Source organism: Gossypium hirsutum, chromosome A03 (assembly GCF_007990345.1).
Source record: "Gossypium hirsutum isolate 1008001.06 chromosome A03, Gossypium_hirsutum_v2.1, whole genome shotgun sequence".
In the NCBI taxonomy this organism is placed as follows: domain Eukaryota; kingdom Viridiplantae; phylum Streptophyta; class Magnoliopsida; order Malvales; family Malvaceae; genus Gossypium; species Gossypium hirsutum.
This window is the reverse complement of record NC_053426.1, coordinates 49746453-49818541: the sequence shown is the minus strand read 5'-3', so window position 1 is coordinate 49818541 and position 72089 is coordinate 49746453. Positions and strand designations below refer to the sequence as shown.

The following is a 72089-nucleotide window of genomic DNA, read 5'->3' as shown; positions in this document are numbered from 1 at the left end:
GCGCGGTTAACCAATCCAGACCAAGAATAACATCAAACTCGTCGAACGGCAAAAGCATCAAATCGGCCGGAAAACAGGATTCTCGGATTATTAGAGGGCATTTCTTACACACTTTATCAACAAGTACGCATTGGCCCAAAGGGTTTGATACTCGAATTACGAGCTCAGTAGACTCAACAGGTAGAGTCTTACTGGTTGCTAAGGTTTCGCATACATATGAATGAGTAGAACCAGGGTCAATCAATGCAATCACATTAGTATCAAAGAGAGTGAAGGTACCAGTGATGACGTCGGGGGAGGATGCCTCCTCTCGTGCCCGAATGGCATACGCTCTAGCAGGAGCACGGTTCTCGGCGCGATCGGCCGTATCAGAAGCCCCCCTCTGACTACCACCCCTGCCTCCTAAAATTCTCGGTGGTCTACCTCTAGATGTCACTCCACTAGGTCTTGCACCTTGAATCTTATTCTTCTCATCCAGCTCCGTGCAATCTCTAATGAAGTGGTCCTTCAAACCGCATCCGTAACAGACCCTGCTAGTAGACTTGCCCCAACATTCACCTAGGTGTCGTCTTCCACATTGGGGACATTCAGGTTTCTCGTGACGATTATTGCCCACACTAGCTACCGAAGTAGCTCGGGAGCCCATCGATGGTCTTGCCCTGATGGAAATTCCCGCAGTCGCCCTCGACTTCTTAATGTCCTCCCTGAACTTCTTTACAGCTGAGAACGGAGCTTTACCCGTCGATCTCTTACGATAATCTCTAGCTTCAAATTCAGCCTTCCTCTTCTCCTTTCCAAGTTCTTCCGCCTTACAGGCTCGTTCGACTAGTGTTACGAATTCTTTTATTTCCAAAATACCCATTAGTAGCTTTAAATCTTCATTCAATCCTTCCTCGAATCTTTTGCACATAGCAACCTCATCAGCTACACACTCCCGGGCATACCTACTAAGTCTTACGAATTCATGTTCGTATTCAGATACAGTCATACGGCCTTGCCGGAGTTCCAAGAACTCCTTACGCTTCTGGTCAATGAACCGTTGACTAATAAATTTCTTCCGGAATTCCGTTTGAAAGAAGTCCCAAGTTACTCGCTCGTTCGGGACTATGGAAATCAAGGTCCTCCACCAATAGTAGGCTGAGTCTCGCAACAAAGATACAGCACATTTTAGACATTCATCGGGTGTGCATGACAATTCATCAAACACCCGAATGGTGTTATCAAGCCAGAACTCGGCCCTTTCGGCATCATCAGTTACTATGGCCTTGAACTCCTCGGCCCCACGCTTCCTAATCAAGTCTACAGGTGACTTACTCAGCCTCACAGGATCAGCGACTGATGGCCTTACAGGCTCTTGGGGTGGATTATTCAAATTTGGGAATTGTTGGACAGCCGGGTTGGCTCGGGCATATTGCGCGACCCACTCATTCATCATGGTAAAGAAGGCTTGTTTAGCCCCCTCACCTTGATTATTCGCAGATGACTGAGGTTCAACAGGCGGCGTCCCTTGTGCAGGAGCAGCCGCTACGCTCTCAACGTCATCCGCTAGGGTTCTTTCTTCACCGGGATCCATTTACTAATCAAAACAAAAACATTTCAACCGTCGGAAGTCATCACACATTTAAACATTAACATTCGGCATGTATAGCTAGACTCATACGCGCTATGGTAGTCCTAGAACCGACTAAACCATAGCTCTGATACCAATAAAATGTAACACCCCGAACCCGAAACCGACACCGGAGTCGAATACGAGGTGTTAACTGGCTTTAACCCCTTACAAAATTTATTTTCCAGACACTGCCCAATCTGTGTACTAGTCGGTTTAAAAATCATATCTTGAGTTTCGTAACTCGAAAATCAGTTTCGTAATTTTTCCCAGAAACTAGACTCATGTGCCCATCTATGTATTTTTTCCTAGAATTTTTGGTTGGGCCAATTAGTACAGTTTATTAGTCAAAGTCTCCCAAGTTGCAGGGGTCGACTACACTGACCTTTGCTCATTACGATTTGGATATCTCCCTGCACGGGGCTTCAATACTGATGCCGTTTGTTTCTATGAAAACTAGACTCAGAGAGGAATCTGTACATATATGGTACGACCCCTAATTATCTCTGGTTAATTTATAATGAATTTCCAAAGTCGGAGCAGGGAATCCAGAAACCGTTCTGGCCCTGTCCCACAAAAATCTGATTATCTCTTAATATACTGCCCATATGAACTTTTCGTTACTACCTCATGAAAGCAGACTCATCGAGCTTCGATTACATAATTTATTCATCAATTAATTCCACTCCTACTATTTTTAGTGATTTTTCAATCTCATAACACTGCTGCTGCCAGCATCTGTTACGAAAGTAACTAGGTCCATTTCATGCCTACCCTTGATCCAACTCAATCGAACATTCGTGCCATTTTCGCATGGCTTAAAGTTTACATGCCATAATTCAAACACAACATACTAGCTTATACATGCCAAAATGATCTTCTAAGCACACTAAGAAGAGAATACCAAAACTTGCTATCCGGTGTGATGACTTCGATGACGGCCCGACCCCACAGAAATAGATGAGTCCAAGCAACCTATAATGGGTGACAAGGAAACACCGGGTGAGTTTATAACTCAGTAAGTCATAAGCAATGCACTACTATACATCAATAACATTATCACAAGAGGAACAAAAAGGAATGAGACAATTTACTCCATCCATACCGAACCATGCCATAGTTCCTCCAATCTATCGATTCAATTTCATATCAATTCATGCATTCACAATCCATATACTCATCAATAGGACATTGAAGCATTTTCATAAATCAATTTATTTTCGTTACAATCAAACAACAAAACGGCCTTTCACCCATCATACGATAAATTTTTATGTACATGACTTCAAGTATAGTTGTCACATAGGTTCAACTTACCGAGCTCAACACCAAGTATAAGCATAGCACATATTAGCCATGTACTCAAGACACTTACCCGATCCGCTGTCCGCGATCGACTCAATAGTGTCGCACACATAGTGTCCATAATGATTCACGAATGTATATTGAGCCCGCACACTCAGTGCTATATAATCAACTCGCACACTTAGTGCCACGTAATCAAATCGCACACTTAGTGCTACATAGTCAGACTCGCACACTTAGTGCCGCATGGTCAATTCGCACACTTAGTGCATCATATTCATTTCGCACACTTAGTGCAACATATTCATTTCGCACACTTAGTGCAACATAGTCGAATCGCACACTTAGTGCTGTACAATTTAATCCCGCGCACTTAGCGCCAATCTCATGGTCATAAATGGTTATCCCGCACGTTTAGTGCCGAGATCAACAACTCGGTACATCTTACCTCTTTTCTTTCATTCAACAATTTCATCATCACATACGTACATGCATATATATATATATGTATATTTATTCATTCCATTCAGCATCAATACATACACATTATGACCATTTGAAATAATACCAACTACATGCTTAATGACTTACCTCGTGTTGGGTAAGACGGTTCCAACTCGGCTACTCGATAACCTTTTCTTTGCCTTTGCTCGATTCACCTCCTTTAGCTCCTTGAGCTAAATCAATAATTTAACTAGTTTAACCACCTTGCTAAATATTTACAATCCAATCTCACATGTATATGTATGTTAGTATATTCGGCTAATAATCTCATGCAACTACCAAAGCCGAATCAACTAAATGTACTTATGTATATACACATATATCATCATCGAAATCACCTAAGCTTAGACATCAATTTTTAATTTCAAGCAAGTTGCCGAATGCAACCTTACTAAATTCTCATGGATTCAATATACCATTACCATGAAATCAACAACCAAATTCATAGACAATTTAGGAAAATCACATTGCAAATCTCAAATTCGAATAAAAACCATGGCCGAAATGCACATATAACCACATAACAAAAATATCGAACCTTTGGTTGCCTAACTAGCTTAACATCCATCAAATTTTAAATCGAGAAACTCACCTCATCTATAATCAACCCTCAATACCCTAAAGCATCAAAACGACATCAAAGAAATTCAACCATCCATGGCCGAATGTCCTTGACCTCTAATCACCTAGATTTTTTTTTTTATTCTTTAAGCCTCATCCAACTCATATTTTCATTGACAACCTCCTTAACTTCAATTTATTCACCTCTTTAATCATGCTACATTCGACCATTATTTAACAATAATTCATGCATCCTTTTTATTAAACACTCAAAATCAACCATCTTCATACCTCATCACCAAAGACATCAAAATACCAACCAAGAATGTAACATTCATGGCCGAATATCATCTCCATCAATTAACAAAATTTGAACCATGGCTAGGTAGATTTTCACTTACAACTTAAAATATACATGAATCTCAAAGAATAATATCAAACATACCTTAGTCTAGCAAACCACCATAGCCGATTTTCTCAAGCCTTTTTCCCCTTCCTTTCTTTCCTCTATTCGGCCAAGGATGTTCAAGAATGAACTCCTTTTTTTTTCTTTCTTCAATTCACGGCAACAAGGGGGTGAGACCATGTTTTTTTTTTTCCATCACCCTTCCTTTCATTATTTAATCACCATGCTTATTATTTTATTTTTCTTAACATGCATCATTAGCATAACATGTTGGAGACATGTTTCCACCCATAGCATGGCCGGCCACTATGCTTTAGTTTGGCTAATTTGACATGCAAGGACAACACTTTCCCACTTTAATACTATTTGGTCATTACTTATTTACCTATCATAATTTTCCAAGTCTTTCAACTAGATCCTTTCAAGCAAAATTCACATTCATAATATAAAATTAAAACATCAAATTTTTGTACAGGTACTATCACACATATATGATATGCAACTAAAATTTTAGCTAAATTTTATGTCTCGGTTTTGTGGTCCCGAAACCACATTCCGACTAGGGTCGAATTAGGGCTGTCACAGCTTCCGTATAAGACCATATCTAGGATATGGCATCGATGTGATATATGCTACTGTATAAGACCATATCTGGGATATGACATTAGTGAGATATGTGATTCGTGTAAGAACATAGCTGGGCTATAACATCAATATGTGATCTGTGATCCGTGTAAGACCATAGCTGGCCTATGGCATCGATATGTGATATGTGATTACGTGTAAGACCATAGCTGGGCTATGGCATCGATATATGAATATGTGTAAGACCATAGCTGGGCTATGACATTATTATGTGAAGATGTGTAAGACCATAGTTGAACTATGGCATCGAGAAAATGAAGTACTCAATTCCGTAAGAAGTTCACTAATTTGACAAAGTTTGGAAAATGTTATATAGAACTATGTGATATAAGGAAGTACAAGTTGATATGAAATGAGTATAGAACTAGGTTGATGATTGAATTCATTTGTGATTATATAATTGTTCATCTTGAGTGTACTGTCCATATGTATTGATATTTCAAATGATTTAATGAATAAAGTTCCGACATGGAATAAACTGAACATGAGACAAATAATTATGAAATTGAACTCAAAATTCATGAAAATGACGATTACTGATATATGGCGACATGAGACATTGATATATGAATATGGAATATGTTTGATAAATGTATTCATTCATAATTATGGAATTATGTATCTCATGTGTACTATTTGAATAAAGATGATATTTCAAATACTTTGGTTATTTAAGCTCAAATATGAAATAGTATGAAATCAAGATAAGTTGTAATGAAAATATATTTAAATTACAGAGATATGGCTGATATATATTAATTGATTAGTTAATGTTGGCTTATGAATGGTATAACTGTAACTAGCCATTAGTATGGCTTGTGTTTAGTAAGTTTGATATTCAAATTATTATGATTTTATCATGATTGATATGGCTACGAAATGAACAAACGATGATAATTATAAGGCTTGGTTGAATACCTTAAATTGATTCATAAATGTATTAAAATGTTGGTGGAAATAAATGATTAAATGGGTGAGAAATATGGCTTGAAAAATAGCCTAAGTGTTAGCCACACGGGCTGAGACACGGTCGTGTCTCTCAACCGTGTGAGGGACACGGCTTACAGACACGGTTGTGTGGCCTGGCCGTGTGGTTCGATTTGCATGCTGACATCATAAACAGAAAGTTACACGTCCTGAGGACACGGGATTGTCAAAGACACACGGGCGTGTCCCTATGTCCACACAGGCGTGTGACCCTGTTTCTTGGGAAAATTTCCTAAGTTTTCCTGAATCTTCTCAGAGCTCTCACTTTAGTCCCAAATTAATCCCGATGTATGTTTTGGGCTTCGTAGACCCAATTAAGGGACGACATGCATGTGTTTGAAAAGTTTGAATTAAAAGAAATTTTATGGCCCGATTTTTGCATGTATGTGTATGTTTAGGTCCGGTAATGCCTCGTACCTTGTCCCGACATCGGATACGGGTAAGGGGTGTTACAATCTCAGCCTATGTCCTCACTCATATAACTCTCTGAGTTGGGTCACAAGGCCAAGCCACACACCTGTGTGTCAGGCCGTGTAACTCTCGAATTAGCCACAGACACCCGTGTGCCAGGCCATGTGTTAGGCCATGTAACAGCCTGACTTGCATGCATTAAAACCCACAAGGGACACACGATCGTGTCGCTTGGTCGTGTGTCACACATGGTCGAGTCACACGCCCGTGTCTCAGACCATCATGAATTTTCCTAAAAACAAGCCATTTCCATCACCAATTCATGCAAACATCCAAAGGCCTTTAAAACACTTAATTAAAGCATCAAAACATGACCAAAAACAACATGAAATGACCAATTCAAAAGTCTAAACCATTCAACCAATATGCCATACAACGCACCTCAATTTCAAACATGCAAACTTACCAAAACATGTATATGTTGATCACATTTCTATTATCAAACATAACTCAACTTTTACCAAAACATACCTTAAATATGATCATTAACACTTCAACGTAACTTACCATTTGATCCATATCTTTCATGCATCATAAGTACCAAAATGACACAAACTAACCAACATCAAATGGTACCAAAACAACTTATACATGCCAAAATAACTTATTATGCATACATGACATCAAAACACAAACACATTTGGTTATTATGTACACATTCATTAAACACCATTTTATAACATCCTAAATACATTCCAACCTCAATTTCAACTATGTAAGTTTATACATGCCACTACCCTAGGAGATACAAAAACTACCAAAGTCGATGGATAGTGTAAGTTGAATGTTTGATCTGTCCAAAGTGTTAGTAACAACGATCTACAAAACAATCTATAAGAAAAAAACAAGCTTATAAATCCTAGTAAGATCATAGCATATAATTTAATCTAATAATAAATTGAATACAATTCACATGTTATTCGATTCAGAATTACTAAAGTCTAAACAGAGGCAAGTATGTGCAATTCAGGGGTATCGAAGTACAAACAGGGGCACGTATATGCAACTCATCATTATTCTTCTAAAAACATAATAATTAAAGAATCATAGTACAACTAAACAAATAGAAATTCGTTTCGTATTAAAACACTACGAACTTACCTCGACGATTTGAGCGTAAGAACAAAGTCGATTAATCCGAGGCTTTAGCTTTTCCCCGATCTAAGTCCATTTGTGGTCTATCTTGATCTAAATATACAAATTTAATCCATTTAATACATCTATTATTCAATTCAGTCCATATTTCATATTCTTCCAAAATTATAATTTTGCCCCTAACATTTTTAACTTTTTACAATTTAATCTTTAAGTTCAAAAATTGAAATCTAAGCATTTTAATCCCCATCTCATGCTAACCAAATTCACTAGGGACATATATCAATCCATACAAACCATCATTTCATGAATTTAACTAGAACTTTTAGTAATTTTACAAATAAGCCCCTAAATGTCATTTTCACCAAAAATCACTTTACAAAACTTGTTTATTTATCAATAAGGACTCATAATCTACCATTAAATATCAAGAATCACACAAGAGCATTCCTATAACAACCATAAATCTTTAACATTTTTACAAATTGATCCCCGGGCTAGCTAGATTAGGCTACAACGATCCCAAAAACATAAACATCATTAAAAGCGGAATTGAAACACATACCGTGCAAGCAAAATTAGTTGACCGAATACCCTAGAAAGTTACCATGGTTTTTCTCTTTTAATATCGATGGAGGATGGCTTGAGAAAGATGAATGAATTTTTGGTTTTATTAAATTTAACCTTTATTTACCTAATTACCAAAATAACCTTTAAAAAAACATTAATAATTTCAACAAAACCAATCTGTGAATATCCACTAACCACTCAAATAGTATACTTACCATCTATGTCCTCTCACTTTAGAATTTCATAGCTATTAGACCCATTTAACTAATAGAACTCTACATTTTCACTTTTTATGATTTAGTCCTTTTTACATAATTAAACATGCAAACATCAAAATTTCTTACCAAAATTTTTATACAACCTTACTAACATTTCATAGACATTAAAATAATAAAAAAATAATAATTTACTCATCATATTTGTGGTCCCAAAATCACTATTTTGGTTTTACTAAAAACGAGCTGTTACATGATTGTTCAAAACAGACTTTCTTCTCTTCACAATCAAAACCCCAAATTTTTATGCAAATGAAAAAATGCACACAATATGCTAACCGACATATAGAACTAGGAGTATGCATATTCGGTTGAACAGATTCAGAATCATTTATATTTGTATTCAATTACTAAATAACGATAACAACAATAAACTCAAATTCATTCATCACATCACATCAACACTTCTACAGACAACTAAATTTAATCCTAAAAGTACACATACATACATAAATCCAAGTTGTACTGGACTCCCAAACACAATTACAGAGGCTTAAAAGAGTGTCGGATTACACAATAACTAAAACAAGTCAGTTTATGAATTAAGAATAAAAACTACAAAACAGGGCTACACGACCGTGTGGCCAAGCCGTGTGGACTAATCCAAACTGTGTGACAGGGGTATATAGCTGTGTGACAAAGGAATACGCGTGTAATTAAGATACAATATCATGTGACTGAGACACAAGCCTGTGTGACTGAGACACACGCCTGTATGACTAAGGTACACTACCATGTGGCTAGACCATGTAACTCACTAACCCGTGTGACCAAATTAAAGCATAAAAGGAGTAGGAAAGACATGGTCGTGTGGTTGGCATACATGGCCGTATGACTAAATGACATGCTCGTGTGTGACGACTAATTTTCCCCAACAGGGATCACATGGTCGTGTAACCAGCCCCTGTGACCCACCCCAGACCGTGTGTCGTAAAACTTACCTAATTTCCAAATGGCGCATGGCCATGTGAACTGCCCATGTAGCTCAAAACCACTCCCAAACCTGATGCACAGCCACAAAAATTCACAGAAAAATCACTCCAAAATACAAATGTTTAGGAAATCACACCTTATTGCGTGTTCACAAGCACCAACGAATGATCAATTTCCACCGTTGAACCAAATTGAAACTCGGTTACAATATCACACAAATCATTCTTTTTATATGAATCTAAATTGAATGCAGATGTGAAAAGAAATGAACCTCTTTAAAACAGAATTAGACAACGTTGTTGAAATAAAAAAGAAAGAAAAACTTAAAGAACAAAAGAGAATGGAAAAGAAAAATGTTGGAATAGAGGAATTTTGAAGTCAAAAGGCAAAATATCCAATTGGAAAAAAGCTAAAAACTAATGTGAGAGGAAATAAAGGAACGTGTGAAGGATTTTGGGAATTTTCTAATTTTTCTAAAAAAATTTAAAATAAATTAAATAAATTGAAAAGATTTTTAATAAAAAATTAACCTATCAGAATTTTCAGAATTGAAACAAAAAACAAAAACATTTCCCACATTGCACACACATGGACTCGAACCTAAGACAAAGGTAAGCTACCCCAAAGATCTAGCCACTAAATCAGTAGGCTTGTTCTGCTCCTAAAACATGAAAACCAACTTAATAGTCCCATCGAACCACTGACCCAACTAAATAACCTAATTAATTCTAACCCCAATTCTGGCGCGTTATAGATAATATTGGTTTAAATCTCAACTCTGCCAGAATAGAACCATCATGTTCTAAATTCAAATTTGCAATAGACCTTAAAGTAAATAGAGACTTCTGACTTAAAGCGTCATCTACCACGCTATCTTTTCTAGAATGGTAATCAATTACCATATCATAATTTTTTAATAGCTTGAGCCACTTACGTTGTCGGGAATTCAAGTCTTTCTGAGTCATCAAGTACTTTAGGCTTTTATTATTAGTAAAAACATGACTTTTTAACTAAACAGATAGTGTTGCCATATTTTTAGAGAAAAAAAACTACTGCTAACTCCAAATAATGCATTGGATAGTTTTTCTCATAAGGTTTCAACTGTCACTAGGCATAAGCTATAACTTTTCCTTCCTACATCAGAACCCAGCCCGGACCGCTAAGCGAGGCATCACTATAAATAGTAAATTTTTTCTCGGATTTAAGCTAGATCAAAACTGGAGCTTCAGCCAACACGGCTTTCAATTGTTCAAAACTCTACTGACATTTTTCAAACCAAATGAAACTGAAATCTTTCTGCAATAACTTTGTCATTAGCAATGCTATTATTGAGAAATTCTTAACAAAACATTGATAATACCCAGCTAAACCTAAAAGTCTACGTACCTTAAAAACATTTCTCGGAGCTTGCCAATTCACGATCACATATATTTTACCAAAATCTACTCGGATACCATCTTCGAAAATCAACTCGGATACCATCTTCAAAAATCACATGCCCCAAAATCTGACCTCTTCAAGCCAAAACTCGCATTTACTAAACTTCGCGTATAATTGTTTCTTGCGCAAAGTCAGTAGCACAGTGCTCAATTTTTGGTTATGATCGGACTTATTCTTTGAATATATCATAATATCATCGATAAAAAACTGACAAATCTATCTAAATACGGCTGAAATATCTGATTTATCAAATCTATAAATGCGGTAGGGGCATTGGTTTGACCAAACAACATTACAAGAAACTCAAAATGATCGTAATGAGTTCTAAATTCAATTTTTGTCACATGAAGTTCTTTAACTTGCAACTAATAATAACCAGACCAGAGATCAATTTTAGAAAATATCGTAGCTCCTTTCAGCTAATTAAACAAATCATCAATACAAGGCAACGAATATTTATTTTTTATCGTAACTCTGATCAACTGTCAATAATTTATACACAATCTCATCGAACCATCTTCCTTTTCCACAAATAACACTAGAACACCCCAATGTGACACGCTCGGTCGAATAAAACCACGATCTAACAATGAAATGCTTATGTTTTTCTATACGCTTTTTTCATTCAATAATGTATGCATTGTATGAATTTCTCATTCATTTAATAATATATGACTTCTATGAATTTTTTCTTCTTATGCTCTTCATAATTGGTATCATTGTAGATTTGACGAGCTTTTGATATCCATATTTTTTGTACCATTATGCTTTTTCAAGTCTTATTTTGTTTAATAAAATTTAGTATCTATAAAAAAGGGAGAAAACCATTAATATATGCATCTTGTAAGGAGGAGTACTAGAAATAGGAATAGTTTGTAACTTTATTGAATTATCCGTAGCATGTAATTCTTTGATTCTTAATCCATTCCTTGTTCACATTTCTTGTTAACGATTGGTAACTTTGTTTAAGTATCAATTGTTATCTTTCATTGAACATGAACTTGATTGAAGTTTTATGTAGTTAAAACTTATTTGTATTATCTTTAGATTTTCACATAAAGTGTTCTTTTCAAATGGATTTCAAGTATGTTTCTTCGCCATATTATTCTTTCTTAAAGTTCATTGTTTACTTATGAAAACGAAATTGAATATTCTTAACATGAATCAGTTATGACTCATTGCATTATTGCATTAATATTTATTCTCCCTGAGCTTAAATTTTCAAAATGTCTTTAAAATCAGTATCATTCTTCAAATGCTTCAATTGCTTTTTGATATAAAAAAAAGGAAGAAAAAGATGAAATTTTTGTATGCATAGGTTTTATATATGTTTATCTTCTATATGCTTATGCAAGTGAATTAATATTCATGTATATAGGCCTCTTGACACATTATTTAAATACATGAAATTTATAATGTCTTGGACATATCACTTGTTTTCATGCATGCTTATTTGTCACATGTCCTGTTGAAATTCAATGCTCTTGTTTAAGATTTTATGCTTAAAAATTTTTAAGGAACATTTTATTAAGGAGGAGTTACTTTTGGAAAATGTCTAAAATTTAAGGGGTTCTCAAAATGAAAATTTCTTTTAAATTTTTTTATATAAAAAAAGGGGGAGATTGTTAGCTTTGATGTCTCAAAATTTTGATAAACAACATTGAAAATAAATTTTATATATTATATTTCTTAAGCCATTTAGTGAAAATATGATTGAAAATTTTATTAAGCATTTTCAAAGCACTTTCAAAGACTTACGAAATACTTAAACATGTTTTAAATATATTTCATCCTTATCAAGTGTTTTTGAGTCAATACCAAAGTGTTCTAAGGTATTTAAAATGTTTTTAAGAAACTTTGGTAGTCAAGTCTGAAGACATAAGAATATATGTTTTGAGACATGAAAGTTCAAATACAAAACATTGCTTTAGGAATAGTAGGTCTAGAGACATTGGCATGTATGTCTGGATACATTAGTTTGTATGTCTCAAGACAGAGCTTGCCAATAGCTATTTTTCAACCATGTCTCAAGACCTAGGTTGTAGGGACATTTTTTCAACCCAAAATTAATGCTTGCAATGGCTCCAAATCATTCCCAACAACCATAAATGTTCACAAACTTATTCATGGGTATAAATACAAATCAAAGACACTTCAAGACTCAAGAAAGCAATATCCAAACAAAAAGTTCAAGATAAAATCTTTCATTTCTTTATTTTCTTCATTTCTCTTGTACATATTCATTGAGAGCTTTTTGTAATATCTTTTCTTACTCTCATATTTTATTTTTAGAGCTTTAATTTGCAAACACACACCTACTAGAGGTTCATTATTAATTTTCCCATCTACTCTTTGTTGTAAAAAGTTTATTTAAGGTTTTTGAGGTATAAAATCTTTAGGGGATTAGAAAAGTTGCTAGTTGAGCCTTCTAAAAGCTAGAGGGTTCTAGTTTATCCATAAAACATAGGGGGAAAATTCTATCTTAACCTTTTGAAAAAGATAAGAATGCTAAAGGTTATATATTTTTCTTGAAAGATAAAAGTTCAAATATAATGATTTAGGAAAACCTTTATTGATGATTTAGGAAAATTGATCCTATTTCCTATAGAATCTATATATTTTTAATTTATTTCCTTATTATTTAAAAAAGTTTGTACAAATTTTAAAAATACCAATTCGTCCCTCTTGGTATTTTTTAGCCTAACACATTCCTCGGGTAACTTCTCATTCTCTATTTTTCTATTTGTTATGTTGTTCATAGAGCTTTAAATATAGATTTTCAAAATTTGCTCTAAATTTATAATATTAACCTACTTGGTGTATTTGAAGTTTCAACTATCCTAAAAAGAAGCACATACTCTGTTAACTTTCATTTTCAAATGTTTTTATATAATAAAATAAATTTCAAAAATCCCTTAATCAAATTAGCAATTATTGTTGCAATCACTCTAAATTTATTTTCAATTGCTACAAATTCAAAATTAAAAAATTTCCTAAAGGTCTTATGCAATTCATAAATGTTTTTGGTATTTACAAATCATTAAAAATGTTTTCTGGAGCTTTGTATCGATACATGTACTTGTTGTATCAGTATATTGTAAGTCAGTAAGCAAAATTGCAAAACAAGGGAGCATTGTATCGGAACATGTCCACGTGTTTTCGTACATGTTGAGTAAACATCTCAAGTCACTAACACTTTCTAGAAATGCACCTCCAGTACATGTCCTTAGGGTATCAAAACATTCTCTAAGGTTTCGATACATCTTACTCTCCAATGACTATATTCTAAAAGCAATGTATTGGTACTATGAGTTATCTATTAGAAAATGAGGTTGCAGGCTACTTTTAATTAGGGGTGAGCGTTCGATCAAATCGAACCGAATCGAATGAAAAAATTTCGAGTTAATTGAGTTGACAAATCATATTTTATCATCCTAATTTGATTTGAAATTTTCTCGAATCGAGTTGAGCGAGATGGAATTCGAATCGAATCGAATCGAATATATTTGTTCGAGTTAAATTTTAAAAAGTAATTTTGGGTCCTTATAACCACTGTCACCCATCGTAATAAAATTTGTCCACCTTAACCAACATTTTTATTAACTTTCATCACCTCATAATTTATTTATTAATTTTTTTATATACAGATTAGCTTCTTTGCTTACTTAGTTGTTTCAATTATCTTCAGATTCTTGTCACTATGTATTTTGAAATTAAAAAATATATTAAATGTAAAATTGTGATTTTTTAATAAAAGTTATTTCAAAGATAAAATGTGAAATTGATACCAATATAAAATTTTAACATGAATATTTAATGGCATAATTAATAATTCAATTTTAATATAAATATTCAATATGATTTAACAATTTAATAATATAAATAATATAAAATGTGAAATTTAATTTAATAATATAAATAGTATATATAAATAAAATTATTACTATTTATGTTTAATGATTTTTTTGGATAATTTTGAATTTTTATGTGAGAGTAAATGGTGAGAAGTAAAAGTTTAGGGGAAAAATAAAAAAATTTTGGGCAATAAAAGTTTGAGGGAAAGTAAATAGGGGAGTAAAATTTTGGACGGAAAATATAAAAAAAAAATTGGAGGGGGATTAGTTTGGGGTAGATAGGAGGTGAGATGTGAAGGAAGTAAAAATTTTAGGGGGAAAGAGGGAGAGAGTAAAAATTTTGGAGAAAATAAAAAGTTTTAAGGGTTTTTAAAAGTAAAATTTTGAGAAAAAATAAATGGGAGAGTAAAATTTTGGTGGGAAATGGATTTTGGGTAGATTGGGGGTTTGTGATGGAAAGGGAGTAAAAGTTTTTGGGGGAAAGTGAGAAGGGGTAAAACTTTTGAAGGAAAGTAAAAAGGTTTGAGAGTTTGGGGCAAAAATGTAAAATATTATAGTTTAATATTCGAATTATTCGAGCTATTTGAATTCAAAAATTCAACTCAATTCGAACTTGAAATTCGAAAAATAAAATTCGAGTTGACTCGAATAACTGGATTAACTTGAATAACTTGATTCGTTTAACTCGAAATTCGAATTTTTTTTAATTTTTTCGAGTCGAATCGAGTTTTCTCACTCCTACTTCTAATGCTCAAAACTAATGCTTCCAACGACTCCAAACTCTCTCTAATGGCTCAAAGGCATCCAAATCAATTAGAGGGTATAAATAAAAGTCAAGAACAATTGAAGAAAGTAGTGAGACATATCCAAGCATCGAAAGCAAGACAATTCACTTTAAATCTTTTTTTTTTCTCATATTCTCTTATACATGGTCTCTTTTAAGTACTTATTGTAATATATTTTATCATTGTCATTTTCATTCTTTGAGAGAGATATCACTTGTAAACACACAACTTTTAGAGGTCTTAATTGTTTACACACTTCTCTTTATATTAAAGAGTTCACTCAAGGTTTTTGAGGTATAATACCTTTAAGGGGTTTATAAAGGGTTCTACCTAGCCACAAGTTAAAAAATATAATATTTTTAATATTTTTAAAAATTAAAAATTAAAAATAAAATTTATTATCAATATAATAATATTAAGCTTGATTTAAGTTAATTTTTATATAAAAAAATTATTTATAAATGAACTCTTTTTCAGAAAATGACTTATGCTTTTCAAACGGGTAAGTCATTTCACAGGAAAAAGAGCTTTTTTTACCTTGACATGTAAGTCATTTTCCATTGACCAAATTATTTTCTGTAAAACAAAACAGGAAAATGCAGAAAATATTTTTTGTAAAATCTTTTATATATAAATAAACGGACCATAAAATGAAATATAAAGAAATGTCTTGTTAGATAGTTGAAAACCATATTTATGTGGTGTAATTGGACCTTCAGTTTATGAAACATAATGTTTTTTTTTTACATTTTAATGGTTTGAATATTTTTTATTTTTATAAATATATAATTTATTAAAGAGAATTAAAATAATTTATTAAATAATTACATTATATGATGGGAAGGAGAGAAGTTTATTAACACAAAAATCGAATCCTAAACTTCATTTTATTCAATTTGAAATCACCAATGACATAATTGACAAAAAATTTATTAAAAGATGCATTTACCATTTAAGATTTTTTTTCTTACAGCTCGTAACTCGTTAGTGACTCTCATCCCCTTTCCGGTCATATTCTAATCCTAACAAGTAAAGGAATTGTCTATAATTTTCAATGGTTAATGAACTCCTTTCAAAAAAGATAATATATACTAAAATAGATGAAGCACATAATTTTAATGATATGCATAGCTTCTAGGGGTGAGTGTTCAATTGAGTGGAGTCGAATCGAATAAAAAAATTTCGAGTTAGCCGAGTTGATAAATCCTATTTTAGCAATCGAACTCAATTTGAAATTTTTTCGAATCGAATCGAATCAAGTCAAAAACTTTTGAGTCGAGTCGATTTAACGAATATTATTATTTATACTGAATTTTACGTTTATAGGGACTGATTATTTTAACTAGTAGACTAAGTATAATATTATTTAACTATATAAATAATATAATAGATTTGCCTTTTAACTTAATAGATAAATATTTATCAAAACAACGCTTAATGGTTTTTATTTTAACTTTAGAAAAAGTAAGCATTTATTAAAATGATGTAGTTTTGCCTTTTCTTATTCAGATTTTCGAATAACTCGAATTGTGTAATTTAAATTCGAGTTAAATAAAAAATTTTAATTTTTTTATTCGAGTTTATCCGAATAACTCAGACTATTTAATTCAAAATTTACATTTTTATCGAATTTTTCAAATCGAATTAAATTTTACTCACACAAAATAATCACTCTTATAATAATTTTTATTTTGATTATTTTCATAAATTTAATCAGTTGTAAATTGAAGTCAATCACAAGCATCATATTCTAAAACAAATTAAACATCTTAACAATATCCTACAAATTTGTTGTCTTGAGCAACGGATCCATCAGTACCCATCTCTAATTATATCTGATTCATTCCGAAAAATTTGTTTAAATTTAATTAAGTCTTAAACTGAAACGCAATGATTAAAATCGAATCACCCAAACCTAAAAATCTAAAATATCAAATTAATTAGGTAATCTACTAAAAATAGTAATTTCTATTTATCTTAAGTTGCATTTTAGTTATTTATATTTAAAATTTTATGTTTTAGTCACGTTATCGTATTATCATTTCAAACAAAAATTTTAGGTTAAATTATACAATTGGTCCCTATTTTTTTTTGTTGAGCATTTTAATTTAATTTTTTTTAAGTTCTTTTAGTGTTCTTTTTTCTTTCTTATTTTTCATTCTCTTATGGTTCTCTCTCATTTTGTTTTCCTCTCTTCTCTATTTCTCTTAACATAATTTTTCTATGTTTTCCATTTGCTAAAACTAGTCATTAGTACTTTTATTTTTTGAAAATTTTAATTTTCTTTTGATTTATATGATATCTATATAAACACTTAATGACAATGAATTTTAACATCATTCACATTTCTTTTCGATCCATCCTTTTTTCGTTTTTCGCTGTTGTTTCTATTAGTTTCATTATTGCCGTATGGTTTGCTTTTTATGTTTTCTATTTTTAATTTATGCAGAACGATCTCTCTTAGTCAATTTATTTTTATTTTAAAATTGACAAATGGTTGTAATGGGTGCTTTCGTAACAGTCTTACAATGAGGGTGGACATTTGTATCGATGGAAAAACAATAATGAAGAAGAAAATGATGTTAAAACTCGCTATCATCAAGTGTTTATATAGATATCATATAAATAAAAAAATTTAAATTATTCAAAAAATAAAACTATGTGGACTATTTTTAAGGTCATTTTACCCAAAAAGCCCGTTTTTAAACATTAATAACAGAATTGGGCCGTTTATTGAGTTATTTACCGGATTAAGCCATTTTTCTTAAAAACGCTCTGACGTCAATGCGCTTTAGTGTCTACGTCAGCAAAACGCTCCTCCAGGGAAGCGTTTTGCCTATGTAAGGGTCAAAAATTTGACCGCTGGCTTCCAATGGTCCAAAAAAAAAACTATAAAAAGTCCACCAAATCATTTTCACACAAATCTCTCACAATTTCTATAATTCTCTCAAAATTCCTTTCCCTTCATTTATTTTTCATACAATTCTCTCATAATTCTCAACCTTCTTTCAATATTCTTTTCAAAAATCTATCAAATTTCATTGAAATTTTCTCAAAATTCTATCAAAATTCTTCAAAATTCTATCAAATTTCTTTGTTTAAAATTTTTTTGAATTTAATTTTTTTAAATTATAAAAATCCGATCGTGTTAGCAATGGCCGGAGAATTAATCCGTCTCGATAATAAGCACATCTCCGTTGATCAAATGACAATGGTAAGTGATAATTTTAAATTTTCAATACTATTCGATATTTTTTTAATTTATGCAAATTTAATTAAATTTGCAATACTATTTGATATTTTATTCATTTATGCAATTATAATTAAAATTTCAATACTGCTTGATTTTTTTTCATTTATGATGTTTGCATTAATTAATTTATGCAATTTTAATTAATTTTTGTTTTATAATTTTTTATAATAGTCTGTAGATCGGGTGTTGCAATGCTACATCTGTAACATGTTTGGTCATCCATCGCCATTGATCGAGAATTACTTGCGGGAAGCGGGATTTTGGCACGTGGCCACAATAGGCCGAGGGTGCAAGTTGGACCCGAAACTAATCAGTGCGTTGATAGAGAGGTGGAGACCCGAGACGCACACTTTTCATCTTCCATGCGGAGAGTATACTCACTCTAGAATACGTGCATTTGCAATTGGGATTGCCGGTGGATGGGTAGGCAGTCACCGGGTCCGCATCATCTACTGATTAGGGAGCCGTATGCTACGAGCTTTTGGGTGCTATACTGGATAATATTAACGGAGGTCGGATCGAGATAGGCTGGTTATAAGATACATTCCCGGAGCCGGATAATGATTCCACTGAACTCGAAAGAATACAATATGCTCGGGCATACATTCTTGAGATGATTGGAGGTTATCTGATGCCGGGCTTGTCACGAAACCTCGTACATCTTATATGGCTGTTGAAACTCGTAGGTTTTAGAGCAGCCAACTAATTGAGTTGGGGGTCTGCTGTGTTGGCAACATTGTACAAGGAAATGTACGAAGCGACGCGATCGAACAAAGCCAAAATAGAAGGTTGCCTATCACTACTGCAATCATGGGCACGGTTTTGCTTTCCATTTTTACGTCCTCCAGTGGACCACCCATATACATTTTCACTCATAATGAGGTAAATTTTATATTAGATTTTACAATTATTACGTAAATTTAGAATATAATTGTTTGCTAAAAATTTATTTAATTAGGTAAAACCATTCCGCGAGTTATGTTGGAATACCTACCTCTCTCGAAAATATATGGCTTCTATTAGACCAATGATCGGAAGCACAAATAAGTATTAAATAAAATATATATACACATAACAAAATAGTAGTTTCGTATTTAGTATTTAGGATTATGTTTTTTCTAATACCCTAAACACAAATTTATTTAAAAAAACTAAACCCTAATTTAATCAATTAACCCTAATACCCTAAACTCTAATTTAGTATTTAGTATTTAAAATTAATAGTTAATTTAATGAATTAACCCTAAAATCCTAAACCCTAATCAATTAATTTTTTCCCGAAACCCTAAACTTAACATAACGCCAATATGTATATATGCTACAATCATGTTATCTTTGAGAATTTCTTTTTCGTGTATATATATTGGAAATTAATAATTAAAAAAAATCAGAAATGAGCTTGTTACAATATAAAAGAAACTTAGCTGGTGGATCAAGAATAAAATGATTTAAGCCATTGATAAGGGAAAAAAACCTAAACACTGAAGTAATCGAATTACCAAGTTGTTGTTTACACGTTAAGAGTTATTTCAGGGTGTTTTACTAAAATATTATAAGAAATAAAATATTAAAATAGTATGTTTAAACGATTATGTATCAATTAACCCTAAATTTAATCAATTAACCCTAATATCCTAAACTCTAATTTAGTATTTAGTATTTAAAATTAATAGTTAATTTAAACCCCAATTCAATTAATTTTTTTCTTAAAACCTTTAAATTTTAAACCCTAAAAAACCATAACCTTAACAAACCCTAACCTTAAATCCTAAAAACACTAACCCTAAATCAATTAAACCCTAAAAAACCCTAACCCTAAAAACACACAGGCAAAACGCCTCACTGAGAAGCATTTTTGTCCACATCAGCAAAGCACGCCCTCAAAGAAGCGTTTTATACTGACATGGACAAAACGCTCCATCAAGAAAGTGTTTTGCTAACACGTCCTCTGAAAATGCACTAACGAAAACGCGTTTTCATGAAAAATAACCTAATCCAATAAATAACCCAAAAACGGCCCATTTTCGTAATTAAATTTAGAAAAAGGCCTTTTTAGGTAAAATGACCTAATTTTAACAAATGAAAAACATAAAAAATTAAAAAAAAAACTATGTTAAGAGAAATGGAGAAGAGAGGAAAGCATATGCACAAGAGAATGGAAAATAAAAATAAAAACAAAGAAAGTTATAAAAACATAAAAAAAATTAATGACTCAAAATGTAAAAATATAGATATCAATTGTATAAATTAACTTAAAATTTTTATTTGAAATAATGATTTAACATGTTACATTATCTTACTGTTACACCCACTAATAACAATTAACAGCTCAAGATAATATAAATGACTAAAACATAAAATTTCAAACAAATAATTAAATGATTAAATGTAATGTAAGACTATTTTAATAGTTTACCCAATTAATTAAGGTTAGTAGCAGAAAAGAATATGCCTTTCTTTTTGATTAGCGTTTGCAGGGAAGAAATAAACCGCAACTTATATCCGAAATCGAAAACGTACGTCGAATATATGTTTCTAAACAGACTTAATTTTTAGTCATATATTTAGATAACCATATAATCCAGAACAAGTGTAACACTGACAACTCAAGCAACCAAAACTTATGTCTGAAAATACTGTTCTAATCAGATACCAAAATCTGAGTGGTGTTTTTGCAGTAAAAGGACATGTTTTTCAAAGGGGAAAAAAAAAAGTCTCCTCCAAATGCATGTAAGCATTAACATCTACTTCAAAAGATTAGAACAACAAAATTACGAGCTACTCAAAAAGATGCATTAAACTTAAACCCAGATGAATCAATACTTGATCGGAGAAATAACTTCCAACTGCGTGCCAAGCTTCTCCTCGGCCACCTTCTCGGCTTTAACCCTGAGCTTAGTGAGTTGCTTCCTTCTCTCGTATGCCACTTGAGCTCTTTCCTTCCTCTTCCTTTCAAGCTCCTGGAGGGAACAAGAATAAAAGCATAAAGTTCAATAATGTTATAAACTATAAATATTGGAAATGTGACAAACAATTCCATATTTAAAATATCCGAGTAGGATAATGGGTTTTCACCTTGATAGTGTCATAGTGGTTCCATCCGACCTCTGACGAGAGCTTGCCCAACAAACAATACTTGTGTCCTTTCTGAAGCCTCAAAACCCTAATTTGAAACCCAATGAAACAATTAAAAACATCCAATGTAACTAATCATTGAAGCAGGGGAATCGAATTCTACATTCCGGGAAAGAAAACAGCCCTGCAAAACTCACTTGAGAGCATCGGGAATAACCATCCTCTTTATCTTATCATACGGAGCTGGAATCCCTTCGTAAGCCTTCAAACGAGCAAGTGCTGCTGCTCCGCGCTTAGTCTTATGAGGAATCATTCTGCAACACAAAGCATAATTCAGCAATAAACAATCATAACAAATTTGATTTCCATTGCAGTCCAGTTGATTCAGTTTTGAAATTAATCAATTATGAAAATCGATATTCTATTAATTCAGTTACATATTGGTATAATTTAATAAACCAAACTAATTGAAATTCGAAATAAAATTTATACAACTTAAAATAAACAAACTAAAACTCCACTACAGACTATTTCCCAATAAAAACGCCTCAAAAGAGGCTAAAATCATCCGAATTAGACCAAAAAACATTGGATAATACACGATTACATAATTATTACACAAATACAAAACGAATAAAATAACAAACACATAATTACATGAATAGATATATCAAAAATTATATAAAATATTTTAATCGATCCAATTACTTACAATAAAACTTCCCCAATTACATTACACAAATAATACGGGCACAACAATAATCAAGTAAAAATCTTCTATATATTTTGATTTTTTTTATTTTTATAAGAAGAGGGGTAAGCTTGTTAAACTACAGGCTTATTGACATATAGTTAATATTATCAATATAAAATAATTTAAACACGGCCAAAATGCAGTAAAATACACAAATTGTGAGGTATAAACTAAATATTCATAATAAAACTTTCCCCTAATTACAATGCATCAAAACCCCCCAAATTTGACTTCCTTTCCTTTCACAACAAAAGAAAATTTTTAAAATCCCATAAAAAAAGCTTTTATAAAAAAAAGAGAAAAAAGAAACATACCCACGAATGGTACGCCATAGGATCTTAGCAGGAGCACGAAAATGGATAGGACCATGAGAAGGTTTAGTGTTCATCCGCTTCCTCAAGAACCTCATGTACTTCATTTTCTGCCTCACCAATCCACCCGACATGCAAATTTCTTCGCATCTTACAACCACAACTTTTTGCCCATTCAACAATTCCTTAGCCAATGTCGACGCTAACCTTCCCAACATGTGATGCCTTGCATCTACCACCACCCTTTTGGCGCAGATCCCTGACCCCGAAACCATCTTTTCCCGCAGCTGCTGTTGCTGTTTTTTTTTTCTTCTTTCTAGGGAAATGAAGGGGAGCATTAGGGTTTTGTCAGTTACATTTATAGATGGGTTTTTCGTTCTGATTGTTATTGTTGTTGTTGATTTTGGGCTTTTTGGGTCAATATTGATTTCTTGGTTTTAGACTTTTAGTGGTAGGCTGTTTATGTATCGGGGCAAATTTATATTTCGGAAAATTAAAAGGTTAAATATACCAATAGTCCTTAAATTTTGTTTAAAATTACGTTTCACTTGTTTGATAACTTTTATTAAGAGGATAATGGCACATTAATTCGAATTGTTAATAATTAATTTGACCTTTGAATTATAGTTAAAATGTTATTTTGATACTTTTAACATTTTTAATAATAATTCTAAAAAATTTTAAAAATATAAAAATTATTATAAATATTTTTAAAATAATAAAATTTATTAAAGATTTATAAAGATTTTATTTCAGTTAATTGTTAAAGTAACTCCTATATATAAAGAGGGGTAAATATACTATTTCCTCCCTGGAGTTGCAAACATGATTTTTTTTTAAAGAAAAATGTTAAAAGTATAAAAAATTATAGTTTAGATATAGTTTAGGCCAAATTAGTCCTTAACCTTCTAAATTAATGTGCCACATCATCCTTTTATGGAGTTAACGGATGAGTGACCAAAATGTAATAACTCAATAATGTTAGTTGCTATTACGTAGTTTTTGAAAATTGAGTGATTGAAATGTAATTTTAAACAAAATTTAGGGATTGTTGGTATTATCTTTCTTCTTTTTTTTTCTTTTAGAAACTTTACCTATTTTCAAAAGGCTTAGTGTGTAGATTGGTCTCAACTTGGCAACTTTGCTCAAGTTGGCTCTTAGACTCTTTTTTTATCACATTAATCTCTATAATTGGTATCTGTTATATAAATTGGTCTCTATGATTAGCACAGTTAACTTTTGAATAATTGAATGGCATTGCCAAATTAGGATGACATGAGGCCAATGAAACAACACATGCTTTCTTCTTTAATTATTCTAAACTTTGTAAAAATAAAAAATATATAAATTAAAAAATAATTTTTAGGAAAAAAAAAAGAAATATATAAAACTTATAAAAAATTAATATATATAATTCAAAAAATGAAAATAAAAATGATTAAATTTTCAAAAGATTACAAAAAATGATAAAGTTTAGAAAATTATAAAAACTTAAAAATATAAAAGATCAAAAAATATTTTAGAAATTAAAGAAGAAACAAAAATTGACCGGTCAACACCGATCAAAGTCCGTGCAACACCTCATCTCACAACAACAAGCTGAGGCGTTGCACAAAAAGTAGACTTGTACTCAGTTGAACTCTTATGTTTCTTTTGACGTATTTTAACCAAGCTAGGGCTGTAACACCTTTTACCCGTATCCGACGTCGGGACAGGGTTCAAGGCATTACCAGACTTAACATTCACAAACATGCAAAATCGAGTCACAAAATTTCGTCCAAAATTAAAACTTTTCAAACACATGCATATTGTCCCTTATAAAGGCCTTCGAAGCCTAAAACATACATCAGGGTGGTTCGGGACTAAATCGAGAACTTTAGAAAGTTTTGGGGAGACTTAGAAAAATTTTCCTGAAACAGGTTCACACGCCCATGTAGACACAGGGACACGCCCGTGTGTCTCCATCATGCCCACAACAATTCTATATTCATTGACCTTGTCATTTGATGACCACTTTTACCAAACTTTCATAACCATCATTTTATCAAGTAGCTTCAATCAAGATCAAGTATTCATGTTCAAACATTATCAACTTATTTCCATATTATACATTTACCACGTGGCTATGACTATTTCGATCGGTCAAGAAGCACCCATCATGCATATATGTCATAATACCAACCATACATATCCCACAAGTATAAACACATCATCGCATCACAAGCATTAGAACTTATCATGGATAATTAAGCTTACAAGCCACAATCATTATAAGCCACATCTCATGGCTATATACAATGAATCAATATAAGCCAATACATATGGCTAATCATAACATCATTTATCATAAAACTAAGTTCCTATACATGCCACTCACTTGAAGGCATTAAGATTCATCAATACTTCAAAGGAGGTAGCTTGATAGTGTGAGGTTGCCTCCGACGATCTCCAACCCCGAGCTAACCTGTCAACACTAAAGAAATGGAAAGGAAGGAGTAAGCTTAAAGCTTAGTAAGTCCATATGAAAATAATAAGCAAATTATCAACATGATTCCATGGAAATATAATCATAATTACACTTTTACTTATTTTCTGGTCATGTTATTTTCTCAAGTCATAGCTACTAAATTATTTATATCTGGAGCTACAGAACTCCAAATTAAGATCCGTAAATTTTCCCTGAAACTAGACTCATATATATGTTTACCATAAAATTTCCAGAATTTTTGGTCTAGCCAATAAGTATAGTTTATTCTTTAAAGTTACCCCTATTCTGCTGCTTGACACCTTCGACCTTTCTTTACTAAAAATCGATTATCTCATAGTACGGGTTTCAATTAATAATATTTTTACAATTTTTAGTGATTTTTCAAATTTGAGACAGGGGAGCCCGAAATCACTCTGACTTTGTCTCACAAAAGTTCAAATATCTCATAATATGAAACTCTTTTGCTTACACCGTTTCTTCTATGTAAAACTAGATTCAATAAGATTTAATCTCATATCTTACTCCGTCTCTAATTCAATTTCCTCAATTTTTTGTGGTTTTCAAAGTCACACAACTGCTAATGTCCAACATTGTCTTAGTGCAATATAATGGTAACTATCATAAGTTCATTTTCAACTAATTATGAACTTACCATTTCATGGATTTCATGTTCAATTTCACATAAAGATTATTCATCATTCAAACCCTTTTGGCTTACTTATCATATACACATATATACTTGCTCATCTAAATTCGATCTTTACCAAGGCATTATTCATAAGTTTAGCATACGTACTTGTACTCATCGTAATGTATCATATAACCATACCACTTTAACATGCCCTCTTCGGGACTTTCATCACATTCATTACATTACCCATTGAACACTAGGAATACTATTGGATACACGGAAACTTGCACCTAAGTGCCATATATACATACGTAGCCAAAGCTACCTCATAACATGTATACATCTATAATGAACTCGGACCTCTCAACGAGCTCGAATGTTAAATGGATGCGATGAACTTGGACCTCTCAACGAGCTCGGATGCCACATAGATCACGAACTTGGACCACTCAATAAGTTCAAATTCTCACATATATCACGAACTCTGACTGCTCAGTGAGCTCGAATTTCTAAATTCCTAGTAACATGTCACTTGTATCCTAAACTATTCCTAAGGTTCAAAAGGGATTTTCCTCACTTGCATATAGCATCCTTATCGTACTTGCTTGTCATGTCGTGAACAACGACCATAATATCATTCATACTTATAGATTCACCATTCTCATATTCATGAAATAAACATGGCATTGCACATAATTACATTTAGGCATTTGTCACAATATATAATCATCATATCAACTATATAAATATTCACCACATAATGTTAACACATCAATTAAGTTCAAGCACAAATAATGATATTATTGCATTATTATTGACATACGAACTTACTTGGAATGCGAGCACGGCTATTTATTCCGATTTAGTCCATAATCTCATTCATTCCCAATCTATGCCCGAACCTCATTTTCTTTGATCTATAATATCACATTTAGCTTAATAATTAGTCACATTATTCATATGGGTCCAAAAATCATGTTTTTACAAATTTGCATTTTGACCCCTAAATTTCACATATTTGCACAATTTCACATATTTGCACTTTTCCCCAAGGCTTGTAAAATGATTTTTATCCAATTTCCTTGCATTTTAAGCCTAGCCGAATCATTTTCATAACTATAGCACCCCTTAATTTCCACTAAATCACACTTTTATGACAAATTTTGTAACTTTTGCAAAGCGGTCCTTTTTGACAATTTAACCGAAAATCACTTAGTAAAAGTCGTTTATTACACACCTAACATTCATTTTCTACCATTGGACATCAAAACACATGCATGCCATCCATGGGTAAATTTTTAAACACAAACCCTAGCTCAAAATATGAGTAGAAATGAGTAGATCTTGTACGAGGATTTCAAAAACATAAAAATCATTAAAAACGGGGCTAGAACAGACTTACAATCGAGCTTGGAAGCTTGAAAAATCATAGATATGTCTTCTCCATGCAAGTTTCAACCATGGGGTAGAAGATGGACAAAAATTGGCTTTTAATTTTGTTTTTAATTCATTTTAATTACTAGATTACCAAAATGCCCCTAACTTAAAAGTATTCTATTTCACCCATTTCATGTCCAATTTTGTCCAAAAAATTATCCAATGGTCTAATTACCATTTAAGGGCCTCCAATTTAAAATTTCATAACAATTCTAATTACCATTTAAGGGCCTCCAATTTAAAATTTCATAACAATTAGACACCTCTAACATGTAGAACTCAACTTTTCACTTTTTACAATTTAGTCCTTTTGACCAAATTGAGTGCCCAAACGTCAAAATTTTCAAACGAAATTTTCACGAAATCATCCTGTGAAATTGTAGACCATAAAAATATAATAAAAACAAATTTTACTGTGTCGGGTTTGTGGTCCTAAAATCACTGTTTCAACTAAGCCCTAATTCGGGATGATACAAGGGCTTTAACCCAAAATTTTCAAATATTAAAACAACCAAAATAGGTATAAGATATATAATATAAACATTTTTAATAATGAAATTTCGGCAGAAGCCTTAAATTTAATCTAACAAACTTTCATAAATAGCAGATGAGTTAGTTTCTTTCATAAAATCCCAAAAGCAACACTAGCGATAAACCTCGTTTAAATTAGTTTGGTGAAACATTTAGAAAATACCTCATATACCAACTTCATCAAAGCTTATCCAATCCCTCAAGGGTAACATGCTTTTAAAACAGAGGTTTATAAAGAAGCGTTTTAGTACAAATCTTGATTACAAAACAACAATACACGCCACCCCTCAAAATATATGCAAGTTACAAAACAAACACCAGCGAAGCTCACAGTAGAGGTAGCTCCTTCTGACTGAGTCCCTTCTACAAGCTTTATGACGAAGTACCACCTGGAAAAAGGGAAAGAAATGGAGTAAGTTCAGAAGAACTTAGTGAGCTCTAGAATTAAAAGAGTTCGACCCCTCTCAGACAAATTACAAGAGTAGGGATAATACAACATAAATATAAACATACACACAATTTACTAAGTTGACACTCTATACGCAGGTACATATGGGTGTACTCTTCAACATAGATTTGTGGCGAATACTTATCCGTGGAGGATAGTATCCCTAGACAAACTCTAATACTGGGCGAATACATTTTTTTCTCTACTTTCACAAAAAACTTGTAGCACCCTAAACCCGGCCCAGACGTTATGACCAGATCCGACATGCCACATTGAAGCGTTCAAAACATTTTATATTGTTGATCCAGAAAAACTTACTTAGTGTTTTAAAAGATAATTTCATTATAGGTTAAAGTGAATGGAAGCTGTGCACCAGGTAGGAAACCGGAAAAGAGGTGGTGAGTCCATCGGACTGCTTAAGTACCAAGCTCCCTTCGGATCCAATCCTAGACATGCATACCGCCATTGCTACACCTTAACGTCATGGATATTTCTAGGAAACCGATTTGATTAAGTCATTTTTAGGAAAAGTGATTAATTTTGGAAAATACTTTCATTGCGGAAGGTTTGCTTGTTGTCGTGTTATTTTGAAATCAATTGTTGTTTTTGAAAACGCGCCCTAAAGCTATCCAATTTCAACAGTTAAAATAAGTAATACCTATCTTAGTAATACATATTAAAACCATCAAAAATAATTAAGCGGCCTTATTACATTTAAAAACCCAAAACTTCAAACGTAAATAAAAGGATGTCCAGTTCACCAGAAGAAAATCAAACTTTCAGAACGGGTGGCCACTCCGAATTCCCTCACAGCTCCAAGCCCACTATGGTTGGGGATTTCCTGCGTGGATGAAAATAAAAGGGGTGAGTTTGGGGAAACTCAGTGTGTAAGGAAAACCCATTCAAAGCCCAAGTCAGCTCAAGCCTATTGGGCCTAAGACCATTTAGGTAACAGTGGTACAGGACCAGAGCCCTTTTCAGATTACAATAAACTGGGCCTTAGCCCCTTATTCAGATAACAGTATGGCCTATAGGCCCATTTCAAAATACATGCAACATCAATAACATATGCAAGCCCATTTGGGGAGACTACTCAACCCACTAACCACTACACTTCACCCGTACCAGCCCTACACTCCATGTGGGGAATAGCTCAACCCACCCAGCCTAACACTCCACAGTTGCAGCCCTGCTGCTCAGTTAACAGTAAATTGAGGCAAAGCCTCCAGTACGTGGACAAGCCACTTTCAGTACTTCCTCCGTCAATATCCCAATCCCATGCATCGGATAATAACAACATGGCATGCAGTAAATAACAACAGTCAAACATGCATTTAGGTCAATTTAACCTTAGGGGTATTTCGGTAATTTATCTACTAGGGGTAAAACTGTAAATTTTCCACTTTTAGAGGTATTTCAGTAATTTATCTATTTTAGGGTTTTTCATGCATATTCCTACTTTTCACATACTAACAAAATCACGTACCGAGGGTTCTTACCGAATTGGGCCCGTTGGCCCATCATTCCAATTTTGGCCCATTAAGCCCAAAAATATCGAGGGCACAGAAATCATGCACTTTGCAGTCCAAACATTGCAGCTTACCAAAAACATTAATCGATTTACCTCACGAGCATTCGTACACTCACAAATCTACAAAATACCAGTTTTCGGCATTTCGGCTTTTCGACTTTTGCCGATCCAAACTAAGAAAGAGGGTGTTAGTTACACACCTGTTTGCGATGATATGCTGACGAGATCCACACACGAACCGCCTACAATTGGATTACTAACACGTTAATCTAACTATTCAAATACAAACTACGTATTAACCCCTTACAATATTCGGCCAACCACACCTACAGATCATAGTAAGCTTATAAGAAATCAATAAGTAACTCATTAACAAATTTTTGTCAATGTTTACCACATAATCATAATTTCACTGCAAGCTGTCTTCCTGAGCAAGAGTCACTAAATCATTTATAAATGGAGCTACGAAACTCCAAATCAAGTGCCGTTAATTTTTCCTGAAAATAGACTCATATATCTTATATCCATAAAATTTTCAGAATTTTTGGCATGGCCAATCAATACCAGATTTTTCTTAAAGTTTCCCATGTTTCACTGTTTGACTAATCTGACCACTCTTCATTACGAATCAAATTTATCATTGTACAGAATTCAAAATATGTTCTCGCTTATTCCATTTGAAACTAGACTCATTAAGCTTTAATTACATAATTTATGCAGCTTCTAACTCATCTCCCACAATTTATGGTGATTTTCCAAAGTCACGTTACTGCTGTTGTCACAAGCAGATTTATTACCAAATCACTCTTTCACACCTAACTTGCATGCTTGTTATTTAAACATGTATATCACCGATCAATCATCACATATCTATGATTTTACTTAAGTATAATCTCCATTTCATTATTTTAAAGCACAACATGTTAGCCGATTTTTCCCCTTAGCATCTAAGGCACATGCATGCTCATTTGTTTGGCTCAACTTCACCTATCTTCCATTTTTCATCAAAAGAACATGAAACAACAACCATTTCCTTCATTTTAATTCATGACTAAATGCTCACAACACAACTAAAAACCAAAATATGCTTCAAGAGTTAAGGTAGAATCAAGAAGAACTCATGAACATCAAGATAGAAGTAAACTACCATGAACTTACCTTCAATTTTCTTCCCCAAGTGACCGAACATTCAAGAGCTTTCTCCTCTCCTTTCTCTTCTCTAACTTTCGACTATGATGAACAAAGATGGACAAAACTTTGTTCTTTTCACCCCTTTTTCTTTTAATAAAATTTCATATTTCATCCATTTAATTCTTTAATACAAAAGACATGAAATGCCCATCATGGAACATTTACCTAAACCATTATCATGGAACATTTACCTAACCCATTATCATGGAATATTTACCTAATCTATTATCATGGAACATTTACCTAACCCATTATCAATTTGTACCATGAATTATGGATATCAAGTGCTCATATTGTCTACAACAACATGATGGCTGGCCACTTCATGTAAAATGGGAGGTTTGTCATGCAAATCCTCCTATTTTGCACTCCTATTTATTTGGCCACTTCAATTTAGCCTATAGCATTTTCAAACATTTTCACATAGGTTCTATTTCATAATTTCACCCCCTTTTTCTTATGGAACAAAAATTAACTAAAATTGCTGGGTTCTATCTTAAGCTTGGGCCTTCTAGAGGCCCACTAACATAATTAAACCTATGCCAACATTCACAGAATTCCTGAAAATTGGGGCGTTACAAAACTCTTGACTTAACAGACCAGATACTTTTTGATGGGTGTCGAAACTACTAAATATAAATTCTTACGACAAAAATAACAGTAAATTGAAATATAGAGCAGTAGGGTCGAATCCACAGAGACTGGTTATCTAATTTTGCCTTTCTCGTGACTAGAATTCCTATCGTGATAACAGTCATGCCCGCGACCTGTATGTTGCAATGTTGGAAAATAAAAAAGGGGGTTTTAGTTAATAGAGATAATAATATTGAAAGAAGATAAAAATATATGTATATAAAATAAAGCAAAAACATGATTGCAAAATAAATTAAGCAAAATAAAATAAATTGGTAAATAAAATATTTTTAAATCTTAGCCTTAGCCTTGGTGTACTCTAATTTTCAATCGATCATTGAAATAGATTTTCCCTTCCAAGCGATAAGCCGGTTATAGTAGTCGATCCCATATCACCTGCAAATCGACCCTTGTCAAATTTCCAACCACATGGAACGTACCTATAATTTAAAACTTCGACAGCCTTGCGATCTGAAAAGCCTAACTCGAATTAGCGGCCTCAACCGTGTGGGTCATTTAAATCCAATCACTATCTCCTTTGACGGAATCCAACTAGCTTTCGAATTGAACACGCCAATTTGTTTGCAGGATTTTGAATACAACATGGCCGACTCAACTACCCAACTATAAGCTAAACGATTCCAACCTAACGTGTGCTTTTTGAATTGAAATCAAATCAACTTTTAAGGACGAATTTGTACTATCCCATATACTAGAGAGATAGCGAATACTGAATTGCAAGGTACTTAGTGTGGGTTCATATCTCACGATTACTTTGTCAAAGTGATGAACGGGCTAAGGTTAAAAAGGGCTTAGTTAATCATGAAAGGAATCATGTTTGAAAATAAATGGTTTAAATGGAATTGTGGAAAGTGGGAAAGGGAAGGGCTTGGTAGGCAATTAAACCAATAAAGGTTGAAAGTAAAAGATAAAAAATGAAATAGTAGAATGGAAAATGCAGAGGCGTAGGAAGGAGGGAAAATAAAGAATTTATTAAATGCCAAAGGCCAAAGTGTGTGTTTAGTTGGTTGTAGCCACTAAGTATTTATACACACTTTTAGTGCTAAAATTTAGCTAGATTTTTCCTAAATATTATCACTAAATAAATCAAAATTTTAAAAATTAAATTTAAACTAGAGATTAAATTCAAACTAATTACAGAATTTTAACAATATAAAAAATCCTCCAATCTTTATCTAGCCATTTAAAAAAAAATCTTCAACTCTTCAATCTTTATCTAGTCATCTTTGAATCTTCAATCTTTCAATCAAGCCATCTTCTTTACTTTTTGTTCCAATTTAGCCCCTCTTTGTATGAGTTTGAATTTAGCACACCAACTTCATTCCTGATAAGAAAAACTCAAATTTAATAGCATTTATCTAATAATTAGCCAAAAATGAATATATTTAAAATATGAATTTATCTTGCTATCACATTCTTTTGGAACACGATCTCTACCACACTTACCCTTCACATCTCAAAAATATAGTTAGACTAGTTCTTACACACTACTAAATCTATTTTTCACTAGGGCAGATGCTATATGCCAAGCACAACTACTTATTGAATGCACTATGTATGTACATAGCCTCAGAATGAAGATATATCACTTAACATGCAATATCATCAAACGTTCTTATTCAACGTTTCTCTCTCAAATACAAATACACATAACATACAACATATTCAGAGTTCACATTATCTTTCCTTTTTATTGATTTTCATTGTGCTAACCTCGGATCCCATATTCATGTAACGGAATAGATATCACAATCATTGTTGTTTCGAATACATGCATGTTCCCATGAGTTTAGGGCTCTTTGTCATGGTTAACAACTAACATATCCTACCAAAAGCAGCACCCATATCGCCATAATGGTTAGCAACTAACATGCCCTACCAAAGACCCAACACGCCGTACCAAAGACCCAACACTCACGTTAATTTGGTTAGCAACTAACTTGCCTTACTAGTGGTCTATCATATTTGCCATTCTGGTTATAAACTAACATGCCCTACCAATAGCCCATCACATCTAGATACCGAGTTTACACATCAAGGAATTTGTGCCTGTTTCCAGTCACAAGCATGCACATGTAGATGATTACATGCATAAGCTTACCACATTCCAAGAGATGGTTTTACCTGAGTTCTTAACTTGTAACTATGATAACCAGAATTTAATAGTATACAAAGGCTCAAAGAAACTCAGAGACAACTAACACGATTGGAATACTCACAGAAAACTTCAACAGAGTTGGTTACACCAAAAATATCACTACAATTCACACATTTTTCTTATTATTTGAACACTAGTTGGTTCTTCTCCAGTAAAGGACTTCTTTCTAGACGGGGAAAAGTCAGAATAAGAATAAGGCTAAAGAAAGGAAAAGAAGAACCCCTACAATCAAAGCCTCACCGATATTTATGGCTCACACAGCTCTCACAGCTTACACATGGCTACCATGCAAAGTTGAATCATTACTCTATTGTGCCAATATAATAATTTTTAGGCAAAACCCACTTTAAACATCAATTGCACTCTAGTCAACTTCTAACTAGATCTTAACTAGAACCAACTGAAATTGTACAGTAAACACACATGCTCAAATAGAAGACTATTGGGTCCACAATCCTATAGTCCACCACTGGTGGATACAAGCATAAGGATCTTTCACGCAACACTTACCAAGAGAATCGGCCGATTGGCGGCTTCCCCCAATGACCTCGCCAAGTCATATAGACTTATCCTTCGCCAAAAATAAATCTTTCATCTAAGTCATTACAGACCTACCTAATTAGCCAAATAGTTTGTCAATCATGGCGTGACAACAAACACTTAACACCACACTGGCTGATAGAGCGTAAATCAGCCTTTTTTGGCTTATACTTAATCAATAATCGACCCACACATAACACCAACAATAACTAAGCTAAGCAAGATGTTATAGTCCGATCAACATTTAATCAACACCTAATTAACACCAAGTTAATGTCGGTCAATTTTTTATATTTTTCATTTTTTTTGTAATTTCTAAAATTTTAACTTTACTTTTTAATTTTTTTTGAAATTTTCAAAAAAATATTTTGTTAAATGTTAACTATTTTATTTATGAATTATATATTCAATTTTTTTGAATTTTTATAATTTATGTATATTTCTTATATTTAAAAAAATAATTGTTTAAATTTTAAAAATTTAAGGTTTATGGTTTAAGCTTTAAAGGTGACATGTTTGGCCACATCATCCAATTGTTGAAATCACTACATCAAAACAGGTTTTTCGCGATGTTTCTAGCGGCGTTTGTACAAAAACGCCGTTATAGATTGAACATTAGCGGCGTCGCAAAAAGTAAAGCTGAACACCATCGTTTTATGTTGAGCTTTAGTGTTATTAGCAGCGTTTTTACAAAAGTGCCGCTATAGATCGACCATTAGCGGTGCTTTTTGAAAAACGCCGCAAAATAATTCATCAACACGCCGTCGTTTTCTGTTGTGCCTTAGAGGCATTTAGCGGCGCTTTTTGACCAACGCCGCTATAGATCGTGATTTAGCGGCGATTTTTCAGAAAACGCAACAAAAAACATTTTATCTGTGTATTTATTATTTTAATGGTTTATTTATATTAATTAAAATGCAATTTATTTTTAATTGAATATTTAAATTCTTCAGAAAAAAATAATGACACAGAGAAAAAATTTTAAAATAAAAACATATAAAAATATATGTAAAAAATGAAAAATTTAAAATACTATTATTTAAAATAATTTAAAAACTTTTTGGGTATATGACTGATTGTTTGTCAATTTATATATTAAATGAATTCGTATATAATCGTAAAAGAGATAATATTAATTTAAAATATTGAATTAATTATCATTATAGTTTAAGGTTTATGATTTAGGCCGGGTATGTGGTTTAGGGTTTATGGTTTATGATGAGTTAATATTTTAAGGTTTATGGACTATGGATTTAGGGATTATGGGTTTAAGGTTTAGGGTTTAAGGTTTAAGGTTTAAGGTTTAAGGGTTTCTGGTTTATGAGTTAATATTTTAAGGTTTATGGATTATGGATTATGAATCTAGGGATTATTGTTTATGGTTTAATGGTTGAGGTTTAGGGTTTATGGTTTAGGGGTCAAGAGTTAAGGATAAGGGTTAAGGGTTTAAGGGTTTATGGTTTAGGGGTTTTGGGGATATGGTTAGAGGTGTATGGTTTAGGGGTTTTGGGGATAAGGTTTAGGGTTTAGTGCTTATGATTTATGGGTTAGGGGTTTAGGTGTCTAGGGGTTAAGGCATTAAGGGGACAGGGTTTAGGGTTTAGGATAATTAGTGTTAAAGTATTTTTGGGTATATGACTAATTTTTTTAATTTATATATTAAATATTTCAAATTTTCAAGATTTCAAATTTTATCTAATTCTTTTAAATATTAGTTAAATTTTAAAAAATTATTTATTTAAATGAAAAAAATTAAAATACTATTATTTAAAATAATTTTAAAGTTTTTGGGTATATAACTGATTATTTTTTAATTTATATTGTTTTTATTTATATACTAAATAAATTTAATTTTTAAAGGCATTAGTGGCGTTTTTTTATAAACGCCGCAAAATGTATGCAATCATCATGTTGTAAACTAAACGGCGCCGTTTTGTAGGATTTATTAGTGGCGTTTTTTGTAAAGCACCGCAATAGGGTTTGGATTTAGCGGCGCTAGTGTATAAATGCCGCTAAAGATTAGTTTGTTTAAATGAAAACGTCGTCGTTTTATTAGTTTATTAGTGGCGTTTTGGTAAAACGCCGCAATAAGTTACCCTTTTGCGGCGCTATGATAAAAACGCCGCAAATGTTAAATTATTTTGGGCAAAACAGCGTCGTTTTGCTGTCTTCTTTTTTACCCACACGATAACACTACTACTCTCCCCAGTTCATTTCCCCTCTTTTCCTTAGTCCCAAATCCCTAAAGTTTTATCACCTTTTTTCCCCAATTTAACATCCGAAAATAACCCCTTCTTCCCCAATTTGAAATTCCTAAAATTCACCCTTCCCACTGGCCATTGATTTCTCTTCTATAGAAAATCGAATTAAGAAAGGCAAGGGTTTCAGAAGTTGGCTTTGGGGTTGAAGAAAACAGTTCAAGGTAAGATTTAGGGTATTTACTGATATTTGTGTATTAGTATTAGTTTGGTATGCTGAATGCAATAAAGAGTTGATTTTGTGTTCTAATTAGTAAGAGCTTCATGTTAATCTTGGCGGGGAGGTAGAATACAAGAAACAGGGTAAGAGAGAAACAAATAGGGTCCTACTATTTGGTGTTCGAATTGACATAAAGAGTTAATTTTTGTAAATCTTTCTGCGAAATTTGGTATTCAAACTGGTGTCATATCTGTGTGTACGTTTAATGTGTACTGTGTAGTTTCAGAACACTGACAGAACATAAGGTGAATACCATTAACTCGGCACATGATGATCTTAAATTTTGGGTTTGAATGGTAGTACTTCAATACTGTGGAATCCTCAAACTTGTAGGGTTTATTCTTCATTTCTTTCACACTCTCTAATTGAAGTAGGAACTCGTCTTTCACTAGCTAAACTTGTAGGGTTTACTTCAATGCTGCTTTCATTGCTGCTTCCATTAACTCAGTGTATTTTCTTTATTATTTGTATTATTCAACAGCTAAATAATTTTTTGAATATAAAATGAGATTTTGGAAGAACTTAGTTTCTCTTTTTTTTGGCAGCAACAATGATGCTGTCTTGGAAGAAATGAAGAAAGAATACATGCTTCAGGAAAATCACAGAGGATTTGCAAGAGTCTAAGCTCATTCCCATTTCCTGTGCTGGCCACAGAGTCTTGCAAACAAGTATTTAACGTACAACTTATTTGTTTTAATCCATATGCTTGCCTTGGAACTTCCATCTTTTGCAGTGTTATAGGGCAAATATATATATGCATATTTATATATATGATGGTGCTATCTCCGATAGTTGCAAATACTTTGTGCATTAATTAAATCATGGATCTATCTGGAACTGCAGTTTGAGTTTTTGGGATATCTAAACCAAATGTCATTTTTTAGAGTAGAGTAGATTAACTTATGCAAGTCTTCTTTTCTATGTTGTTTTCTTTTTTCTTTTTCATTCCGTGCATTGTATATAACTCCTCAAAGTCCATTGTTGTCCATCTAAACTCAAGTGCAGCATCAAGGTTCTTTACTACTGTCACATGGGTTTGAATATAAAATGAGATTTTCCGTAACAAACATGCAGTGAAAGTATTTTTTCTTACACCTACTGCACAGGTAGATTTACGAATCCTAAAAGCTGTTGCTATCGAGAGCTCTAAGGATGTATAGATTTAAAACATAAGCCTGGGTTTTTAATGAAAAAGAATCAATATTGGTACTGATATATTTAAAACAATATTATTATAGTTAATGCTTCCTGCTCCTCCTGCAACTATTGGTTCAACTGAAGCTACCATTTAATCTTCGAAGTAATATTTGGTACTGATATTGATAATTTTTTTATATTTGCTTGAACTGAAATATATTTGGTGCTACTCTAATAATCTTACATCTGTTCTAGGTACTATCGAGCACCTAAATTAATATTTGCTGCAACTAAATACACCACAACCATTGACATCTGTTCTAGGTACATGTTTCGTTGCTAAATTACTTAACTTATTTCTATGCATTTTCGCTTTAAATTACTTAACAAATACTAGTTTTTTGACTCCAGCCTCTGTTTGCTGGTGAGAGTGGAGTAGACCAGCTTGTTGAAATTATTAAAGTACGTTTTAGTTCAAAATTCTCATCAATAATAGTTTTATCATGATGATTTTGGAAAAATTAATCTTCTGGGACTCCGATTTTGTATAGATTTAATTCCTGATTTTCTTTTCAAATATTGGATCATTTTACTTACTTTACATTTGCCATCTAGCTTTCTGCCTTATGTTTTCTGTTATCTGCCATTCAGTTTGCCATGATCCTATTTTAGTAAAATTTTATTATCATGTTCTTTTGTACAAGCTAGTTGTGAACAAGATAATATATAGTTTTGAAATGAAATATGGAAGCAAAACTGAATTTGATGCCATAGAAATCATTTCATTCACTAAACAATGCGACTTCCACCTATAAATTTGTTTCAATTACCTAGTAAAGATTTGATTATGTTATTTTATTTTTAATATCAATTATTATTATTCTTATTTTTCATACAAACTTAAATTGGATAATAACACAAATATGGCTTTATTTCTGTAGCTTGCGTGTCTATTAAAATAACAATAATGGCCGATTTTTTCTCCAACCTTATTTTAAATATTTTATTTTATTTTTAAATTACCTAATTAAATTAAATTGTATTTAAAGTTTTATTTTGAATATGTTATTTTATTTTATTTTAATTTAATCACGAAAAATATTTTTTCTACTTTTATTTTATTTTTAAATCACCTAATTAAATTAAATTATATTTAAAGTTTTATTTTAAATATTTATGTTATTTTAATTTAATAACGAAAAATATTTTGTTTACTTTTATTTTATTGTTAAATTACCTAATTAAATTAAATTGTATTTAAAGTTTTATTTTAAATATTTTATTTTATTTTAATTTAATCACGAAAAATATTTTGTTTACTTTTATTTTATTGTTAAATTACCTAATTAAATTAAATTGTATTTAAAGTTTTATTTTAAATATTTTATTTTTTTAATTTAATCACGAAAAATATTTTGTTTACTTTTGTTTTATTGTTAAATTACCTAATTAAATTAAATTGTATTTAAAGTTTTATTTTAAATATTTTATTTTATTTTAATTTAATCACGAAAAATATTTTGTTTACTTTTATTTTATTGTTAAATTACCTAATTAAATTAAATTGTCCTTCTGCATTCGTCTATTTCACTTAAAATGTTTGGGAGGGTGGACCGGAAACTCTTTTACAATGCTGCTAGAGTTTCTGAGAGAGATGTTTCCGTTTGCAAAAATCCCCCAGTCTTGTCAAGATATGAAGAGACTAATAAAAGATTTGGGCCTTGGGTACGATAAAATTCATAGTTGCCCAAATGACTGCATGTTGTGCTGGGGTGGTCAGTGTTTGCGGTAAGTCTCGTTGGATGTATGGGAATACAGAAGATGTGAATGCGAATGAAGGTGAGGCACAATTAAGAAAGAAGCCAGTCAAGGTTTTGCAATATTTTCCCCTAATACCAAGACTTCAAAGGCTTTTCATGTCGTCAAAGACAACCGATTCTATGAGGTGACATAATGAAGAACGGACCGATGATGGATTATTAAGGCATCCTACTGATTCTTTAGCTTGGAAATCGTTTGACAGTAAATTTCCAAGCTTTGCAAGCGATCCTCGGAATGTGAGGCTTGGGCTAGTAGCTGACAGCTTTAATCCTTTTAAAATCATGAGTACTTCCTACAGTACTTGGTCTGTAGTGCTTGTTCCTTACAATTTGTCTTCATGGATTTGCATGAAGCAATCTTCTTTTATATTATCTACGATTATCCCTGGAGAGAAAGGTCCCGGAAATGATATCGACATTTATTTGCAGCCACTTATTGAAGAGTTAAAACAATTATGGTCGGGGGTTGATATATATGATGTGTTAAGAAAGGGGAACTTCAATTTACGTGCAGCTTTGTTGTGGACAATTAATGATTTCCCAGCTTATGCCAATTTATTTGGTTGGAGTACCAAAGGATGTTATGCTTGTCCTTATTGTGTTGTGCAAACATGTTCGAAATGGTTATATAATGGGAAGAAGTTCTGTTATATAAGGCATCGTTGGTGGTTGGATGGAAATCATAGATTTAGATTTCAGAGGACTTTATTTGACAGTACTGAAGAGTTTAGAGAAGCTCCTGAGCAGACCATTGGATCCGAAATCTTGTTCATGTTAAAAGATATGGATTTCAGTTATGGGAAGATGAATTAACCATCCAACATACAAACAAGGAGACGATCGAGGGATGAATCTGATGATGAATTTGATGAAGAGGATGATCCTAATGAGGCAGACTTGTGGAAAAAAAGTATTTTTTTTGAGTTACCTTACTGGGAGCATCACATTTTACGACACAATCTTGATGTCATGCATATTGAGAATAATGTTTGCGAGAACATCATTGGGACAATTTTGAATATCGATGGAAAATTAAAAGACAATCTTCAAAGTCGACTTGATTTAGTTAACATGGGAATTCGGCGTAATCTTCATCCCCAAGTACTTCTGAATGTGAAATATCGGTTGCCGCCTCCAATTTTTGCAATGTCGAAGGAAGGGAAAGAAGTATTTTGCACAGTGTTGAAGGATATAAAGGTCCCAGATGTGTATGTATCAAATATATCTCGATGTATGAGTCTTAAAGATCGAAGACTATATTCTTTAAAATCATATGATTATCACATCTTGATGCAAGATTTACTTCCACTTGCTTTACGGTGCAGTATGTCAAAAAAGGTTACGTCCTGTATAATTGAACTTTCCAATATAATGAAAGCTATTTGTGACAAAGTTTTGGATGTTGAAGAACTTGAGAAAGTACAGGATCGAGCCATTTGACTTTGTGCAATTTGGAGAAGATCTTTCCACCTTCTTTCTTCACTATTATGGTGCACTTGGTAGTCCATCTCCCTCGTGAAGCAATAATTGGAGGACCGATTTTCTATTGATGGATGTATCCTATAGAAAGGTGCTAATTTATTTGTAAAGTATTCATTCATTCACCTCTATACATTTAGTTACAACTTTTGATAATGTTGTATATCGTGTTTAGGTCCTAAGCAAATTGAAGTCCTATTATCGAAAGAAGCGTTATCCAGAAGGATCAATTGCTGAAGGCTACTTGGCAGAGGAGTGTATGACCTTCTGTTCTAGATATTTAGAAGATGTTGAAACAAGATTGAATAGACCAAGTAGAAATGCTGGGCTCAATGATCCCAACTTTGCCGAAACTTATTTATTTCAAAGTTATGGAGAACCAATCGGTAAAGTTGAAATTGCAGAATTAGATGAAAGATCTTGGTACAAGCACATAGATATGTTCTTTTTCACCACGATTCAATTGAACCGTTATGCAAGTAAGTTCTAGAATATGATGAATATTCATTGTTTTTATTTGTTTATTTTCTAACCAATTAAACCTCTTTTTAACATAGTGAGTACAAACAAATCTTGAGATCTCGTTCACGCTCACGAAGGTTACAACAACGAGAGATTAATAAGTTATTCACAGAATCTTTCCATGAATGGTTAAGCCAAATGGTATGCAACTCAACCTTTTATTGACAAATAATAATGTTTTCTCATAGCATTTATATTTACTCAATTTACTTTCGATTCAATAGGTTTGAAGTGGGAAGGATGTTAATGACGAAGTTAAATGGTTTTCCCAAGGCCCGAATAGAGTAGTAAAAAGATATAGTGCCTTCATCATCAATGAATTCAGATTTCGTACAAAATATCGCGAGAGATTGAGGAGAACTCAAAATTGTGGAATAGTTGTTAATTCTTCAATTACAAGTTATGCTAGTGCTAAGGACAGTAATCCCGTTGAGGGAAATGTGGAGTATTACGGACTTCTTACTAATATTATTGAGTTAGATTACTATAGAAAATGGAAAGTTGTCTTATTTCAATGTGATTGGGCTGATGTTAATACTGCTCGTGGAATTAAAAACGATCAATTTGGTTTTACAATGGTAAATTTCTCTCGATTGATTCACATTGGAGAACAATTGATAGACTAGCCGTATGTATTTTCTTCTTAAGTGAAAAAAGTTTTTTACTCGAAAGATCCGACTGATGAGGGTTGGTACGTTGTATTTCGAAACACCCCTAGAGACTTGTTTGACATGGGCAATAAAAGTAGAGATGACATCGTCGAAAGATCAGAAACTTTGCCTTTTCCAGAACAAAACTTAAATGAAAATATCCCTAGTACTAGTATACAATTTCAATGGGTTTGTCAGGATGTGGATGAAGATATTTACAAATTATGATGTAGTAAGATTTTACGATTTTGTATGTAATATTATAATTTCAATCTTGCTCATGTTATATAATTTAACTATTTTATATGTATTATTATTGTTGTAATTTGTTACTAAAATTTCAACTATTTTATGTGTATTGTAGGAAAAATGCGTAGAAGAAGATTATGAGATTTATGTATTGTCCAGAATACTCCAAATTCAGAAGAAGTAAATAGTGAACAGCAGACAGTTATTGGATCTTCAAATGTGCCAGAGACACTTGACGAGCCTGCAGAATTTCAAAGTAATGTTAAGTTTATTTTACATGTGTGTTGACTTTTATTATTGAATTTTTTTCATTTTTAATATAAATAATAACATATCGTTTTTCAGCTGAAAGTGGTGGGACGCGTAGAGGTCGAGGACATACGCTACTTAAAGATTTATACAACTTAAATCCTGTCGAGAGTGTCAAAGTAAGTAGAAACAGTCATGGTCAGCCTGTTGGATCTAAGGCTCGACTTTTAGTAGGCTATTTGGGCATTATAGCACGAAATGCCAATATATTGCCCATCAACTATGAATCATGGCATCACATGGTTGATAGCAAAAAAAATCAAGCTCTCGATAATATTAAGGTAACAAAACATCTAATTGTTATTTATAATACTTTGGTTTAAGTTTCATTTATATTTACATTCTAAACTTGTGTTTTTTTAGGAGATATTTGCTTTAGAGGTCTCGAATGACTATATCAAGAAGGCATTGGGTAAAAAATGGAGAGACCATAAAAGCACTTTGAAGAAGCAATATTTTAAGAAAGACATAAGCCTCGAAGAAAAATTGCGAAATGTCCTGCCGGGAATGCTGAGGTACCAATGGGAAGATGCGGTTAGATTCTGGAATTTAAAGAAAGGAGAGGTATTACGTACTTCCAAATTCTTATAAATTTTTCGGTATATAATGTTTACTATATACGTAATAATAATTACATTATGTAGGACCGTGAGCGAGTTGGAACAAGCAGTAGACAAAAACAAAAATTCACGCACACGCAAGGTCGAGAAGTTTTGCTTCTGTAGCTGAGGCCGAGGTATTACGAATTTATTAATTCTATCAAATATTAATGACTTTCTACTATTAAATAATATTTTTACTACTATATTGTAGGAAGTCTCGTCTGGTCAAAAAGTTAGACGCCTTCAGCTTTTTGAGATTACGCATAGGAAGAAAGATAGATCTCCTATGACATCCGAAGCTGGAGAAATTATGGTATATTTATTTAATAAAATTTGATTTATTATAAACATTTATATGTTTAATTATAATGGTTTAATTCGTCATTAGTAGTTTTAAATAATGTTAAGTTATGTTGCATTCCTTTTTATTATATATTTCGTTTCTAACTTTTTGATTGATTTATTAGGAGAAACTAAAGGAGAAGAAGGCTGAGTATGAAGCGATTGCTTCGACTGATAGTTCTGTTAATCTTGAGAACATTGATAATAGAATTATTACTGAAGTTTTAGGTCCTGAAAGGTATGGTCGAGTTCGATTTCAAGGATCTGGTGTTACCTCGACCCAATATTTTGGATCCAGCTCCCAACAATACGTGCCTTCCGGGAGTCAAGCTCAAGCTGAAGTTCAGAGGTTAAGAGACCAGATAGCTGAGATACAAGCGAGCACAGTTGAGCAAATTGCCGAGGTTGAAAGCAAGTATGAAGAACTCTAACAACAACTTAGAGCGGATGCAACAGCGAGGGAGGCAAAGGCAGCAGCGATGGCAGCAGAGCATAGCAGAAAGTACGATGAGCTCCAGCTACAGCTTCAGTATATGATGCAGATGTTTCAGCAGTCGCAAAAGCCGCCATCTTAGACATTTGTTTTCTCGTTGTAAGAATATTTTTAACATTGTCACATTTAACATTATTGTAAGAATATTTTGAGTTATACTTCATTTATTAATTTACATCATGTATTTTTTATGCTACATTTGCTATTTTTGGTTGGATTCAATGCTATATTTTTTGTTTTTGGTTGGATTTAATGTAGGAAGGGTTGGATATTGGTGAAAAATGTACATTGCAAATCTGCCAAAATTAGTGGCGTTTGTAACAAAATGCGGCTAAAAGCCATGACTTTTAGCGCCGCTTTTCCCACAAACGCAGCTAAAAGCCATGATCTTTTGTGGCGTTTTTTTCAAATAAACGCCGCAAATTTTTGCGGCATTTTCTATAGCAGCGTTTTTTGCTGTGCTTGTGAAAACGGCCCAAAAAGTTCTAGCGGCGCTTTAAAGGCTAAAAAAAATGCTGCTAAAAATCTGTTTTCCTGTAGTGAATCCAATGTTGTTAACTATGGGGTCCAGTTTGTGTACAAATGCAAACCTTAGAGACCAATGTGATCCAAAAAAATCTAGGGGCAAGTTTGAGAATTGTAATAGCCTGAGTTTTCAATGGTATCGGGAAAGGTGGTTTCGAAACCTCATTTTCGTAAACCAAGTCAGTAAGTATTAAATATCAATGTTTATGAAGATAATATAAAAATATATTAAAGTTTGGTTAAGAAATTTTGTCGAATTAATAGTTAATTAAAGTTTATGGACTAAATTGTAAAAGTACAATCACTATAGAGTTTTAATTGTCAAAAGGTTTAAGGATTTAAATGGAAATTAGATGAAGGTTCAAAATGTTAATTAAGCCATTTTGTAATAGGAACTAGTAGAAGATGATGAAATATTCCACTAATTTTGATTAGAGATTAATTAACCTAATTAAAGTATGATTAACTTCATTAAACCAAATTAATTAACATTTAAGCGGTTGGAAAATCAGGTTTGAAAAATATCGATGAAAATAAGTTTATGGCAAAAATCAGAGTTTTAATATTTTTTTCCAAAAGCAAGAACTTGATTGTGATATCTAAAGTAATAAACGCTTAATCAAAATTGTACCATTTCGATTCGTCTAGGATGAATGCTTCGACTGAGTAGTCTTCTTCACTATCCTCAACCTCATGTCTGCTGAGTGTGGGCTTGCTTCGAATACAACTTTTTTCCATAAAATTACCAATAGGACAATTTGTAGTTTTTCTAAACTTTAGGGTCTAGTTGTAAATAAAAAAATATCTTTAGAAAATTTCTAAAATAATTTCTTTAGAGAATTTTTTCTCTACATCTTTCTCTTTAAATTTAAATGTGTGAAAAATAATTACCCATAACTCTCTTTATAAGGAGAGTTTAGAGATTTCAGAGAGTTCAACTATGATTAAACTTAATCACTTTAATATTAAATTAATAATAAAATATTATAAAGACAAGTATTAAATTTATTAAAATATTATTATGTTTGGAATAGTTAATTTGAAATCAAATTATTGGTAGAATCCCACTTGGAGAGTGATTCCTCCACTGCTCAACTACCAAAGTACCACTTGCCCTCCACTAGAATGTCGTCGCTGCCACCGTCAGCACTGTCGTGTCTGACGGTGTCATTAGTCACGGGACCCCGAGTCAGTTCGGTCCGGGCCAGTCAGCCTAGTTTCACATACTAGGTCTGGTTCGCCCAATTTTTAGGTCTCGGTATCAATTTTGGGTTCTTAGGCCAAATTTTCGATCTCAGATCCAATTTTCAAATTCAATTACCTATTGGGCCAATTGTCTTACTTGAATATTAATTTCTAAAAATATCATATTAATTTTAATTAATTTGATTAATTTAATTTTACTTTATCAAAATTAATTTTCTTAAAAATCATTTGGATTTTTCAAAATAAATTTTCAAGAAAATTCTTTAATCAAAGTTTTTAGTTGAACAATTTTCACGATGCCTAATTTAATCCCACATCGAATAAATCGACTAAATCAAATTATTTCCAAAGTCATAGAATTTTCTTCTTATTTAAATGCAGTCTCATCGAGCTTTTGTAGAGCTAGCGGAGGGACCAGTCAGACATATATAATTAGGCTCTAGTAATTGCAATTATGCCTAGAAGCATTGTTCTGATAATTCACAATTATTTAATCATGAAGTATTATTGAAAATTCCTTATTATGTACTTTTTACGAAAGCAATTCATCCAACTGTTTTGTCTAATAACCTCGTCATGTGTTACCATTATATGATATCCTTGATTCCTTTGAGTTAAATCCGTTCATTCAATACAATCATATTTTATCTTATTGTCACCATTGTGTCTTCTTAATGATTAATATGATCACTGCCAAGAAATGTCTGTGATAAATTTCTTGTTTTCAAACAAGCAACCCATAGCCACATTCCATATTTATCAATCCACACAATGTCAATGAGAGGATATCGTTAACTTTTTAATCGATTTATGAAATCCATTGTTGCTAATAAAGCCATGCCATACACAAGTCATGTGCCCAACATACAAGCTATAGGCTCGATTATCTTTGGAGCATAAGCCTCCACTTATATCGAAGCACAGAAGTTACATATGCATGGTCAGTGACTAACTCATGATTTAGGTAAATCACAACATGAACGTCATAAGTGACTACATGTATGTCTCTACCTATGGAGTCAACTATTCCGATAGCCAAGACTAGCCATATCGCCAAATGAAATTATAGATGACATAATAATCCTTTTAAGTATTTGAATCAAATGCTCACTTTGATTCTTTTACGAGATTATAGATTCATTTAGATTATCTACTGAAGTAACTTGTCTTTCTCACAATGTAAACGTTCTTAAAATGCCACTTATCATCAATTTGAACTTAGACAATCAATGAGCTAATATTTGCTTGTCACAATTTTGCTGTGCATGCAAAATATGAAAGACAAAAACACAAAGGACATAATAGTGTGAAATTAAATTTATTTATTTATCCTTCGTTCAAATACATAGAAAACAATTACATGTTTACTACAATATGGACACATTTCCCAACAATCTCCCACTTGCCCTAGTGAAGTAAATGTGTCATGTTTCGCATTCCCATATCTTCGATGTGTTTGTTAAAACTCCTTGTTACAAGAGTATTAGTAAATGGACCTGCAAGGTTACCTTTAGAAGCTACTTCCATCACATCTGATATCTTTTCAGCTATTGCCTCTCATATCAAGTGATACTTGTGGTCAATGTGTTTGGTCCTCTTGTGACTTCTCATTTCCTTGGTATTAGCTATTGCAACACTCTTATCACAAAAAGTGTTATAGCTTTTTCCATACCAAGATTGACTTCAAGATCGGTTAAGAAATTTTAAAGCCAAGCTGTTTCTTTCGTTGCCTTGGAAGTACCTACATACACGGCCTCCATAATAGAGTCAGCAATACAAGTTTGCTTTACACTTATCCATACTATGGCTCCACTACCTAGGGTGAATACATTTCCCAATGTCAATTTCCTTGAATCTTTACAAGTTTGGAAATCTGAGTTTGTGTATCCAATAGGAGTAAGGTTCTCCTCAGAATAAATTCCCAACTACCGAAGCATATGAAACCTTACTCATATACTCTCTTTATTCTTCTGTCTTAGGACAACCATCCAAAGAAAGATGAAAGCCTGATGCATTCGACTCAGTGCCTGGTTTTACATCAGTCATTGTAAACTGTTTCAGTACTTTATCGATATATGAAGCTTGTGATAGAGCTATCATTTTATTCTTTCAATCCTTAAAGATTCGAATTCCAAGAATATAACTAGCTTCACCCAAGTCCTTCAAGCTAAATTGTTAAAATAACCACAGTTTAACCAAGGTCAATTCTCCTACATCATTTCCAATAGGTAGAATACCATCGACATCCTGACCGCCTCCAGACATACTAACCTCCACGGTGAATACTACAACCACAAGATATGAAATAGAGCCGGTGCCCGCAAGTATACGGGTCAAGTTGTAATATAGTTTTACAACGAAATAAGTAAATATTCAGAGGATCGTACCTAGGGGAGGCTAATATTAAATTAACTTTAAGCTGAACGTAAATAGATCTAATTAGAAATTTAAATAAACTATATTACGACAGAACAAAAATGAAGGTTTTTGGTTTTTATAAATAAAAGAATGAAAATAACATAAATAAAAGGAACTTAGAGAACTCAATTATAAACTTGATCAAATCTAGCTATGGGTAATTAGCTTGCTTTGGTGGTCATAACTAATTCCTATTTCAGGTTTCCATTCAATCAAATAGTCATTACCCTAGCAGTATCTCTCGATCTTCCACTAAACTAATGAGTCAACAAGAACTACTTATCTCTCGACCTTATAATCTAGACCGGTTGGGGCCTAAGGGGTTTACGAATAGGTCAAACCAATTTTGGGTTAATTCCCACCTAAATAACTTCCTAGGGCTGTCAAGCCTAGGGTTTAAGTTCTTCCTCTCCCAAACAGCTGATCCGTTAAGAGTACCCTTCATAGTAATTCATCCAACTTGATATAAAAGATATGCATAAAGAATAAGACATCGTAAAGTTAATATAAAAGATATGCATAAAGAATAAGATAAAAGTAGAGTTTAGAGAATCCTGTTTTGTATTCAATAATTGAAGCGTAAAAAATTCTCAAAAGTCTATCTCGTCTACAAAGCAAGTTCTCTGAAGAACAGTAAAAGAAAAGAACTAAAAATAGACCAAAAGCCTAAAAGAAAGAATAGCTGAAAAGTAAATTACAAAGAAAATCTGAAAGTATCCAAAGCTGTCCTCCATAAGTGCTAAATGAGCCTATTTATAAAATTAGGGTTGCTGTCGTCCTCAACCCTAGATCAGCTAACGTTCCCATGTTTAATTTCCATTGTTTGGACAAAAACACCCCTGATTCGTAATTATTCTCATGCAGGGATAGTTTCATGACACCCTAGTGTCTATGTCATGACATCAAATGCAGTATGCTCAAGTTTAAGGTAACTTCAAGGGTGTGTCATGACACCCAAGGCTGTATAGCAATTTTGGCATTCTACTCCCTATGTTTCTATATCAGACTCTCTGTATTGCAATACAGTGACCGACTTTGAGTTCTTATGCCTTTGAATGGTCTCTTGCACATTTACGAAGTACGTTAACTCGCTTTTAGGCCTCATTCTGTCCTTAAGGTCAATAAAAGACTCAAAATACACTTTTTATTGAATTTAAACTAAACTAAGAAAACATAACTAAAACATGCTAAAATTGCTCGTATTCAATCTCTTCAAGTACGATTCGTAGTTTAATTTGCTACACCAAATTATGATAGATCAAACTCCTCCACACTTATGTCATTGCTTGTCCTCAAGCAAAAAAAGAAGAAGAAGTAAAAGACGTACCCTGAGCGAGTATGATAAAAAATTGGTTTGGAGTACATAACTAGACATTTTCATGATTACATTTAATCATGGCATGATATATAAACAACTTACCACTTTCAATATCAAACACCTAAGTTCAGTATATTACAAAGTATACAGGCATTAAGGTTTTCAAATATATGCATCCATCAATAAAGCATACAATTAATTTGATTATCTGCAGAATACAAACAGTTGTAAATGCAATTACTTAATATGATGTCAAATCATGAATAAGTCTACCTAGATCACATAGAGATTTTTGGCTTGTAACATTCTGAGGCTAAAGATAGGTATGAAATTCAAGAACAAGAAGTATCAAAATAGTTTCAAGCACGAAAATAGTTTGGCACATCGTATTGCTCCCTATTCTTCCTTCTTAGTAACGTTTACCTACTCACCACCTTATTTCTTCTTCTCTCACCTTTATTATTTCTCCACATAGGAAGTCTCAACATAATACAACAACTACAACTAGCTCACAAGATTTTGTGCACTATTGATTTAGTTTTTCTATTTTCGTGACTTTGTCACATTTTTTTCTTTTTCGCCACATCTCACTCACAATTCTTTTACTTTTCAAGTACTTTTCTACTCCTTTTCCTTTTCTTTTTGAAATTTTCTTTTGTTGCACGTATTGGCTAACCTATAATCACTATATCACATTGATCCTTCCTATTTCACTATGTTTTTACACAATTCGCCATGATGCATCTACTTAACCCTCAACACGTTTGGCCAGACGTATATAGTTTTGCAGTTCAAGGCTGTGGTAACCATTTTTAAAACCATTTTTAAATTGAGTTTTAAATCGAGTTTTGGAAAATGGGAATCGACTTTAAGAAAAACGAAAACGGGAGTCACCATCAATCTTTTTAGGTGTGATTGGATCACCTTATAAAATGTTTTGTTTTAAAACATTAATTTTGGTCTATGAAAGTCGAGAAAACGGATTCGGGAGTCAGTTACGTACGAGGAAGGGTTAACACCCTCGTAACGCCCAAAAATTGGTACCTAATTGATTATCAAGTGCCTTTAATGTCGAAAATTTGAAAGTTTTAAGATGCAAACCTCTTTTAATTAGAATGTCTCAATTTTGAAAACTAAGGCTCACTTATTTCAAACGAGTCAAAACATCACATCCAGTAAGTTAGGACGCAACATTTTAAAACCTTCGAAACTAAGCTCGTCTTTCGGAAATTTCTATCTCGAAACAACAAAATGCCATATCCAGTAAGTTAGGACACTATGTTTTGAAATCTCGAAATAATTGTTTAAGTTTTGAAAACTCCAAATCACTTAGAAGGGTGCTTGACTATTCGAATTCAACGAGAAAAGTCGCAACCCAGTAAGTTAGGGCACTACCTTTCTCGAAGTTTCCAAACATCAAGCATTGCCTTTTATTTTTTTTTAAAAAAAACCTTGGAATATTATTTTAAATGACATTTTAGGATGACATATTAATGCATCATGAAGCATAGATGTACAAAATATTCTAACATTTCCATACAAACATAAATAATATCATTAAGACAAAACTAAATAACATGAACATACGTTTAATAAAAAAAATCATACTAGGGTAAATATAAGATAATAAACAAATAAAAACATGAGTAAACTAAAAGAAAACACATAAGACATGCAAAAATTATACAACAATATATATCATAAAATAGCACATAAAAGAAATAATTAAACATAGCATATAAAAAAAATGAAACTATGCACAAATAAGATAAATGACATACACTTAAAAAAATGAATAAATAGAACATTTACAAATTATAAAAATATAATGCAATAGTTCAAAACACATGAAATGATAATATAATATATATACGTGCATAGAAAATATATATTTGAAAATAAACTATATAAAAAGGTTAAATATTATAATATATAAAATACATAATCAAATGTATAAAAGATAGGAATAAATATAAATATTTTAAAAACGAAGAAATTAAAATAAAAAAAAGGTTGAAAAACTAAGATAGACGAAGAATAAAATAAGAACAAACTACAGAGAGTAAGAACGCAAGATGGAGAGAAATTTGAGTGAATGCTCTCAAGAATTCTTATTGCTTCCCAAAACTCAAGTGTGTTTACAATGAAGGGAGAGGCCTCTATTTATAGTTGAACCTCCTCAAATCCAATAGTACAGATCAATTACATCAACGGTTAAGATTAAAAGGCATCTACAAATTAAAACTCTAAGATTACAAAATCATATCTTCTAAGATTGCATATCATACCTAAGATTGTAATCATATCTAAGATTGTATCATATCTAAGATTGCATATCATTGAAGATTATATTTCCATATGAGTCAAGCTTGTAGATGGACCTTAAATCTTTTCAAGTAATGGGCCATTCCGATCGGGCCGAATTATATTTGTAATTCTGGACTGAACTTGGACTTCGTTTTTTTTTGGGTTTATTATTTTTGGACTTATTTCTGGGCCCGTGCAAAATTGAGTGTCTACAGCTGCCCCTCTTTGCTCATTGCTGTGTAACAGGAATAGAGCAAATACTATAAAAGGACCAATTTTGTCCGGGCTCACCGAGTCTTGAGTTCTTGATCCTTGATCTTCTTTAAATGACCTCTTAACGGCTTTAATCTGCTTCACTGCAACTCAGGAAGGCGATATCTGCTATCTTTGATATGCTCTCCATCTAATACAGAGACGCCAAATCTGTTATCTTCGATCTGCTCCCCTTCTAATCAGAGACGCCAAATCTGCTTCTTCAATCTGCTCCCCGTCTAATACAGAGATGCCAAATTTGTTATCTCTGATTTGCTCCCCGTCTAATGTAACAGCCCGAACCCGATACCGTCGCCGGAGTCGAACACGAGGTGTTAACAGACTTCAAACCACTTATTCGACATTTCCCAGACAAGCTGCCGATCTGCGTACTAGTCGCTTTAAAAATCATATCTTGAGTTTCACAACTCGAAAATCAGTTTCATGATTTTTCCCTAAAACTAGACTCATATGCCCATCTCCATAATTTTTTCTAGAATTTTTGGTCGGGCCAATTAGTACAGTTTATTAGTCAAAGTCTCCCATGTCACAGGGATCGACTACACTGACCCTTGCGCATTACGAATTGGATATCTCCCTGCACAGAGATTCAATACTGATGTCGTTTGTTTCTATAGAAACTAGACTCAGAGAGGAATCTGTACATATATGGCATGACTCCTAATTATCTCTGGTTAATTTATAATAAATCTCCAAAGTCGTAACAGGGAATCCAGAAACCGTTCTGGCCCTGTCTCACGAGAACCTGAATATCTCTTAACATACTGTCCATATGATCTTTTCGTTACTTCTATATGAAAATAGACTCATCGAGCTTCGAATACATAATTTATTCATCAATTAATTTCACTCCTACTATTTTTAGTGATTTTTCGATCTCGCGTCACTGCTGCTGCCAGCATCTGTTACGAAAGCAACTATGCCTATTTCGTGATTTCTCCTTGATCTAACTAGTAATTCATCATACATATCACCAATTATGATCATGACTAGCCATGCCAAAGGCTAATCATTGTCAAACTTTCCCCTACTACACTATTGCCATATCATGAATTTTAACACCAAAATAATCAACCATGACGTATGGCATAAAAAGGTCGAATTATCAAGATTTGCGACCTAACGTTATGAATCCAAACCCAACCGAACATTTATGCCATTTTCGCATGGCTAAAAGATTACATACCAAAGTTCAAACACAACATAATAGCCTATACATGCTGAAATGTTCTCCTAAGCCAACTAAGAAGAAAGTACCAAAACTTGCTATCCGGTGTGATGACTTCGATGACGGCCCGACCACGCAAAAAGAGACGAGTCCAAGAAACCTAGAATAGGTGACAAGGAAACACCGAGTGAGTTTATAACTCAGTAAGTCATAAGCAATGCACTACCATCCATTAATAACATTATCACAATAGGAAATAAAATGGAACGAGGCTAGTTACTCCATCCATACCGAACCATGCCATGGTTCCTCAGACCTATCGGTTCAATCTCATACCAAATCATGCATTCACATTCCGTATACTCATCAATAGGATATTTGAGGCATTTTCATACATCATTTTATTTTCGTTACAATCATACAACTAAACGGCCTTTCACCTATTCCACGATAAATCTTATGTACGTGACTTCAAGTATATTTGTCACATAGGTTCAAACTTACCAAGCTCAACTCCAAATATAGACATAGCACCTATTAGCCATGAACTCAAGGTACTTACCCGATCCGCTGTCCGTGATCGACTCAATAACGTCGCACACTTAGTGTCCATAATGTTTCAAAAATATATAATAAGTCCGCACACTCAGTGCTATATAATCAACTCGCACACTTAGTGCTATATAATCAAACTCGCACACTTAGTGCTACATAATCAAGCTCGCACACTTAGTGCTACATAGTCAAACTCGCACACTTAGTGCTACATAGTCAAACTCGCACACTTAGTGCTACATAGTCAATTCGCACACTTAGTGCTGCACAATTTAAACCCGCACACTTAGCGCCAATCTCATGGTCATAAATGTTTATACCCGCACATTTAGTGCCGAGATCAACAACTCAATACATCTCACCTCTTTTCTTTTCATTCAACACTTTCATCATCACATACGTACATGCATATATATATTTATTCATTCCATTCAGCATCATTACATAAACGTTATGACCATTTGAATTAATACCAACTATATGCTTAATGACTTACTTGGTGTTGGGTAAGACGGTTCCAATTCGGCTACTCGATGATCTTTTCTTTGCCTTTGCTTGATTCTCCTCCTTTAACTCCTTGAGCTTAATCAATAAATCAACTAGTTTAGCCATCTTGCTAAACATTCATAATTCAATTACACATGCATATGTATGTTTGTATATTCGGCAACCATCCTCACTAATTACCCATTTAGTCTATTATACACATAATTAAAGGTAACATCCCGAATGGGCATACTTGTGTATATATACATATATATGTATATATATACTTCGGAATGGGCATCACAATTAGATTTAACACCACCTTCATACTCAATTAGATGGCCGAATGTATGTATACATGTACAATGTCAACTATAACATCATGTAAATCCACATATAATTACATTTCTTAAGTTCCACATCTTAATGCCCATTATAGCCACTCCCATAGTCTAAATCTAGCAATCGGCAACACCCACCTTTCCACTATGTTAGCCGAATACTCATTCTCTTCCTAGTCCTAAATTCGGCACCTCCAACAAAATAGCTTAACAATTTCAACTTTCATGCTAACATAACAAGCAACTTAACACATCCATATAACTAGCATGCTAATAGCATCAAGGTATCAACTAAAATTTTTTTAAGCTCCTTAGCCGAATCCTAACTCTCCAACAACCCCAAATCCAACCATGGGATAGATAGAATTTAGACTCATCACCCAAAGGTTGTGTAAACTTCCAAAAATATCATTGAACATACCTTGATCTAAAGGACCACCTTGGCCGAATCTTGCTTCCTCTTCTTCCTCTAGTTACGACAATTGCAAAAGAAAGAAAACATGAACACTCCTTCTTCCCTCCTTATTAAGCATTCAAACTCCCTCATTTTCATGCCACAACATCAAACACTCCTCCTAGATACAAGCAATGGCCGAACTCTTTCCAAGTTTTTCTCCCCTTCTTTTTCTTGGTTTTTCGGCTAGGAGATGGCAAGTATGACACCCATTGTTTTTTGTTCACTTTCCTATTATTATCCCCATCATTTGTTAACCAAAAGAAAACATATTAAATTAGAATGAGTGGAGCATCATCACTCCTTGGCCGGCCACCATGTATTTTATGGGCAATTTGACATGCAAAGCCATGCTTCCTCACCCTATTATTACTTACTCCTTATAATTCATCTATCATCTTTTCTAACTTCGTCAACTAGGTCCTTTTTGAATTAATTCACAATCCTAAAGCTAATATTAAGCATTTAATTTCTCATATATTCACTGTCACACAAAAATTTATGCAATTAAAACACAAAAATAAATTTTTGGCTCGGTAATGTGGTCTCGAAACCACATTCTGACCAGGGTCTAATTTGGGTTGTCACATCTAATACAGAGATGCCAAATCTGTCATCTTGGATCTGCTTCAATGTAAACACATGAAGGTCAGATCTGCTATGTCTTCGATCTGCTCCCCATCTAATACAGAGATGCCAAATCATCTTGGATCTGCTTCAATGAAGGTCCAATCTGTTATGTCTTCGATCTGCTCCCTGTCTAATACAGAGATGCCAAATCATCTTGGATCTGCTTCAATGAAGATCAGATCTGCTGTGTCTTCGATCTGCTCCCCGTCTAATACAGAGATGCCAAATCATCTTGGATCTGCTTCAATGAAGGTCCAATCTGTTATGTCTTCGATCTGCTCCCCGTCTAATATAGAGATGCCAAATCATCTTGGATCTGCTTCAATGAAGATCAGATCTGCTGTGTCTTCGATCTGCTCCCCGTCTAATATAGAGATGCCAAATTATCTTGGATCTGCTTCAATGAAGGTCAGATCTACTATGTCTTCGATCTGCTCTCCGTCAAATATGGAGATGCCAAATCTGTTTCTTTGATTTGTTCTGTGACAGTACAGAGATGCCATATCATCTTAGATCTGCTTCAGTGTAAACACGTGAAAGCCAAATCTGCTATGTCTTCGATCTGCTCCTTGTAAACGCAAGGATGCCAAATCATCTTGGATCTACTTCGATGTGAAAACATCCGAAGGTTAGATCTGCTATGTCTTCGATTTGCTATCCGTCGAATATGGAGATGCCAAATCATCTTCTTTGATTTGTTCTCTGACAATACAGAGATGTTAAATCATCTTGGATCTGCTTCAACGTAAACACCTGAAGGTCAAATCTGCTATGCTTTAGCCTGTTACCCTACTGCTTAAAGGGTTAAGGCGCATCAATCTTCATTGTCCCTTGAAGGACATAACCTGTATAATGTGTATGAGTTCATGCCTAATGATTAGGATGCTATGATCGAAGTGAGTCAAATGCTCCTAATTAAACCTGTTATAATGCAAAATGTTTATGAATATGACCCCTATTCCAGACGTCACCACTCATTCTTTCGTCGAAGTTCATCCTTATTTCTCTAGAAGTATCATTCCTACTCAGCCTGTGGGTTTGTACCATTCTTCAAATGCTATGACCCACCAAAAATGTCTGTAAGATGATCCTCTCTTAGGATCAAATCGTTTGATTTGTCCAATCATCATTTTGGACTAAAGAAAGAATTTCCTTGAGTTCTTTCAAACCTCACCTACGTGAATTCTTCGAACAATTGTTCTGTTTTAGTTTCTTGTATTATCTAGAAATTTCCAGAGTAATGAACAAAACTTCATTTGGGAAAATTATTTAGTTCATCTATCATTATTTAATGCAACACACTTTTAAGAATAATGGAAGATGAATTTAATCTTGAGAATAATTAGATTTGAATAAATTTTTCAAAAATACAAAGGAAATTAATCTGAAAGTCTATCTTTGAGAAGAAAAAGAATCTAAAGATAGCGAACAGGATAAAAGTTAGATGCCCTAGATATCGCCGCTTGAGCGTCTATACACCAGCTCCATGAAGATTTTCTTGAGTTCAACATGTGTTTAATAGATCCAAAGTAATTCGTTGATGCCTCGATATGTAACATACTTCACTTCTCGTCGAATCCGGTATAGCAAGGTCACTGCATGACTTACCCAATTTTGAGCTGCCCTTTCGGGTTTTCAACTCAAAACCCCTTTGATCTCAAGGCGCCCTTTGCGGGTTTTCACCTTGGCCTCTCCATTTTTTCTTTTTTCTTTTTCTTTTTTTCTCTTTTTCTTTTCTTTTTTCCTTTTTTTTGAAATAGAAGTCCTAAAGTGCCCTTTGCGGGTTTTCACCTTGGCTTCCCTTCTCCTTCAGACAAAGTACTCCTTGACCGAGTCCGAATTCACTAGATCAGATAAATTCTTCCTATCCATCAGTGCACCTCTAGAGAAAGCCCTCTTTACAACATATGGCCCTTCCCAATTCGGCATCCTTTTGCATGGGAAGGATCTCTTTCAGCACAAGGTTTCCTTTATGAAATTCTTTTGGACGAACCTTCTTTGTCATAAGTCTGTGTCATCCATTCTTGGTACATTTGCTTAAGATGAATACTTTCAAGTTAAGTTTACTAGAGGTATTCAATTCTTGACTCCATCAGCTTGGAGGAAAAATCTTGATTTATAAACCAATGAGAAAGGGATTGCCCCAGCAGCAGTCCTGGCTGTTGTTTGTCAAACCCTACAAAAAAATGGTTCAATGATTCTCAGCAGACAAGAATGAAGTTGCTAACTTTATCCTTCAACCTGGAAGCTGAGGTACAGAGATTACTCCTGGAGCATACATCCCACCATGACTCGATGATGTTTCTAAAGCATCCCTAATCTTCATAAATTGCCCCCAACTGTGAAGCTGCCAAATGAGCGTAGCAAATAGGAGACACAATAAATATGGCTGTGGTGCTCCTTTGATACATATAGGATAGAGAATGAACAAACTCTTGCGGATCATCAGCCGAAAACCCAGCCTGGTCTAAGAGAACATGATAGTGGGACTGCCTCGTGATTCCAATCATTCCAGCATGGGTACCAAGGTAAAAATCATTATTCTTTAGATGACATACTTTGTTGTCAATGACAGTACCATGTAGCACATTGTAAGGAGATCCCTGCTGAAAAAACTTGGTATGATGGTTTTTCGTACAACAATAACCGCAATCTTTAGGGTTTCACTTCTCGTCAAGGAACTTGCAAGCCTCAATAACTTGATCAAAACTTGATTGAATTGAGACTCGCTAACCCCATCCCTGAAAATAATGATTTGATCAGGTTTCCTCTTCCCTGAACTTGTATAGAAGTCTAAGAGAGATTCCTTCATGATACCGTCATCCACCTTGTCAGAAACTGGTTTTGAAGAAAGAATCTATCATTTTAAGCTTCAGAGACTGTGTACAGCCTGATGCCCCATAGCTGGAAATCAATGGCCACTGCCTGGAGCTAACCATCGTAGCTATTGACGACACATCAGACTGCTCAGGAAAGCCAAACAATGCACCCATTCTAAGGATGATGGTTGGAACCTTTGAAACAATTGGAATTGAAGGTGTTTTCCCCAGCGTAAGCATAGAGAGTAGGCGGTAGTTTCTTATGCCAATTTTTACCAGTCTCGGTCATCTTCTATAATTTGTTTTTTTCTTCTTTTTCTTTTCTTTTGGCAACCTTTGTTGTACTGTGGTATGGCGCATTATCTTTGAAAAAACTGCAAACTTTTGGCATTGTGCAGTTATATATAATCTTTTTTTTTTTGAAATGGATGGCTTTTGACTTTGTAATATTGGCATATGAAGCTATCTCCCCCTCTTAATGGAGTAGTTGACGTCCACAAAGATGAGTCATTGTCAGCTTGAAACTTTTGACGAGCTCGGGCCCATAACATACATGCCCCATAAGTTTTGACTCATTTAAATTTGGCATTCATTGTACAACTGATGCGATCCCTTTCCATGGTGGACCAACAGTGCCCCAAAACCTTATGTTTATCCTGGAAATTGCAAATCCTCCTGCATGCATCTTTGGACCACATTTTTGAATTCCCATAATAGTCTCAACAAGGTCTTGTTTTGTCTCCTCAGCTAATTCCAATTTCACAATCTAAGGCTATATTTTCTACCACCACTTCATGGGGTAAAAACCATTTTCAACAAATTCAGAAACAAGTCACAATTTCTGTCACCTTCAAAGTACTGAGATTCCTCTAAACACATATCGTACTCAAAAGGAACTCTGAATCTATAGTATCGTTACCCGTGTCATTGATATCTAGGGATCTATGATAGGCACACAAAAGAATATACAAGGAATAAATGAATTCAAGAATGACTATTTACATGAAATGAAAATTTATAAAGAATGTCAAAGGTCAAAAGAATCAGAATGAAAGAATATTTACTCAGATAAATAATAAAAGTATGTTTTATTGAAAATAAAAATGTCTAAACATGAGCCCACTTCTAAAAAGAAATCTCATTACTCCTAGGCTTTAGAGCAACAAGAGTGTTCTGAATATTACTCCGTAAAATTCCTAAAGATTACAGGAAGTTCTTCTGCAATCCAATTGTTTAAAGAACTTTCCGGTTCGTAAGGGCGAATGCCCTCAAGGTTTCTTTGTTCAGTCCCTTCCTCATGTATGACATTGATGGGATAATTTTCATTTCCAAACACCCCCTTCTCCGGGTAAGCTATCCCTTCTGACACAAAAGTCGGGGATATGTAAGGGAACGTCGTTAATTCCCATTCAACTTCTTTTTCACTCAGCCGTGACCCTCTTCTCTCTCTCTCTCTTTTTCTTTCTCTTTTTAATAACTTTAACTAATTAGGGTCTTTTTATAATTTTGATTGAAAATAATGCAATGAAATGCTATAAGATGCAAATGAATGCAAAAGGTATTGATCTCGATTCAATCTCATTTAGAAAACTTTATTTAGAAAAAGAATATCTTTACATATAAATAGATTACAAATACTCTTTCGCCCTAATGCCTAAAGTTTTAAAAACAAAACAAACTCTTGGCCACGATCAGATTGTAGCTCATATTGGTGCTCAATATGTCAGCCTGTGCTGCCAATGTCTGTAAATAATCAGCTGCCTCCTGAGTTTGAGCTATGACCTCACCTGTGGGGTAATCTGTGCAGCTAAGGGAACTTCCTCCAATACCTGTAAAGTTGTTCTGATTATTTTGAGATAGATTAGCGAATAGGTAGGTATCCCGTTCTGCAGTGTGCTACCTTAAAATAATATCCTATATCCTTAATGTTTCTTGAGAGCTTTCAGATTTTTACCCACGCAGAGCATCCTGCCTCAGTACCTTTGCAGCATAGCTAATCTCTAAAGGTCTTTGTATGATACGGTCTTCTTTAATCGTTTTCTTTCACGCTTACTTGAGCTATCCAGGCCATCGGGGCTTGCATTTCCATTGTTTCTGATAAGTACAACAGTAAACTCAAGCTTGTTGTTTGGTAGTGGTCCTATAGTAAACGAGCTTTTTACCATCATAGGAAAATTTTTTTCCATCCAACTCATTTTTGTAGGTCTCATGCACTCTATCAATCACTTTCCTTCCAATACCCTTACCATCCACATGGCAACCGTCTTCATATCAAAGAGAAATGCCATAATGGTAGAAGTGTCCATCAATACTCCCACACTCACTTTGAATTGCTCATCTATCCTCCTATCAAGCAAATACTGCAAGTCCCCTTAGTTATTGTAGAACAACTGCTTGGCTTCATTACTCTATTGATCCCATATTTCCTTTAACTCTTGGAGATTATTTTGCACCACGCTGATGCGAGTGTAACCCCATAATTCTGATGTGTATCCTTCAATGTTTCCTTTGACCATTTATGGACGTTAGCGTTGCCCTCCATTCTATCAAGAAGTCCGTTCTCCATAATAAAACTTTCTAACTTAGAAATTGACCGTGAATCGATACCTTTTAAATGCAAAATGACATGCACAAAAGAAAGAAAACAGTCAGTATCATATGATATTAATAAACACAAAGATAACCTAAGTATAATTCTATCTATATTGAGCTCTTACAGTTTTTCTATATGTAGTTTGTTTCTAAAGTCCCGAACCAGCAGATTCCTTGATCCTCACCCATTATAGGCTCATTTGAATCGAGTTCAGTTTAGGGGAATACATTTCCCTATGGCTACACGGAGATGAAAATCTCACGAAACCATAGGTATGGATGTATCCCGAAAGTGATCCACTATCCTATACGGAGGTGAATACCTCACGAAGGCGTAGCTTCTCACTCCCACTTAAGGGTGTGACCACAACGGTCATGCAAATGCAATGCGTATCAGAATATAGCAACACATGCAATAATACAAACACATGTAATGCAAAGAGGATTAATTTTAAAATTTTTAATTTCTGACATTAAGACAAGAGATAATCAATTACATGGCTTGACTCTCTTATTAGTCCCTAGTGGAGTCGCCAAGCTGTCGTAACCATTTTTAAAACCATTTTTAAATCGAGTGTTAAATTGAGTTTTGGAAAATGGGAATCGACTTTAAGAAAAACGAAAATGGGAGTCGCCACCAATCTTTTTAGGTGTGATTGGATCACCTTATAAAATGTTTTGTTTTAAAACATTAATTTTGGTCTACGAAAGTCGAGAAAACGGATTCGGGGGTCGGTTACGTACGAGGAAGGGTTAGCACCCTCGTAACTCCCAAAAATTGGTACCTAATTGATTATCAAGTGTCTTTAATGTCGGAAATTTGAAAGTTTTAAGATGCAAACCTCTTTTAATTAGAATGTCTCAATTTTGAAAACTAAGGCTCACTTATTTCAAACGAGTCAAAACATCACATCCAGTAAGTTAGGATGAAACATTTTAAAACCTTCGAAACTAAGCTCGTCTTTCAGAAATTTCTATCTCGAAACAACAAAATGCCATATCCAGTAAGTTAGGACACTATGTTTTGAAATCTCGAAATAATTGTTTAAGTTTTGAAAACTCAAAATCACTTAGAAGGGCGCTTGACTATTCAAATTCAACGAGAAAAGTTGCAACCCAGTAAGTTAGGCACTATCTTTCTCGAAGTTTCCAAACATCAAGCATTGCCTTTTATTTTTTTTTAAAACCTTGGAATATTATTTTAAATGACGTTTTAGGATGACATATTAATGCATCATGAAGCATAGATGTACAAAATATTCTAACATTTCCATACAAACATAAATAATATCATTAAGACAAAACTAAATAACATGAACATACGTTTAATAAAAAAAATCATACTAGGGTAAATATAAGATAATAAACAAATAAAAACATGAGTAAACTAAAAGAAAACACATAAGACATGCAAAAATTATACAACAATATATATCATAAAATAGCACATAAAAGAAATAATTAAACATAGCATATAAAAAAAATGAAACTATGCACAAATAAGATAAATGACATACACTTAAAAAAATGAATAAATAGAACATTTACAAATTATAAAAATATAATGCAATAGTTCAAAATACATGAAATGATAATATAATATATATACGTGCATAGAAAATATATATTTGTAAATAAACTATATAAAAAGGTTAAATATTATAATATATAAAATACATAATCAAATGTATAAAAGATAGGAATAAATATAAATATTTTAAAAATGAAGAAATTAAAATAAAAAAAAGGTTGAAAAACTAAGATAGACGAAGAATAAAATAAGAGCAAACTATAGAGAGTAAGAACGCAAGAGGGAGAGAAATTTGAGTGAATGCTCTCAAGAATTCTTATTGCTTCCCAAAACTCAAGTGTGTTTACAATGAAGGGAGAGGCCTCTATTTATAGTTGAACCTCCTCAAATCCAACAGTACAGATCAATTACATCAACGGTTAAGATTAAAAGGCATCTACAAATTAAATCTTTAAGATTACAAAATCATATCTTCTAAGATTGCATATCATACCTAAGATTGTAATCATATCTAAGATTGTATCATATATAAGATTGCATATCGTTGAAGATTATATTTCCATACGAGTCAAGCTTGTAGATGGACCTTAAATCTTTTCAAGTAATGGGCCATTCCGATCGGGCCGGATTATATTTGTAATTCTGGACTGAACTTGGACTTCGTTTTTTTTTGGTTTATTATTTTTGGACTTATTTCTGGGCCCGGGAAAAATTGAGTGTCTACAAAGACTAAAGAAAAAAGGGTAAATAGAAATTAACGTTTTTAGCTCGGATACCATCAAATGTAACCTCCCCAACCCAACTTAGACAGTATACCTGAGCCAAATAGATTACATTAACCACCGAACTGGTTTGGTCTTTTTCAAATCAAAATTTCACTTTCTAAACTTGCTTTACTTAAGTAAATCTTCTAACAAAAATTATCAAGAATATAGCAATGACAATCTATTAACATACTCTTAATAAATAAATGGATAATTAATTAGACACATATATAAATATAAAATATACTTAATCGCATAAATATATCCCTAACAATATTTTTAAATCATAATCTAACTAATTATAGGATTTCCTAGCAATCCATATCATGCATCCTAAATGGACAACTTGCAAAACCCTATCCCCCAAAACATGGAAGTCATAAACAATAACAAAGTCAATATTGACAACTATAAGGATGAAATAATAATAATGTGCTTTAGATAAAGTCCACGACAAGCTGAGACCCTTCGTGTGTAAAGTTTGTGTCACAGTCCGCTGCATTATCTGAAACGATGAACAATAGGGGAGTATGTAACACCCCTTACCCGTACCAGAGGTCGAGGTAAGGTACGAGGCGTTACCGGACAAATATACAAACATTAAACTAAAATACGGGCCATAAAATTTCATTCATATTTCAAAACGTTCATTCACTTACACATAGTCCCTTATTTGAGTCTACGAAGCCCAAAACATACTTTAGAAAGGGTTCAGGACTAAACCGAGAACTTACGACAATCTTGGAAATTTCATGCTTTAAGGCTCCACACGGGCGTGTCCCAAAGTCGTGTTCCATACACGACTGAGACACATGGTCGTGTCTTTGCCTGTGTATAATATACCTAGGCTATTTTACAAGCTTTGGTCAACCTTAATCTCTTACACACTTATACAAAATCAAAAGCATATAACATGGTATTCATTTAATGATTAAATATTCTCAATTAAACCACAAAAATAGCATTTGTATATCATCATACATGTGTCTCTCATACTCATTTTACCTTGTTTATTATAGTACCACTTATACATTTATACCAAGATTATCATCTTACCAAATATCTTCAGCTTAATCATCAAGCATTCATATTTAAAACTAGATCATATCTTTATAAAATACCACAATTCAGATGCGCAAAATAACATGTTTGCCTGAAACATTTCAATTCAACTCCATACCCAACAAGCATTACATTGAGACTAGTCATATATATACATGTCATGATACATATCATTCTCTTTCTGTTTTCTTATAAGCACATATCATTTATTTCATTATATCAATATTTTATATACCATAGTTTCCATGTATTCCACATATAGTTATTTTCCTCCTCCTCCTCTCCATTCCACATCCTTAATGTATATATCATTCTTGTAAGTACGATTTCACAATTTACTAATAAATGCTCACATCAAACTGTCCACACGAGTCATAGTCACTTACTTATTTATAATTAGAGGTAAAGAGATCCAAATTAAGATCCATAAATTTCCCCTGAAACTAGACTCACATATCTTTCCACCATAAAATTTTCATAATTTTTGGTTTAGCCAATTAGTACAGTTTATTCATTAAAATTTCCCCTGTTTCACATTCTGACAGTTCTGACCTCTCTTCACTAAAAATTAATTATCTTACAGTACAGAACTCAGATAATGTTCTTGTTGATTTATATTGAAACTATACTCATTATGGATTTTAAAAATATAAGTTTAAGCCTCTAATTATTTTTATCCAAATTTTTGTGATTTTCCAAAGTCAGAACAGGGGATCACGTAATCATTCTGAACCAGTCTCACAAAAACATAAATATCTCAAAGTATAGAACTCCTTTTCTTGCTTTGTTTCTTTTATATGAAAATAGACTCATTAATATTTAATTTGATATATTATTCAGTCTCTGATTCAATTTCTACTATTTTTGGTGATTTTTCAAAATGACGTCACTGCTACTGTCCAAAACAGTTTTATTGCTAATTCACTCTTTCACACTTTCTTTGTATTAACCTCATTTTAACATACATATCACAAATCATTTTCACCACATTTCATACATCACAAGTATAGGCCCATGATCACAAGGTCACCATAAAATCATCCTCATGTATGACTTACTTGTTTATAACCTTACCACATCCTGGTCACTTAATGAACACATCATTCACATAACCAAGTTCTTGCACTTATTCATCACAAAACTCACAAAGCAATACATAGAGAGTCTCCCGTTGAACACTTCGAATCAATCCTCGATACTTGGTGGTTTCAGCACATAGCTCCACCCATCATATAGTTCGGCTCTCTTGTACACATGGTGAACACTCAGTACCACCCATGTGACCTAGCCAATTTATCTCATTGTCTACATGGTGTCCTTCACCTGGAACCACGCATGCGACCTAGCTACATATATCCCGTAGCTCTCTTGTCTACATGGTGTACACATAGTATCACCCATGCGATCTAGCTACATCATAATGTCTTGTAGCTCTCTTGTACACATGATGTGCACTCAGCCCCATACATGTGACCTAGCTACATACTATCTGTATCATCCAATCTTTCCGAAGGTTCAACCGGGATTTCTCTCTCTTTTCCAACAATTTCACCAATCAAGTAATTATCCACAAACATATTTCCAATATTATTATAAAATATCATAATTCAAGTAATATTGATGTATTACTTACATATAAACTTACATCTCATTTAATATCGAGGCAATAACATTAAATTACACATTGCCTTATTAAAAATCATATGAACTTACAATTTCCCATAATATCCATAATCATAGAAATCACATTTATGTATGATAATTAAATGCACTTCATGTACCATAGACATATTTTTAAATCAACCATAATCATTTAATTTAACATAATTCAATTAATTCACTAAATTTAACTTTCAAATATAAATTACAACATTATTGCTGTATTATTATCATACCAACTTACATACTTTCAACATCTCGAAAATCATAATAAATATATCAATTTTAAATTGAAACATGCATAAATTAATGCTTATTATACATATGAACTTACCTCGATACTAAAACGACCATTTTACCAACTTTCCCAATTTTCGATTTTCTCTCATTCTAGGTTCAAATCTCGTTTTCCGGGATCTAAAACATCATATTTTACTTATTTAATTAATTTACTATTCAAAAAAGTCCTTAACTCAAACTTTGGAAAAATTACAATTTTGCCCCTAAACTTTTGCATATTTACACTTTTGCCCCTAGGCTCGGGAATTAAACTTCATCTCTTACTCTTATGTTTTATGACATGATGATCACTTTTCCCTTCTATGGCAACATCAAATTCTCACTCTAACATATACTTATGACTATTAGGTATTTTTATCGATTAAGCCCTTTTACTCGTTTTCAATCAAAATCGAGTAGCACAAGTTGTCTAACATAATTTAAAACCTCATATTCTATCATAACACATTTCACCTATGGGTATTTTTCCAAATATGAACCCTAGCTTAAATTATTGCTAGAATAAGCTTAATCAAATTACCGGGATTCCAAAAACGTAAAGAACTTGAAAAACGGGGTTAGAACGGACTTACTATTGAGCTTGGAAAGCTTGAAAACCCTAGCCATGGCTTCCCCCATGCTAATTTCAGCCTTCATGAAAAAGATGAGTCAATTTTGGCTTTACTTTCCCTTTTTATTTCTTTTAATTACCAAATGACCAAAATGCCCTTCCTTACTAAACTTTTAAAAATTCCATCCATGTCCAATTTTTGTCCATCACTTAGAAATTGGTAAAATTATATTTAAGACCTCCTAATTAATATTTCAAAGCAATTTCATACTAGAAACTTCTAGAATGCAAGTTTTGCAACTTATTCAATTTAGTCCCTAACTTCTAATTAAGCACTTTATGCATAGAATTTCTTCACGAAATTTTCACACAATCATGGAATCATATCATAGACCTCAAAATAATCATAAAATAATTATTTCTATCTCGGATTTTGTGGTCCCGAAACTTCTGTTCCAACTAGACCCAATTTTGGGCTATTACAGAGTGAGCTTTAGAGGCTCAGTGGGAAACCCTTTACAATAAATCTAATCAATGTCCGAACAGGCATGTTAATCGTAATAATCATATTTACATAATAAACTTAATAATACGATAATTTAGTTACTATCACTCTAGATAAGCAAAACAATCAAAATTTGGTTGAATTCAATTTAGTAACACAATTATAGAGTCACAGTCTCATTCACGATAGATATATGCACACTTATCAGTTTGGACAATTCATCATGTACTTTTCAATGACTATGCATAGTATGCCAGGTAACATTCATTAAGCGTATCAATTAACATTCATAAATCCTACCATCGACTAGTAGCTCTTCAAATAGGGATTTCCCCAGAACCCCCTCAACCTTTTAAATTCGCTCATACATATGGGTGCAGACAAGCTGTTGTTTGGTTGACAATCCATAACTCCTCATAGATAAAAGCTATCAGAGAAAATCGTGGATACTCCATACATAACATCGCAATTGGAACCTACTAATATATGAGTGCACAATGGTCACACTTATATGCAGTATATGTAACACCCTTACCCGTACTCGATGCTGAAATAGGGTACGAGGCATTACCAGACTTATACACAAGCAATCATACAAAATTGAGACGTAAATTTCCATCCAAATTTAAAATTTTTCACATACATTCATATCGTCCCTAAAATGAACCTACAAGGTCCAAAACATGCATTGGAAGTGGTTCGGGACTAAACGGAGAACTCTAGAAAATTTAACAACACTTAGAAAATTTTTCTAAAATAGGGGTCACACGCCCGTGTAGCTTGGGACACGCCTGCGTGGTCACACAAGCCTGTGTCTAGACCCCGTGTAACTCTCTGTTTGTCACCCAAGAGCAAATTGAAGTCACACGACCATGGCACACGCCCATATCTCACCCGTGTCCTTCACACGGCTGAAACACACAGCCGTGTCTCATACCCGTGTGCTCAATACTGAGTGTTCTATTTTGCAACAATTTAGGTGTAGAGGAAACAGACTGGATCACACGCCTATGGGGCTAATTGTTTGTCATACACAGCCTAGATACACGCCCGTGTGTCTACCCGTATGGACAATAATAAGGCTATTTACCAAGCCATTTGCCACCCTTATTCACACATAAACTTGCCCCAAGTCAAAGGCACAAAACAATACATACTTGGACGACCAAAACATCCATATTCATAGTTAAAACATATCAACACAATGTCTTTATCTAACGCATCCACTACATTTATTAAGCCCTAAATCAAACATACAAATTTCACATTCATTAGACTTCATTCAATTGCTTTCTAGTTACCAAATTATACTCAAATTCCTCATCTCATCAATAGGTCACATTTTCAAAAATTACACAATCATGCCATAAATAACATTTCCAAAATATTTCACCAAGCATACCATGATCATATCACCATAGACATTGACACATATATGAATATATTTAGGCTTGCAACCATGTTAGCCAATATAAGCCAACTTACATGGCCAAATAGCAAAATAAGCCTTTGACGATTTTACAAGCCATTGCATTGCCTAAAATCATATGACGCATATAACAAAATGAGCAAGTCCCTATACATGCCATAACTAAAAATACTTGAATTCAACAATACCCAAAACGATAGCTTCATAGTGTGATTGGAACTCCGGTGATCTCTAACCTGAGCTAGCTTGACGACACTATAAAACATAGGAAATGAAGTGTAATGCCCAAAAAATCCTGAACTTTCTTTTTATGATGGTTTTGATAAAAGGTGTGCTTGATATTCCTAGTCAAGTGTTATTTAAGTGATAATAGGCCTTGGTTAAGTTTTGAGTTCGAACTTTGGGGTGAAAAAAATTATAGTTTAATAATTAAAAGAACCTTGATGGCAAGTAGCTTGGGTTTTAAATAAATGAAGGAGGAACTGGATACAAGGAGCCTTGTGTTGGAGTGGTAAGTAGCATCACATGTGGGGCTTAGAGGTGGCGTCACATGCATGGCAAGGAGGTTTGGGGTTCGAATCCTTCCTTGCTCAAAAAAAGGATTTATTTTTTTACTCAATAAATGGCCAGTAGTGGCGTTGGATGTGAACTCTGAAGGGAGTGATCAGAGGAGAAATTTAAGGAAGCGATTAAGGAGTTATCAGGGAGAAAAGTTAGGAGATAGAGGGTGCAGAGAAGTGGAGCCGAATAGGGAATTTGGGGATAGGTGAATTCTACTATAGTATATATAGGTGCCGATTTTGGGGATTCTAGGGTAATGCCGAAATTGCTTCTCTTCCTTTAGCTGAATTCCTCTTTTTTTTTGTGTTGCTGAAACACTTTTCTCTCTAAGTGCTCAGAAGCCGAATTCCTTGTTCCTTGCTTCTCGATTTTCCATTCTTTCTTTTCTCAAATTCTCTTTTGATTTACCTTTGGTTTTAACCAATTCCTTCTTCTCTTCTTCTTATTTGTGCCGAATAACCCCTTTCACCATACAAATCTCAAAAGCCGAATACCTCTTTGGCTGAAGACCCTTTGTGCTGCCACTACTCATTCTACTTCGCCCGATTCTTGTGTAAGTGCTTTGCTCTTTTAGTCGATTTTCCTGGTACCGATTTCTTCTCTCCTTCACTCTTTCTAAATCAATTTTGGTAGGGGATTAGTATCGAATCTCAGATTTTATATCTATGCTGAATTGCTCCTTAGGCATTTTTGGGGTTTGGGTAAGTGTTCCTCTTTTATTGGTCAAGGTAGGCCGAATGGTCATGGATGTTTTAAGAGTGACTTAAGATGATTGTGAGTCACTTGTTGGTTAGTTCTTAATGATTAAGAGTGATGCAGATTTAAGGAATACTACTGATTAGTGATCAAGGAAGGTCTGTAAGGCTTGTCGTTCAAGGTAAGGCAAATGTGAGATTTTTGACTTTTAGTGGTCGTATTTGATAAGTGTGTGATTAATTGTGAGTGATATCATTCGTAGGTTCATGGCTAAGGAGATCGCAACACATTTAGTACCATGTGTGTACATACACTGCACACACACAGTAGATCGGTAAATCTCGAAATGCTAGAAAGTCGAAATGCCGAAAAGTCAAAAGTTTGGCTACAATAGTCTTGCGAGTGCACGAACACTCGTAAGGGGGAAATCGATACGTTTACAGAGGCCCCATGAGAGATCTCATGGATCTGGGCCGTACTTAGGCCATCTGGGCCGTACTTAGGCCATCTGGGCTAGAATGGGCTAAATAGGCCCGACGGGTCGTGAGCCCAAAATAAGTAAATTTGTTGATTTGACAATAAGTGATGAACTAGTCATGTTGGTTACATGGCTTGGAATTGATTCGGGCCAGATGGGCCATATGAATGTGATTTAGGCCTAATGGGCCGTATGAATGAGATTGGACCTAGTGGGCCATATCCATGTATGTAGACTTGTTTGGGCTTGGTAAGGGGTTTTGGGCCTAGTCCTGATAACTGCTCAATCAGGCACAAAACTTAAATAATTAATTAATAGTGACCATGGACAAGTCATAAGGTTAGGGTGTGGCAATAGGTATATGCATGTCTAGGATTGGATCTAGGGAAAGCTTGGTACTTAAGTGGTCTTATGACCTACCTCCTCTTCTCTGGAATCCTACCTGGTGCATAGTATCTGTTCACTTTAGCCAACGAGGACTTGTGAACGGGCCAAGGAAGGTAATTAGACCCATGATAATGAGAAATGACCGAAATGCCCTTAAAGGCAAAAATGACTAAAATACCCCTATGTGTTAAATGTAGGATTCAGGTATATTGCATGTATATGTGCTGCATTCATATTGTCCTGTGTTGCATATGGGTTGGGAATTATGGAACGGAGGAAGAATTGAGGATCGTATGGTTGCTTGACGACTGTAGGGTTGGAAGGGATACAGAGTGTAGGGTTGGAAGGGATACGGAGTGCAAGGTTGGATTGGTATTTATGCATTGCATAAACTGATTCTAATTGTAACATGGGCTGAAGCCCAACTGAGGCTACTATGGGCTAAGGCCCAAGTGCCACCGTTATTGTAATGGGCTTAGGCCCAAATTGATGTCATACATGCTTTACGATTGATGAGGTTTGTACACACTGAGTTTTCATAAACTCACCCCC

At 33.5% G+C, this 72089-nt stretch overlaps 1 protein-coding gene, 2 long non-coding RNA genes and 1 pseudogene across 4 annotated transcripts; 2 read left to right on the top strand and 2 right to left on the bottom strand.

The window, feature by feature from the left end:
• Window positions 1-21223: 21223 nt before the first annotated feature.
• LOC107902325 (60S ribosomal protein L13a-4) lies at window positions 21224-23281 on the bottom strand. The gene is made up of 4 exons (XM_016828534.2): window positions 22837-23281; window positions 21966-22082; window positions 21769-21856; window positions 21224-21653 (listed from the first exon to the last, which is right to left on the bottom strand). Exons 1-4 carry the CDS (start codon window positions 23169-23171, stop codon window positions 21510-21512), a joined length of 684 nt encoding a protein of 227 aa, XP_016684023.1. The 5' UTR covers window positions 23172-23281; the 3' UTR covers window positions 21224-21509.
• Window positions 23282-36508: 13227 nt separating this feature from the next.
• Window positions 36509-43367, top strand: LOC107906058 (uncharacterized). Of its 2 annotated transcripts, none has more exons than XR_001686653.2 (5): window positions 36509-36864; window positions 37466-37597; window positions 38313-38381; window positions 42893-43033; window positions 43123-43367. It is a non-coding gene; the product is annotated as an uncharacterized lncRNA (long non-coding RNA). The 2 variants fall into 2 exon arrangements; XR_001686654.2 differs by having other exon boundaries at window positions 36518-36864; window positions 37466-37588.
• LOC121218536 (uncharacterized) lies at window positions 41976-42551 on the top strand. The gene is made up of 2 exons (XR_005914914.1): window positions 41976-42019; window positions 42103-42551. It is a non-coding gene; the product is annotated as an uncharacterized lncRNA (long non-coding RNA).
• Window positions 43368-58452: 15085 nt separating the features above from the next.
• LOC121218533 (protein argonaute 4-like) lies at window positions 58453-59263 on the bottom strand (annotated as a pseudogene).
• Window positions 59264-72089: the final 12826 nt, after the last annotated feature.

Excerpts from the sequence above, each read along its gene's own strand:
- LOC107902325 (XM_016828534.2), bottom strand. The coding sequence starts at position 23,171 with ATGCTCCCCTTCATTTCCCTAGAAAGAAGAAAAAAAAAACAGCAACAG. Across the intron at positions 22,083-22,836 it reads CTATGGCGTACCATTCGTGG|AATGATTCCTCATAAGACTA; the intron begins GTATGTTTCTTT and ends TTTGTGTTGCAG. Across the intron at positions 21,654-21,768 it reads ACCACTATGACACTATCAAG|GAGCTTGAAAGGAAGAGGAA; the intron begins GTGAAAACCCAT and ends TGTTCCCTCCAG.